Source organism: Polypterus senegalus, chromosome 3 (genome assembly GCF_016835505.1).
Source record: "Polypterus senegalus isolate Bchr_013 chromosome 3, ASM1683550v1, whole genome shotgun sequence".
Taxonomy (NCBI): Eukaryota; Metazoa; Chordata; class Cladistia; order Polypteriformes; family Polypteridae; genus Polypterus; species Polypterus senegalus.
Genome location: NC_053156.1, coordinates 271,145,423 through 271,210,009, shown reverse-complemented (window position 1 = coordinate 271,210,009; position 64,587 = coordinate 271,145,423). Strand labels below are relative to the sequence as shown.

Here is a 64,587-nt window from a genome sequence, read left to right as displayed (position 1 = left end):
GAAATATTACTGAAGAAAGAAAAAAAACTAAAACGGCCAAATGGGGTTATGCATAAAAACTTCCAACCATCCATTATCCAATCTGCTATATCCTAAATACAGGAGCCAATCCCAGCCAACACAGGGCGCAAGGCAGTAAACAAACCCCGCGCAAGGTGCCACCCACCGCAGGGCACTACACCCACACACCAGGGACAATTTAGAATCGCCAATGCACCTAACTTGTATGTCTTTGGACTGTGCGAGGAAACCGGAGTACCCGGAGGAAACCCACGCAGACACGGGGAGAAAATGCAAACTCCACGCAAGGAAGCGAACCCGGGTCTCCTAACTGGCACCTTTCACTGCGCCACCGTGCCGCCCCCCATTCAAACTTATAAAACAGAAATATATACAGTACCTTTATTTTTACTTCCTTGACTTGTGGAGGGTGTATCCTGTAGCAAAGCCCTAACTTTTTTCATGAAAGCCCCTTTCAGTCAATAAGCCTTAAAAACAGGTGTAAAGATATTGACAACAAGCTATGCAAACCCACCAAGACATGGAGTCGTTTAAATCAAGGCGCTGCGCTACCTTCTTCCAGATCGGCCTTAAGGTGTTCGTATTTTTCCAAAGCAATTCTGGCCTCCATCGGCATCTGTAGCTGAGTCGAAAAACACCATCCCATACTATTAGTTAACGATTAACACGTTTCTATATGTATTGTAAGTATACAATACAACTAATAATATGTTGCGCTTATTTATGTCTTGTACCGAAATTTTCGCGCATTTAACGGCTGAAATCCGACGTGGTTTGTGCCTTTCAGAATGAAAAAAGTTTGCGTTTAACTTTTTAATAAAAGATGAGCTAAGCCTGGGAAATCACCTCGTAAATGCACACGCTTTAATGCAGACGTGTTAATATGTATACTTACACAGTATTAAAAGACACTCAACAACATCATTCACCTTCGTTCCGACGTTTGAGTCGTGCTGTAAATTCTTACTGTAAATATAATTGACAAATGATTCGGTAAATGAACTTGTGAAGAAGGTGGAGCTGGAGTATTACGTCACTTCATTAACGAAAATGCCGTGATGTGCGGGAGGCGGGGGGAGTGTGGGGGTTGACGGAGAGCTGAAGGCGGATGACGGAGATAGGAGGGTGGATGACGGAAAACTGACAACAGAGAACTGAGAGCGGACGGTGGTGGAAGGAGGGAGGAGGGGTGACGGGGGATTCCTCGCAGGGAGGAGGAATATTTTGTCGGAGGTAGTAGGAATGATGGAGTTTTCTCGGAGGGAGGAGGATGTCCTGAAATGGACACTGTAGTATTAAAGCTCTCACGGTGTTACTTGCATTTGTCTTTTTTAAGGGAAATGCTTCTGGGAACCGGGTTGCGTAGTCGCACACTACCAAAAAATATTTATGTCCAGAGCGGCTATATTCGACAGGACCCACAATGTCAACCGCTATCCTGGAAAAAGGCTCTTCCACTACAGGCAAAGGTATTAGTGGAACTTTGTCTCCTCTCTTCACTGGTCCAACTTTCTGACATTCTGCACATGCTTTTATATAATTGCTACATCTTTAGACCATCCCGGCCAATAAAAATGTTGTGCTAGCCTATTGGATGTCTTTACTTGTCCCAAATGACCTGTCCAGGGAATGCTATAGCTAATATGTAGCACTTTCTCTCTCAGACTAGCTGGCAACTCCAGTCTCTGCCCATAATCATCTTGATGATTATGAAATTTCTCTCCAGTCTTAGACTGCAAACCCTTTGTGGCCTTGTCAAAACAGACAAACAGACTGGGGTCATCCTGCTGAGCGGAAGCCACATCACTCGGTAAGTCGCTACTGTTTCCTGTGAGATCCAAAGGCAAATTGAGCTCTCCCTGCTTCTGGGAAACGCCCAAGGGCTTCTCTGACTACGGGCTTTATGGACTGTGCCTCTCTTGTCAGCTTCCCCAAACGGCAGCGCGTCCCAGCCATCCTGGGCATTTTGTTTTTACCTTGCCGCTTGCCTGCAGAGTACCCTGTAAGAGATCTTCGATCTCCGGCATGTCCAACCCTAGTTGAATCGGGTAAGGCATGTTTTCTAATACGCCCATGGGTAACTCATAACCCAAACCTTGAATCTCCAGATTCACCTGGACCAGAGGATAGGTGACTTCTTCACCATGGACACACCTGAATACTACCTGCTGATCCGACTGTACCACTTGGTCGACCAAACAGTCTTTCCTCACCAGAGACTGGGTGCTTCCTGTCTATTAATTCAGGGTACAGTTTACCTGCCATAGGAACCCATAGAATCTTCTCCCTATTCTTAAAAGGCGTCTTCTTTTCAGGTAGGGGGAATGGAACAAAACAAAGTTTTGCCTCCTTACATTTGTTTGGACAAAACTTAATTAGATGGCCTTTCTGTCCACAACCATGAGACAACCAACCTCCCCTATAATCTGGCTTTGTAGGTGGGTTGACTAAACTTGTAGGACCACAAACGATTTCACCCCGAAACATACATGTGGGCTTGGCTGTGGTTCTGGGCCTCTGACTTACTTTATCTTCCTTCCACAGGTTCCTTGGACGATGGGCAGCCAGGAACACCTCAGCCAGCTCTGCTGCTTCTTTGGAAGTTGCACCAAATTCACTTGTCCCTGTAGCTGGGTGAACTGATGCTGCAGACTTTTGAACCGCTGTTCCAACTGTTGGTCCTTGTCCTCCTGCAGAGCGATGAATTGTCACAAAATCGCTTCCACTGTACGAATATCCCCTGTGACTTGGACTTCTTCCCCTGCCTGTGCTGCTCCAGAGGCCACTCCTGTATTGTGGTCTGGAGTGCCAACTCCTTGAGGCTTCTTTAGAGCCATTCTGCCAAAAACTGTTTTCGTCCGTACTCCAAAATCAAAAATACTGTCTCACTTTTACCACACCTGATCGGATCCCACCGCTGCCACCAAAATGTGACACCTTGTATAGTGGGAATTAGGATCACCAGCCTACACTCTAGGTGTCTAGTATGTGAGACTGAGTGTGACCAGGATGATGGTGTAAGACAGGGAGACACGGACACAAAAAGGGTTGGCTTTTTTGATAAATAAAATGAGATTTTTTTTACAGGTGCACTTAAAGAAAACAAAAATAATGTCCTGTGGAATTTATATATCGATAAACAGTCCAGTACCGCAAAGGACACACAAAAACAGTAATCAAATGGAGCCAAAAGAATGACTATATACAGTATTTACAGTGCTGCCTGAAAGTCCCAAATGGAAAAGTAAAATGCATGCAAACTAATGAAAACCATATATACACAAACCAAAATGAAGCTGTCTTCCCCCACAGTGCTCCAAGTCAGGAAGCTGCTCCTTTAAACATTGCATACAGGATTCACCAAAACAAAAATATTCAAAATACAGAAAAAGTGTATATACAAATAAACAGTGCACCAATAACCACAATCCAATAAATACGTCCACCAAAGTTAATCCAGAAATATTTATCCAAATATATATATACGTCGTACAAGAAAAAAATATTTACAATAAGCAAGGCACAAGTTGGGCGGCATGGTGGTGCAGGGGTAGCACTGCTGCCCCGCAGTTAGGAGACCCGGGTTAGCTTCCTGGGTCATCCCTGCGTAGAGTTTGCATGTTTTCCCTGTGTCTGCATGGGTTTCCTCCCACAGTCCGAAGACATGGTGGCTGTGTGTGTGTCCTGCGGTGATTTGGCACCCTACCCAGGATTGGTTCCTACCCTGTGTTGGCTGGGATTGTAAAGGGCCATGATTCCCTTTTGTATTCGGCGCCTCTGCACTGACTAATTAAACTGCTGTATGTCATCCCTCCGTGGGCATGCAATGACGTGAACACATGTGCGAAAGAAAACGTCTTCTGTCCCTCACAATTACTATAAACATTCGAGCAGTCTGTGCGCGTGCGCATAGCTGTGCTGGCTTTTGAGACGCAAACTGCGCTTCTCCCAAAAGTGAAAGTAAGAATTTTTCATTTTTTTCCTCCTTCCCTGATCTACAGCCTAGACAACTACAAACACGGGATCCCTTTTCTAAACCGCGGTAAACTAATATTAAGGCGCTTTACACTTTCTTTTACTCCTTTAGTGTTATGAGGTCGTGGGAGGCACGCCCAGGAGTGGAGGACCGACAATGCCATCCCGGCCGGTCAATGGCAAGGCTGTCTCTCCAGTCTACACGAGACCCACCGCAACACTCCCCAAAAGGCGCTAATATGGTCAGTGAAGACGTCTGTCTGCATTGCAAATAAAAGAAAATGGCAAGTTTCCTTTCTTTATACTTTTTTGATCGTTTTTTTCTCAAACAAATGCCTATCACAACACTGCAGAGGACACTTAACTAATTTTCTTTAATTGTTGGTAATGCCAGTAAGGCACATTACCACAAGTTGCTTAAAAAAAAACTCAACATGATGCATATTGCATAAAATTCAGTATAAATACCCCTAAAACCTAATTACAAGAGAGATCGGATTTAACTGCTGTTTTCAAGTTGATTCTTAGTGGTAGTTTGTGGCGTTGGTTACAGATGGAGGAGTAATTTTTTCAATACCTATGAAATGAGTCTTAATCTGTAACAGTTGTTACTGTGGATGGGTATGGGAGTAGGGACTTTATCATTCAAAGGAATTTTATCCCACAGACCCCTTTGGTTTCAGTTTTCTCCCTACCCAATATTGTAATTTCTCTAAATGGAAAAGAAAAACACAACACTTCTTCAAACTGCGTTGAAGGTTAGATTTCCAGTCCACCTAAGGACATGAGTTTGTGCTCATTGAACTCTAAAACAATTTTTGCTGTGTCAGCAACTTATATCCACTTTTCAAAACAAGGAATAATTTTAACAATGCGTTAGGCAAGCAGTCGAGGGGCTGTCTTACCTAAAAATAGGAAAGGTCAAGGTGTGTCTTCAAAATATATAAAGGGGTATTGAGCCATTGGTTTCTCACACAGAGCTCAAGATGGGTAAGCTGTTAAACTGGACTGGTGAGTACATGTTAACTTGTTTTTCTCTTTATTCTGTTTGAGTAAAACTTGTATTGGCTTCAAAAATTAACCATTACTTCAGTGTGGGAGGTGGTAGAATCAAGATGTTTCTCTGCTGGCACAGAAATCATAAGCACTTTTTTCCTTTACTTACTACTAGGGATAGGTAGAGTGGCACTACTGTAACATCATTTTTCCATTTATCTGCTTCAGGTCTGGTCTTCCTGCTGAACCTGCAGCTAGGTGAGTACTAATCTGATCTCTAACTTTCTCTTGCCGATACCAGTAAGTCCACTTGACAATGTTTGATTTCTAGAGGTCATCTCTCCTTACAGCACTTTTCGGAAATTTGATTTCTCTTAGAGTGGGATTTGATAAAAACAAAATAGTCACAGTGTATATTGATGGCAACAGTAGCAGAAATTAAAGAATATCTAGAAATATTGCATACCTGATATGCCAAAGGCAGCAACAAACCTACTGTAAATGAAAATAAAAAAGCAAAAGATGCATATATTAGTTTTAAATATGAGAATATTTGAGTTGGTGATCTAAATTTAAATGATGATAGTAAGTAATGCAGTAGTGTTTTAGTCATCAGGAGTCACAAATCTAAGTAGAGGCCACTAACTTTAGTCTATCAAAGTTTCTAACTGTCTAACCTTAACCTGTGAAAACTGAAGAGCAAGCTTGTGCAGAAGATCTAGTTGAGGTTCCAGGCAGCTATCTGGGCCGTGTTTGAAAGACTCTTTCCATTCTTTGATTCTTTGTAAAAAGAAATTTGAGGAGAAAGTTACTGGAATGCATTCAAAATATAAAGCAAGAATGGCAAAGCAATTCATCATTAAAAGGCATTGACTGGAGACTAATTCAAGTTCAAGTTCTAAGTTCTTGCCACATAACCGAGTACGATGAAATTCTTACTTACACATTTGACCACCATACACAAGACGGCGAGGATATTGCATCTTTTTTAAGTCAAAGGAGGAAAACATTTTATAGTAGTCAACATGTAACTTTTGTCTTCTTTTCATTTTGTGCACGAAAATGAAGGATAAACGATATTTAAATATGACTATAATGAATTAAGATTGAGAATGTGATCTATAAATTATATAACATTTCATTTTTTCTGCAAATTACTAAAATAAAAACAGAAAATGAATGTGTTAAGACCTTCAAATGTCTACCCATTAATATTCTGTAGATATCAAGAGGATAGTAGATGGTGAGCTGAACAGCGTACACTTAACCAAAACTACTCTTCTGTTCTTAAGTCCAAAAGTATCCATTACTTGTTTTACTCTTACGTAACAAGACTTTACCAAATACTTTTTTTGGATCTCCATAACACTTCTAAAAATCCGGTAAAGTGTTTGTTCGTCTCTGCAAAGTCTGCAAACTTCACTTTGGAGTAGTCTGGGTGACTTGACTGGGACATGATATTACATATTATTATAAGACCTGTGAGTCCTTCATATTAAGAAGTCATCATGTCAGTACTCCATACTGCACAAAGATGAATAAGTGTCAAAAAGACCAAAAGAAGCCTTTGTTAAGGTCTTGTTACATAAGTGGAAACGAGTAATAGATGCACTTTCACAGTACCTACACTAAAAAGTGTTACTGAATCTTCTTAACATCTAGAGAGGTAATCTCTGAGAAACTTATTGTTCTTACTGGTGAAAAGAGAGATGCATGTGCTCTGGGGGCAGCACTTAGTTTGAAAGCTCATCTTGAGTGAGTAATGGACTCTTGAAGATAACGCCAATGCAAAAGAGTTGGCTGATACTGCTATTGAGGAATTAGGGAATTTACTGTATAAAGTACAGAAAAAACAGACAAGAACACTATAGAGTTTTGAAGATGGTACTAATTCTTTTGATAATTCTTACCCACATTAAAACCTTTCAAATTGTAGTATTTTTATATTGAAGAATCAAATCTGAAATCCACTTTGATGCTGTTGAAGTGGTTGAACATCTAAATATTTTCACTAAACTTTGTAACTAGTCACTGGTGAACTGCAAAGTAAGACTAAATTTAAAAGTGTTGGACGGATACAAAATAACACATTACTGAAAGAACTCCACATTTCCATTCACAATACATAACCGTTTCTACCACAGGCTGCTGAAATTCACGATAGGAACATAAGGTAGACATAGCAATGACAAGGACATTATAGATATTGTGAGGATGTTCAGAAAAGTCTCATCCACGTTCTGAATGTTCAGTCTGTTTAAACTGGTGAACTATATACAGTCCGAAGTGTCCAAGTGTCTAACTTATTTTAATAGTGTTGTGATGTGAGGTTTTGCATATAACTTGATAAATATTTTTTATGTCTTTATTTGTAACTTAGGCAAAGCAATGTAATTTTATTGTTACATTATGTGAGAACCATTCATGTTTACAACCCCCCCCACCCCTACCAGGAATGGGTCTCTTTGAATTTTACGACAGAGTTTTGGGGGAGTGCTTTAAACCAGTTTGACAAGTGTTTCTCTGCAAAGACTTTCAACCCTTCAAGAAAGTCAGGCGGCCTAACTGCCAAGCTGTACCTTAACATATGGTTTTGGGGGATGGCAGTTGTTAAGATGTTCTATTTCCCCATTGGGCTGAAGTATGTCTGTTTGGAATTGGCTTGTATCAAAAGCTTTAAAGTACCATGATGTCCTATTGGCTCTAGGGGTTGGACAGAGAATCTATAAATTTACTTGTTTAACCTCACACTTTCTCTCTTACTAACCTCTGATGATAAAGACCATCACATCATGAACTGAAAGGACAACACAATGGAGAGCACAGCTCGGCTTCAGCCATATTCAGCAGAGATGTGGCTGAAAGCTGAGCACAAATGATGCCTTAAATAGTGACATTTTAAATAACTACAACTCTGTGTGCCGCCTGAAACTACACATCACCATTTATCAGGTTGTATGATTGCCAATATTCAAATGTACTTTGCATTTTGTTATTATTTATGAATATTATCAATAATACATTGTTTACACTGTAACTTAACTCCTCCTTGTCTTTTACTACACCTAATTGCCTGAGGTTATAGATATAGAAGTGAAGGTGGGGAGGTTATATACTATAATCTATACTAATAAAAGGCAAAGCCCTCACTGACTGACTGACTGACTCACTCACTGACTGACTCATCACTAATTCTCCAACTTCCCGTGTAGGTAGAAGGCTGAAATTTGGCAGGCTCATTCCTTACAGCTTACTTACAAATGTTAGGCAGGTTTAATTTCGAAATTCTACGCGTAACGGTCATAACTTCTTTAACACACTACTTCTCCGCTGCGAGGTGCGGGTATTTTGCTATATATATATATATATATATATATATATATATATATATACAGTGGTGTGAAAAACTATTTGCCCCCTTCCTGATTTCTTATTCTTTTGCATGTTTGTCACACAAAATGTTTCTGATCATCAAACACATTTAACCATTAGTCAAATATAACACAAGTAAACACAAAATGCAGTTTTTAAATGATGGTTTTTATTATTTAGGGAGAAAAAAAATCCAAACCTACATGGCCCTGTGTGAAAAAGTAATTGCCCCTTGAACCTAATAACTGGTTGGGCCACCCTTAGCAGCAATAACTGCAATCAAGCGTTTGCGATAACTTGCAATGAGTCTTTTACAGCTCTGGAGGAATTTTGGCCCACTCATCTTTGCAGAATTGTTGTAATTCAGATTTATTTGAGGGTTTTCTAGCATAAACCGCCTTTTTAAGGTCATGCCATAGCATCTCAATTGGATTCAGGTCAGGACTTTGACTAGGCCACTCCAAAGTCTTCATTTTGTTTTCTTCAGCCATTCAGAGGTGGATTTGCTGGTGTGTTTTGGGTCATTGTCCTGTTGCAGCACCCAAGATCGCTTCAGCTTGAGTTGACGAACAGATGGCCAGACATTCTCCTTCAGGATTTTTTGGTAGACAGTAGAATTCATGGTTCCATCTATCACAGCAAACCTTCCAGGTCCTGAAGCAGCAAAACAACCCCAGACCATCACACTACCACCACCATATTTTACTGTTGGTATGATGTTCTTTTCTGAAATGCTGTGTTCCTTTTACGCCAGATGTAAGGGGACATTTGCCTTCCAAAAAGTTCAACTTTTGTCTCATCAGTCCACAAGGTATTTTCCCAAAAGTCTTGGCAATCATTGAGATGTTTCTTAGCAAAATTGAGACGAGCCTTAATGTTCTTTTGCTTAACAGTGGTTTGCGTCTTGGAAACTGCCATGCAAGCCGTTTTTGCCCAGTCTCTTTCTTATGGTGGAGTCGTGAACACTGACCTTAATTGAGGCAAGTGAGGCCTGCAGTTCTTTAGGCGTTGTCCTGGGGTCTTTGTGACCTCTCGGATGAGTCGTCTCTGCTCTTGGGGTAATTTTGGTCGGCCGCCACTCCTGGGAAGGATCACTCACTACTGTTCCATGTTTTTGCCATTTGTGGATAATGGCTCTCACTGTGGTTCGCTGGAGTCCCAAAGCTTTAGAAATGGCTTTATAAACTTTACCAGACTGATAGATCTCAGTTACTTCTGTTCTCATTTGTTGCTGAATTTCTTTGGATCTTGGCATGATGTCTAGCTTTTGAGGTGCTTTTGGTCTACTTCTCTGTGTCAGGCAGCTCCTATTTAAGTGATTTCTTGATTGAAACAGGTGTGGCAGTAATCAGGCCTGTGGGTGGCTACGGAAATTGAACTCAGGTGTGATACACCACAGTTAGGTTATTTTTTAACATGGGGGCAATTACGTTTTCACACAGGGCCATGTAGGTTTGGATTTTTTTTCTCCCTAAATAATAGAAACCATCATTTAAAAACTGCATTTTGTGTTTACTTGTGTTATATTTGACTAATGGTTAAATGTGTTTGATGATCAGAAACATTTTGTGTGACAAACATGCAAAAGAATAAGAAATCAGGAAGGGGGCAAATAGTTTTTCACACCACTGTATACACACACATACATATATATATACACACACACACACACACACATACATATATATATATATAGATATGTTTATATATATATATATATATATATGTATGTGTATATATATATATGTAGATATGTACAGTGGTGTGAAAAACTATTTGCCCCTTCCTGATTTCTTATTCTTTTGCATGTTTGTCACACAAAATGTTTCTGATCATCAAACACATTTAACCATTAGTCAAATATAACACAAGTAAACACAAAATGCAGTTTTTAAATGATGGTTTTTATTATTTAGGGAGAAAAAAAATCCAAACCTACATGGCCCTGTGTGAAAAAGTAATTGCCCCCATGTTAAAAAATAACCTAACTGTGGTGTATCACACCTGAGTTCAATTTACATAGCCACCCCCAGGCCTGATTACTGCCACACCTGTTTCAATCAAGAAATCACTTAAATAGGAGCTGCCTGACACAGAGAAGTAGATCAAAAGCACCTCAAAAGCTAGACATCATGCCAAGATCCAAAGAAATTCAGGAACAAATGAGAACAGAAGTAATTGAGATCTATCAGTCTGGTAAAGGTTATAAAGTCATTTCTAAAGCTTTGGGACTCCAGCGAACCAACAGTGAGAGCCATTATACACAAATGGCAAAAACATGGAACAGTGGTGAACCTTCCCAGGAGTGGCCGGCCGACCAAAATTACCCCAAGAGCGCAGAGACGACTCATCCGAGAGGTCACAAAAGACACCAGGACAACATCTAAAGAACTGCAGGCCTCACTTGCCTCAATTAAGGTCAGTGTTCACGACTCCACCGTAAGAAAGAGACTGGGCAAAAACGGCCTGCATGGCAGATTTCCAAGACGCAAACCACTGTTAAGCAAAAGAACATTAGGGCTCGTCTCAATTTTGCTAAGAAACATCTCAATGATTGCCAAGACTTTTGGGAAAATACCTTGTGGACTGATGAGACAAAAGTTGAACTTTTTGGAAGGCAAATGTCCTGTTACATCTGGCGTAAAAGGAACACAGCATTTCAGAAAAAGAACCAACAGTAAAATATGGTGGTGGTAGTGTGATGGTCTGGGGTTGTTTTGCTGCTTCAGGACCTGGAAGGCTTGCTGTGATAGATGGAACCATGAATTCTACTGTCTACCAAAAAATCCTGAAGAAGAATGTCTGGCCATCTGTTCGTCAACTCAAGCTGAAGCGATCTTGGGTGCTGCAACAGGACAATGTCCCAAAACACACCAGCAAATCCACCTCTGAATGGCTGAAGAAAAACAAAATGAAGACTTTGGAGTGGCCTAGTCAAAGTCCTGACCTGAATCCAATTGAGATGCTATGGCATGACCTTAAAAAGGCGGTTCATGCTAGAAAACCCTCAAATAAAGCTGAATTACAACAATTCTGCAAAGATGAGTGGGCCAAAATTCCTCCAGAGCGCTGTAAAAGACTCATTGCAAGTTATCGCAAATGCTTGATTGCAGTTATTGCTGCTAAGGGTGGCCCAACCAGTTATTAGGTTCAGGGGGCAATTACTTTTTCATACAGGGTCATGTAGGTTTGGATTTTTTTTTCTCCCTAAATTATAAAAACCATCATTTAAAAACTGCATTTTGTGTTTACTTGTGTTATATTTGACTAATGGTTAAATGTGTTTGATTATCAGAAACATTTTGTGTGACAAACATGTAAAAGAATAAGAAATCAGGAAGGGGGCAAATAGTTTTTCACACCACTGTATGTGTGTGTGTGTATGTATATATATATATATATATATACTGTATATGTATGTGTGTGTATATATATATATATATATGTGTGTGTATGTATGTGTGTATATGTATGTGTGTATATGTATATGTGTATATATGTAGATATGTATGTATATATATATATATATTGTGGCATGCGGCTGGGGGTGGAGCCCAGCCGGGACGCCCAGGAGGACCGGAGGAAGGCCCGGTGCCTGAAGAACCCTGGACCTCAGCACTTCTGCCACACCAGGAAGTGCTGGGGGGAAGAAGACTGGGGACACCCGGATGGCTTACGGGTGCGCAGCCGGCACTTCCGTCACACGGGGGTGTGTCCGCGGGGGATTGCCAGGAAACAGCTGGAGCCCATCTGGGCTGGTACTTAAGGGGCTGCCTCCCTTTAGAGGACGGAGCTTGGAGAGAGGAGTGGAGGCGGCCAGATGGAAGGCACTGTGTAGAGAGGCCTGGACTTTGGGGGATCGGTGCTGGAGGCACTGGGTTTGTGCACTGGACTGAACTGTAAATATTGTCAATAAAAATGAGTGTGTTGGGTGCTAAACCGTTGTCCGTCTGTCTGTGTCCGGGTCCCGTTCCACAATATGTATATATGTATATATATGTAGATGTATGTGTTGTCACACACGTGCGCATGGGAGGCAGCTAAAGGGCTTGAGTGAAGGCAGTTCTGAGACATGCCGGAGGTGGCAGAGTGCACTGACTCTTTTTCTCACTTCCCTGTAGACCATTCCTGGGAGACTCCACCTGGCTCTCTTGACATCACTTCCGGGACCGAACCAATGGAAACAGACCTTACCAGCTCCGGCCCCCCTGATGTTACGTCCGGGCCTGATCCAATGGGCGATGAACACGTGCCCGATCCTTATGACCTAACTTCCTGTCTCCCCCTTTAAAAGCCTGCCCCTTTTCCCTTTTTCCTCTGTCTTGTCTTGGACTCGTTGTATGCACTTCAGTGCTGTATCTCTTTGAAAAGAATGACTTTGCAGCCAGGTTTTGAGATTATACGGGTGGCTGCCCCAAACCTTTCTTTGAGTATGTCTCAACTTTGTGACAGTGTATATACAGTATATACTAGCCATGTGCGCCCAACTACGTTGCGTGTGTTAAAGTTGTCTGTGAAGGGCTCCCTGTTTAAGCGCTGCTGCCAGTCATGAACTGGGCCCTTCGTCAGCACAGCATTATAATTTTTTATAAGGGAAACAAAATTACAAAAGAAAACCCTTGGACATTGATTCGATAGGAACGGCCTACTCGGAATCACTGTCCGAATAGTAATTATGTGGTGGTGTAGGAGCATTTCTGCTTCTGTCCATTCACAGTCCGTCTCGTTTTCACGATGCTATCGCTTCCTCTCACGATGTCTTCTCAACCTTTCTCCAATCTCGCAGGTTGCTTTGTGGCAATCCAAAGAGTAAGGCAATATACACGGAGCAATGGTTATAAAAGGGGGACACATAGGTATCCAGGCTCTTTAAAGCATAAATAGTGATCACTTCACTGAAATGTGAGCAAGCCACGGTACAACTGTGAGACGCGCAGCACTCGCCGGCTACAACGTAACAATAATAATAATTTCCGGAACGTGCTGTTACATTGTCATTCATTTTACCCAGTGTCTTTCTTTCATTCAAATGTTACATAGGCACGTACCTTTTATCTTTGGCAATCTCATTCTCTAACCAGGCCTCAGGAGCTAACCAGCGTAACACTGTCCACCACCCCTTTCGCTATTCTGGCACATTGTTGACATCCCTGAGTAACAACAACGTACTAAACTGGAAGGTGGTCTACGCATGCGTGGAATTTGCAAACAAACAAAGATCTCTTTAGTTAATTTAAAGCACAACAATTTGTTTAGTTTGAATGTCTGTGTTTTCAGGTGTGACTGGCGTACTACAGTCTTCAGTAGTATAAGACTGGAGGAGATTCTTAATGCAATGCCTATGTTTTAGCTGTCTCTACTGCCATCTAGTGCTTCTTCTTCTAATTCATTCGCAGACAAGCAAAGATCAAGATCCAAATGAAGATTATATATATATATATATATATATATATATATATATATATATATATATATATACACTGCTCACAAAAATTAAAGGAACACTTTAAAGAAACACATTAGATACATCAGATCTCAATATGAAGTTGGATATCTATACAAATAACGACAGGGCAATGTCTTAGGAACAAAAGGATGCCAAGTCTTTTAATGGAAATAAAAGTTTTCTGCCTACAGAGGGCTCAATTGTGTAGACACCCTAAAATCAGAGTGAAATGAAGATGTGGCAGGCTAGTCCATTTTTCAAAACTTAATTTCTGCTACTCAAATTGCTTTTCAGTATCTTGTGTGGCCCCCACGAGCTTGTATGCATGCTTGACAACGTCGGGGCATGCTCCTAATGAGACGACGGATGGTGTCTTGTGGCATTTCCTCCCAGATCTATATGAGGGCATCCCTGAGCTGTTGTACAGTCTGAGGAGCAACCTGGCGCCTAATGGACCGAAACATAATGTCCCACAGATGTTCTATTGGGTTTAAGTCAGGGGATCGTGAAGGCCATTCAATTGTTTCAATCCCTTCATCCTCCAGGTACTGCCTGCATACTCTTGCCACATGAGGCCGGGCATTGTCGTGCATTAGGAGGAAACCAGGACCTACTGCACCAGCATAGGGTCTGACAATGGGTTCAAGGATTTCATCTTGATACCTTATGGCAGTCAGAGCACCATTTCCTACGCACTATGTTTAGTAGGAATGAAAGTTAAATATAATCATCATTGTATAAATTTTTCTTCACCATTGAAATTTAAAGACTAAATCCAACTGCCTGATGGGCTCATCAGGCAGTACACACTCACTGCACCCACTCTCACGAATCGAACCTCAGACGTCAGCGCTAAAGGCGAAGCCTCTCATGTTGCGCTAGGGTGTGTGGTTCGTTTATTTGACAGTATGTAGATCGGGGTGTGTTTATTGTGGACTGGGACCCGGACACAGGCAGACGGACAACATAGTTACACCACACACTATTTATTTACAATAATTATTTACAATTAAAGTCACGTGCACAAACCCCAGTGCCTCTTGCACCGATTCCCCAAAGTCCAGGCCACACTCTCAGTCACGTGCCTCTCTCTTGACCGCCTCCCGTCCTCTCGCCAGCTCTGTCCTCTTCCACCCGACATCCACTATCGACTGAAGGGAGGCGGCCCCTTATATGGGAACCCGGATGGGCTCCAGCTGCTTCCGGCAATCAGTTGTAGCCACACCCCAGTGTGGCGGAAGTGCCGCTGCGCACTCCAGAAGCCGTCCGGGTGTCCCTGTTCTCTTCCCCAGCACTTCCTGGTGTGGCGGAAGTGCTGGGCTCCAGGGTTCCTCAGGCACCTGGGCGCCGCCTGGCGGTGGCCACGGGCCCCTACAGGGTTGGGCTTCCAAGCCCCCAATACAACCAGGGCGATCGCCCCCTTGCTTTCTGGAGGAGGCACAATCCCTCCTCTGGTCCTCCTGGGCGTCCCGGCTGGGCTCCAGCCCCGGCCGGGGACCACAATATATATATATATATATATATATATTACTTTTGAGAATGCAACGTATAGTTTTGTCCAGGAGGAAAGCAACGTTGCCTCAAATCAATGGCAACCTTTTGTAGGGTGTGTCCCTGAGACTTATTAATTGTCATCGCGAAGCAGAGCCTTACTGGAAATTTGAGGCATTTCAATTGAAATGGGAGATCAGGGGGTATAACGGTGATGCCAGGAAAACATTCAGAGTGTGGCGCTCTGCTGTTTTTTTGTGTAGTTGCCTTCACACAGCCTCTTCTCTGTTTTATAAACGAACGCCATATAAAGCCATCACCTTGCCAATTGTGTAATGCATTTTTTGAACAGTTTTGATGCATGGAAGTGATCACTTGTACTGCGTTCAGTCAGTTCACTTGAGCTGCTCTCTTGTGTGATGTTGCGATGTCCACGGCTTAATTTAATGTTAAGTAAGATCCGGCACTTAAAAGTTTCTGGCTGCACTCCGGTTGTAATATGACGAAGCTGCGCGAGCTCACTTTTGAGAATGCAAGTATAGTTGTCCAGGAGAAAAGCAATCTTGCCTGAAATCAATGGCATCGTTTTGCAGGGTCTGTCCCTGAGACTTATTACTTGTCATCGCGCAGCAGAGCCTTACTGGAAATTGGAGGCATCCGAATTGAAATGGGAGATCAGAGGGGATAAAGGGGACGTGAGGAATACATTGAGTGTGGAGAAACTCTAGAGACAGCGTGTGTATTAACTTGTGGAATTTTCTGTGAGTATTTGGTGGCAGCGTGACGAAGTTGCTTCGGAAGACTGCGTTAGCTGCGGAGCTCAGCTCAGAGCGAAATGAGGTAAATGGGAGGAGATGATGACGTGATTCCCCCACCCGCCTTAACTGTCAATCCCCCACAAACACAGTCTCTCGGAATTTGCATAAGCACACCCCTTCACCTGCAATTTTAACTTAGTTACAAAGTGATCAAAACTCTTGTTTATATCCTGCGTCCTCTGATTCAACTTGTATCCCGCATTACCCGTGGGCATGACAAACACCAGCGGCAGCCTGTCTATGAACTTAATTTAAACTTTGTGCTTTGTTTCCGAAGTAGCAGCACTCATGAAAATGGTTGGAAATGTCAGTCGCTCGCTTCTTATTGTTTCGCTGCCTTCTCAATTATATAATGCATGTTTTCTTTAGCGGTTTTTGGAGCTCTTTCTGGTTTTCTACGTACTGCGTTGACAGTCAGTTCACGTGATTACGTGGGAGGCGTGATGACGTCACACGAAACTCCACCCCCCACGGCCATCCAGCTCAACTCCATTACAGTAAATGGAGAAAAATAGCTTCAGTTATGACCATTACGCATAGAATTTCTAAATGAAACCTGCCCAACTTTTGTAAGTAAGCTGTAAGGAATGAGCCTGCCAAATTTCAGCCTTCTACCCACACGGGCACTTGGAGAATTAGTGATGAGTCAGTCAGTCAGTCAGTCAGTGAGTCAGTCAATCAGTCAGTCAGTGAGGGCTTTGCCTTTAAATAGTATAGATATATATATTGTAAAAGGCGCTATATAGCGCCCGACCTGGCACAGACTCACGCAGAGGCACGTGTAAAACAAATAGGGTTTTTATTTTCTCTCTTCAGCCGTGGGGCATGTCTTCCCCGTGTCCCACAGGCCCAACACAGTCCCAAAAGCACAAAACACAAACTCTAAACAACCCTTTCTGCCACCACCACTCCTACCAGGCAACCTCGCCCTCTTCCTCCCGATTCTGGCCCTGAATGAAGGGAGGTTGGCCCGTTTTATAGCCCACCCGGAAGTGCTCCAGGTGCCTGACCAGCTGCTCTTAATTGCACCTCTGGGTGGGGCTGGTAAATCGTCCCTTGTGGCGGCTGGCTCTCCGCAGCACCCCTTAGCGGCCACCCCATCTCCCAACCGGGCTGTGGTGGACTCCATGTCCCATGGAGCCACGGGTGAGACTGAGGAAGGACCCACGGCCAGGTAGACTGCCCCCAGGTGCCCCGGGGAAGGTATTGCACTGTCCATGGTGGCTCCCCCGGGACGTATGCAGCAGAGGCATGGGACCGGCTGTCCGTCACAATATATATATATATATATATATATATATATATATATATATATGACAGCAACGCTCATAACAGTGACAAAACAATTACATTGTCAATCATGTTACATTATTTTTAAAATGTTTCCTTTTCTTTTTCATTACTTCTTTAACACACTACTTCGCTGCAAAGCGCGGGTATTTTGCTATACCTTATAAACAGTGGTAAGTCAGAGAGATTAGGCATTCTGACAAAGACTACTAATTAATAATACAATAGGGGAAAGTAGAGCAATATATTACTCTACCAAGATAATACAATAGCTACTTCCTATAGTTAGTTACAGTGACCATAAAAACCAAAATACTTTTAAAAGTGTCATGGAGTTATGAAGTAATACATGACTGGTAATACTCTTGGGGGAGTCTGCATTTACATACACACAACATAACCTTTTCTACCACAGGATCGTCCTACATCCTTTCATGTTACTTCACTAACTTGAGCCGGTACAGACCAGGAGCTGGGAAGTATTTACTCAAAAACGTCGACCCATGCTTATGTGACATTATGATCTATGCCTCAGCTGAAATGGACAATAACCAGATCAGTGAGCAAGGGGGGCATGATGCTGCCCTCTACCAGCAGTTCAACGGCCTCAAAAACCAGTGAGTAAAACTGTTAAAATGAGATAAGAATTTAGGCAAATGATGAGATGTTTGACTTAATCATGAACCCCATTCTTCCATAGGAATGGGAACCTGAAGACATTGGTGTCTGTTGGTGGTTGGAACTTTGGAACAGCTAAGTATGTTGAGGCATCTCTGATCTTCTAGCTTTACTTTCAATCCAAACTCAAACACAGTCTGATTGTTTGTTGTCCACCTTCTTATTCCCACATGACAGATTCTCTACCATGGTTGCCACTTCTCAGTCCCGCCAGACCTTCATCCAGTCTGTGATCAAGTTCCTCAGGGGCTACAAATTTGATGGCTTGGACATTGACTGGGAATATCCTGGCTCCAGCCGCAGTCAGGAAAAACAGCTCTACACTGTCCTTTTGCAGGTATTGTTATGTTACCAGCAAAGAAAAGCCATTTAAAATAACCACTTTACTCAATAAACCAGAAATGTCAAGACTTGGGTGACATATTTTCTTCAAAGATCTATGAATGTAGACAATTTATCTGTCCCAGCAGGGGCAAGTGCATTTTTATTTGAGTCTTTTTGATGCTGACACATTACTTTTAAGAGGTACATTACACATAAAACAAAAATGTTTTTAAATATCATCTTCAAACAAATTAATATTGCTCTACTTAACTACAATATTAAGCTGCAAACCAAATACACACGTATTCCCACACAAAACTAATTTCCACTACATTTCCATTGAACAGAAGATCAACACCTTCCATTCATTTAACTTCCACCTCCTTCTTACTTTTAGGAAATGCTGGCAGCTTTTGAGGCTGAGGCCAAACAGACCAACCGCCCTCGTCTCATGATCACCGCTACCGTGGCTGCTGGAAAGTCCAACATTGACTCTGGATATCAGATTGCTGAGGTTTCTCAGTGAGTAGAGCATTGTGTTTATATTAAACAGTAAAATGAAAAAATCGATGGCCCGGTGATCTGACCTTAGTCCCGTTAACTTTGCACCAGGTACCTTGATTACCTCAATGTCATGACCTACGACTTCCATGGATCCTGGGAGACCCAGACTGGTGAGAACAGCCCACTGTACAAGGGACCCGCTGACCAGGGCAGCAACATCTACTTCAATGTGGTGAGTAAAGCTGAGGAGAAGTATTCCACAAATAAATACATAAATACATAAAAACAAAATTGTTATCAAATATTTAATGCTTTAATGCATCATCTAGAAGTCAGAGAATCAACACATCAACCTTTAATTTATGAAATGTAAAGTACATGATGCAATATGGCTACAAGGTGACCCCAGGTGACCATTATAGTCATCCACAATCATTGGTAAAAGTGACACTCAAAGAAAGAATTGTTTTCAGGAGATGTTAAAAGCTAATGATCTTTCATGAATATATTTATACATCCACCCATTTTCTGAGCTACCCACCCATTTAGGGTTGTGCGGAGCTGGTGCTTATTATCTACATTTATGTATACTTTAAATTTATATGGAAAAATAATAAGATGGTGCTTACCACTCTTTGCATAAGAGATAATAGAGAGGTGTAATGGTTTGTGTCTCAGAATCCTGGGTTTGAACCCCACCTCATGCCATATGATGGCTTTGCCATGTCTACATGGGTTTTCCTCTGATACTCTTGTTTCCTCTCACATCTCAAAGACAAACATCTTAGGTAAGATGGAGATTCTAATTTGGCTTGGTGTGAAAATACATAAACACATCAAAACAAAATTTTTATCAAATATTTAATGCTTTAATGCATCATCTAGAAGTTAGAGAATCAAAACATCAACATTTAATTTGTGAAATGTGAAGAACTTGATACAATGTGTCCACAAGGTGACCCCAGGTGACCATTATGGTCATCCACAATCATTGAATAAAGTGACACTCAAAGAAAGAATTGTTTTCAGGAGATGTTAAAAACTAATGATCTTTCATGAATATATTTATACATCCACCCATTTCCCAAGCTAACCACCCATTTAGGGTTTTGTGGAGCTGGTGCTTATTATATACATTTATGTATACTTTAAATTTGTATGGAAAACTAATAAGTTGGTTCTTATCACTTCTTGCTGAAGAGATAATAGAGAGTCATAACGGTTCATGCCTCAGAATCTTGGGTTTGAACCCCATCTCATGCCATGTCTGCATGGGTTTTTTCTCTGATACTCTTGTTTCCACTGACATCTCAAAGACAAACATCTTAGGTAAGATGGAAATTCTAATTTGGCTTGGTGTGAATGAGTCTGCATGTATGTGAATGGTCCTTATGATGGATGGGCACCTATCCAGGACCATTTCCTCTTTCTGTCCAGTGCTGTTAGGATAAGAAGATTAGAAAATGAATAGTTAGATGGACATTTTCAATGCTGTATTTAAGGCACATGGTTAGAAATGATAAGTTTGCCTTAGCCTGTTTTTCTGTTGGATTAGTAATAAATAATATTGAAAACATGTTTGATGTATATTTGAAGATTTCATACATTTTATATATAGTTTTCCACATCACACTGTACCACAATTGAAAAAATATATAAAAAGCGCCCAAACTGTAAAAGGAATTCATTTGGATATCTACCAATAAAGTCAATTTTACAATTTTAATATTAAGGCATGGGCGGCACGGTGGCGCAGTGGTAGTGCTGCTGCCTCACAGTAAGGAGACCTGGGTTTGGTTCCTGGGCCCTCCCTGCGTGGAGTTTGCATGTTCTCCCCGTGTCTGCGTGGGTTTCCTCCAGGTGCTCCGGTTTCCATCCAAAGACATGCAGGTTAGGTGGATTGGCGACCCTAAATTGTCCCTAATGTGTGCCTGGTGTGTGCTGGGTGTGTGTGTGTCCTGCGGTGGGCTGGCACCCTGCCCGGGGTTTGTTACCTGCCTTGTGCCCTGTGTTGGCTGGGATTGGCTCCAGCAGACCACCGTGACCCTGTAGTTACAATATAGCGGGTTGGATAATGGATGAATGTTAAGACATGTTAATAGGTAAACAAAATGGGTCATGTTTTCAAGTTAGCCTTTCCTAATGCATCTGTTCATAAAGTTACTGAACCCTCATAATATATTGATAGTTATTCAGGGGGGCCGGTGTTGGGGGGCTTCCCCTCCAGCATTATTTTCCATAAAGAAAGTATTCCTGAACAGAACACCAGTTCATTAGGTGGCCATGTTCACCAAAACACCCACACTTGCCCATAACGGGTGACCTTAAAGAAGCCATTTATAAAACTTGTATGTGTTTTGAGATAATGTGAGGAGAATGCACTACCAGGAGAAAAGCTGAGGCATAGCCAGACTACGAAGAAAACTGCATAGAAGACATGAATGGACCAGAATTTGAACTCACTTTTCCGAAGCATTGAGACAGGAGCATTAAGTACTGCACCACTTCAATGTCTTTTTGAACAATTTATTTTTCAGTTTTTGTTATGCCTAAATACTGTAACTGCTTCATACCTGTAACATTATATCAGTTAATGTTATGAAATTTCATAGATGTGTCTTTTTATAAGAATGATTTTTTTCTAATCTTCTTGCATACTGATCCTTTTTCTTACCAGGAATATGCCATGAACTACTGGAAGAGCAATGGTGCCCCAGCTGAGAAACTGTTGGTTGGCTTCCCCACCTATGGACTAACCTTTGTCTTGGAAAATACCTCCAACAATGGCGTAGGAGCTCCCACTACTGGACCAGGACCTGCTGGCCCCTACACCAGTCAATCCGGCTTCAGGGCCTACTATGAGGTGGGTCCCTTAGCCCTGTCATTCACTTGAATACTGTAAGGTGCACTAAAAAATTTAAGCCAATGACTGAATGAAACAGATGGCATAAAGAATATCTTTTAAATTTTCCAGACAGGTGGAAATAAATAAAGAATATGATTATATGAGCAATAGCTAATTTTAAGATTGCTGCTTGGATGAAAGAAAGGGAAAAAAGAGTAATCAAGTGACATAAATTGCAAGAAAAATGATTCATATTGAATGACTTTGCAAGATCACATCAAATTTGTGCCAAAGAAAAAACAGTTTTTTTAAAAGGGACAGAAAATCAGCCTTCTGCATTGTTGATAGTCATATCCATCCATCCTTCCATTTTCTACAGCTTATCCAATCCAGGTATTGGGTGCAGTAGTCTAGATGCTCAGACGTCCCTTTTCACTGCCACCTCCTCCAACTCCCCCCAATGCCAAGGCATTCCCAGGCCAACTGGAGTATATTATCTCTCCAATGTGCATGCACTCAGTGTTCACCTGAGGTCACCAGCGGATGGAGCCAACAGGATCACATTATTTGCAAAAAGCAGAGATGTGATCTTGAAGTTACCAGACTGGACTGGGTATATTCGCTAATATTAAAATATGCGTAATCCTAGAGCATCCAACAAGTACCCTACAAGTACTCTACACTAGGCATTCCAACTTCTGGTCCTACTATGAGATGGATCTCTTAGCTCTGACTAACAGACATGTCTGAATGATCTTCAGATATATGATGTCAGAGTCAGTTGATTTATCTATGGTGAAATGTATGGGGAGGGGGCTGGCAAAGAGCAATCTAATAATTGGGCTTCCATGACAGTTCATACTAAATCAAGTCAAACCCAACCCAGAACAGAAACACCATCTCCTGTAGACAGGCCTGGAAGTCATGTTTTAAAGTAAGCACATGTTGACCAGGTGAGCTCCAGAAGCCAGGTAAGTTTGTTGTGTGGACTCAGCATCTTAAATTCGAGATTAGGGCTGTGTGCAAGACCTTGGCTGCTGAAACTGGCTCTTGGAGATTATGGAGGGGGCAGAAAAATACCAGACAAAGTGAAAAGTAAAACAAATTCTTACAGATATACAAGATGGCGCCGACTGTTGAGTCACGCCGTCAGCCACTCTGGCTTTTTTGTTTCTTATTAGTCCTGCTTTTTCCTCGGCTTACCTGTTCCTGTGATGCTCTTCTTGACTCGATCATTTCTTATGATCGCCTCACCCTTCTGGCTCTTCGAACGAGTGTGGGGATTTCTCAACATCTGACCCCTGAGTTCAGTCAAGCCTTTGGCCGACTGTTTGAGGAAGTCCCAGCTTTCCTCATCACTGCCTACGGCTTGGCCGGTCGCCGATGGAAACGCCGCCGCCGGGTAAGCGCGGTGGCACCAGGGCTCGGCTCCGAGCTTCCCGGATCCTCTCTAGGAACAACTCTCCAGGCTCCCAACATGAGGTAATGTTGCTGGAATGCCATTTGCCCTCGAACGCTCCGGTGTACCTCCCTGCCTCGCTCTGTCACCGCCGGGGTGAACTTTAACAACCTACGCCGTATCATGACAATATCAGCCGCACGGCTGGTACGCTCTGTTGACGTCCTCCCAGCCGGTTCGTTTCGCGCTGATAAATGCCAGATCGGTCGTGAACAAAACTTTCATCCTGAAAGACTTTTTTTCTTTCTAATGGTCTGGATTTTTTATGTACCGCTGAAACCTGGTTTTACCGGCGAGACGCTCCCACTCACTGAAGTTTTGCCTCCGGGATGTTCCTTTATCAACACGCCGAGAGCGCGGGGGTGGCTTATTGACCTTATTTAAATCTGATTTAAAGCCCTTCCTTTCCCCTTTCATTTTCCCCTTCAACTTTTGAGCTCAGTATGTTTGAACTAGTCTGCTCACCACCGCTGCTGTGCACACTCATTTATCGCCCTCCAAAATACAATAAGAACTTTTTAGATGAATTTGCAGCTTTCCTGGCTGATATTACCTGCAGATATGATCGCTTCCTTTGTTTGGGTGATTTTAATATCCATGTCTGCTGTCCGTTAATCCTCTAGCAAAAGACTTTCTGGACATTATTGACTCCTTTGGTCTCTCTCAACTAGTGAACGGACCAACACATGGACAGGTTCACACACTGGACCTGGTTCTTTCTCGCGGTCTCAGAATCAGTGACTTGGACATTCTGCCTCCCAGCTTTTCTGATCACTCGCCTGTTCTGTTTAATCTGGATTTGGTCTCTGTTGAGCATGGTAAATCCACCACCACCCGTCCCTCCCGGGTCATTCCCCCCTCTGCTGCTGAAGATTTTGCAGCTGCTTTTCACCAATCTCCACATCATGTGAATCCACGGATGCTGATGTTTTATTGCAAACTTTCCACACTTCCTGCTGTTCTGTGATGGATGTCGTAGCCCCACTCAAACGGAGACAATCCAAAGTCAAGCATGACCCATGGCTAAACGAACAAACTCGCTCCATCAGGCAAAACTGTAGGCGGCTAGAACGTAAATGGAGGAAAGATGGTCTCACTGTTACCTTCGACTGCATGAGAGACGCTTGGTCCCAATACCAGAGAGCGGTCAGAGGTGCAAGGAACCGTTTTTTCGCTGACATCATCTCAAAAAACTCTGGCAATCAACGTGTCTTATACAAAACACTAAATGCTGTCCTCTCTCCAGCCGTAACTGTTTTCTCTCTGCCTCCACTGCTCTTTGTAATCAGATCCTCACGTTTTTTCTGGATAAGGTCACGAACATTAGATCCCAGATCTCCATTTCTTCTTCTGGCTCTGTTGATTTAGCCGCTCCTGCGCACGGTTCCCTCACCAGCTTTGAACCTATTTCGCTCCCCCATCTGGAAAAAATTTGTTGCCTCAATGAAGCCTTCGGGCTCTCCGGACGATGTGGTGCCATCCAGACTGCTGAAAGATGTGTTTCCTGTGATTCAATATGATGTCCTAAAGATCATAACTAGTAGTCTATCCTCGGCTATAGTTCCTCGTGCTTTCAAACACGCAGTTGTACATCCAATTGTGAAAAAACCTGATCTTGACCCTGCTGCTCTTTCCAATCTTCGTCCAATCTCCAAACTACCTTTCTTGTCAAAATACTAGAAAAGTAGTTTATGAGCAATTAACTCATCACCTACAGGACCATCAGGTAATGGATCTTTTCAGTCAGGCTTTAGGCCCCAACACAGCACAGAAACCACGCATTTACGTGTCCTAAATGACGTCCTTTTGGCATTGGACTCAGGACTCCACGTGGTTATGGTTCTTCTCGACTTATCTGCTGCTTTCAACACAATCGACCATGACTGCATGATCTCCCACTCGAATCCTGGGCTGGTGTATCTGGCTTAGCCCTCGACTGGTTCAGGTCATATTTCTGCAACAGGACTCTCAGAGTCATGCTAGACGATTTTTCATCTGAATCAGTCCCACTCCCATGTGGGTCCCCAGGGTTCCATTTTAGGGCCACTACTTTTTAATCTACATCCTGCCTTTAGGTGCAATTTTTAGAAAACATGCAATTTCATATCACCTATATGCTGACGACTGCCAAATTTATTTCTCCCTCAAGCCAACTGACTCCACCAAACCTCTCCTCGACTGCCTATCTGACATTAAGGACTGGCTGGCTGTAAACTTCCTTCACCTGAACGATTCAAAAACCGAGGTCATTGTTTTTAGTCCCGACTGCAAACAGGCTCCACCCCTTGGCCTCGTTTCTCTTCCCATTCCAGTAACTTCGTCTGTCTCCAATCTTGGAATCAAAATGGATACGCTCCTGAAAATGGATGCTCAAGTCAACAGCACAGTAAAATCCTGCTTTTTCCGTCTAAGGCGAATCGCCAAACTCAAGCCTATTCTTTCTAACCACCTCCTGGAATCAGTAATTCATGCATTCATTACGTCCCGGCTTGACTACTCTAATTCCTGCCTTTTTGGTATCAGTAAAGCCACGCTTTCTAGACTCCAACTGGCTCAAAATGCGGCTGCAAGGCTTCTAACTGGAAGTAGCAGAATCCAACACATTTCACCGATTTTGAAAACCCTACACTGGCTGCCGGTTAGATTCAGAATCGATTTTAAGATTCTCCTCCTAACCTATAAGGCATTAAACGGTCTAGCCCCCGCCTATTTGAGTGTCTTGCTCCATCGTCACAATCCTCTTCGTGTTCTTAGATCCGCAGATCAGCTGCTCCTAACCGTTCCCAAGGCACGCTTTTAAAGCTCGTGGTGAAAGGGCTTTCTCCGTCTGTGCACCCAGGCTCTGGAACTCCCTGCCCTTAGTGGTTAGGCAAGCCGCTTCAGTCGCCACATTCAAATCTCGCCTTAAAACGCACTTCTTCACATTGGCTTTTAATTCTTAACCTGTTTCATTTTCCACTTGCCTTTTGCTATTTTCTCTATTTTATTTGGTCCCTTGACCTGTTTTTAGTATCTCTGTTTTAATTCTCTCTTAATGTTTATTTTTAATATTTTGCTTTTAGTCCTGCTTGTTGTAACTGTACAGCGCTTTGGTCAGTTGTAATGCTGTGTTTTTAAGCGCTCATCAAATAAATATGGTATGGTATGGTATGGTACGGTCACATGAAATCTGAGCCATGATGATAAACTGTTTTCTCAGAATCTCAAGAAAGTCAGCTCTGAGTTGTCTCTCTCCTTTTTTACAATCTGGCTGTGGTTCTATAATTAAGTGATGGTTAGACGGTGTTTTTCATTTATGTTAATTAGTTTCTAATTTGTTTTTGATGTATTTGAACATATCTTTATCCTGTATTTAGTCAATGGTTTAATCTATTCTTACATTTTTCCTTGAAAGTAGCTGCTGCATTCTGTGCCTGTACTTGGCTAGAAGTGTTGTGTGAGAACAAAGTAGTTTGTACTGCTCTGTTGCATCTCTGAGGTGGCCATGATAGATTGGTCATCTAGCTTGTGTTTTGTTTTGTGTGTTGTATTTACCCCATTCTTTACATTCATTGCACACCCAACCTACCTGGAAAGGGTCCTCTCTCTGGATTGTCTTTCCTAAGATTTTTAAATTTTTTTCCCTGCAAATTTGTTTGAGTTTTTCCTTTTCTTCTCTGGAAGTCAAGGCTTGGGGGGCCCAATTAAGGCATTCCTTGTGTGATTATTGTTGTTGTTGTTGATAGGCCTATTTATAGTTAGTTCAGTATGTGTAATTCTGGAATATCACCAAGCTGTAATGACACATTTCAGATTTAATAACAAATAAGGATGACGGGAGTGTTGTGTCAAACATTAGCTTTGCTGTTTCTCTTCTGAATCAAGATTCCTAAGAATTGACTTTGATTCCTTTAAAGGTTTTGATATGGCAACCATGACTAGCTCTACAAGACTAACATTACAAAACATTTGCTGGGCTTTTAAGATGACAACACTCCTTTAGACTTTTTACAAAGAAATTCTGGGCTTTCAGTATGGTTTTGATTTATAAAATCTGTATGGATTTCAGGATCATTATGTGGGAAACACATTAAATGGATCTACCCTTCTGACCAAGTCAGGTGTGAATGTCATTGTAATCCTTGTCTGCAACCACCATGACACTTGTATAACTGAAGAAAAGTGAAGAGTAAAAAACAATTATAGACTAATTTAAATTTTTTTGAATATACAGAGATATTAGCAATTTATATTCCACCTATCTTTTCTCATCATCACATGCCGATACAGCTGTTGACTGGTGACACCATTTCTTCTTTCTTTGTAATGCTCACATACAGCATGAAAAATCAACTCCTGGTCGGCCTATTCCTGTTTTCACTGGTGTGTAGCAGTGGTTTGCCTGTCTGGAGGCTCCACCCCCAGCCGCCTTTTCTGCCATTCTCTGTTGCTAGGATATGCTAATTAAGCAGTAGTCACTAATCAGCGGAGCAGAAGAAGACAAAGAAGAGTTCAAAGAGTGGTGCTGTTCTAACACTTTGTATCTTCAGCTTCAGAACATCCACTATTCTGAGCACATGTAGTGTTTCTAGCATTCTAGTTTATCAAATGTTTTTTTGCAGTGGTCCCATTTTGGAAATTCTTTTAGTGAATATTTGTCTGTTGATGCGTTGACATATAATGTCTGTCTGTCTATCCACATGAAGCAACTCGATTCCCAGTGGACCAATTTTGTTGACATTTGGCCCACTTATTCTGCACAGAAATTTGTCTCCACGTTATATTTGTTGAGGTATCTGGAGTACAGCATGCTGTATCTATTCCAGAAATTTCAAAAGCTCCAATTGAAAAGCATTTGCAAACTTGTCATTCTTATAATAGACACTTTTTTGACAGCTGCTCCTGTGTCTATGTTTATGAACATACCTGAATGTTACACAATATGCACATTTTCTTACTTGATTTTCCTTCCCTCCATAGTTCAGCAATAATTTTAATGAACAAAATGGTTAAGTTGGGCAGCACAGTGGCGCAGTGGGTAGCGCTACTGCCTCGCATTTAGGAGACCCAGGTTCACTTTCCGGGTCCTCCCTGTGTGGAGTTTGCATGTTCTCCCCGTGTCTGCGTGGATTTCCTCCGGGTACTCCGGTTTCCACAAACAGTCCAAAGACATGAGGGTTAGGTGCATTGCCGATCCTAAATTGTCCCTAGTGTGTGCTTGGTGTGTTTGTGTGTCCTGCAGTGGGCTGGTTCCCTGCCCAGGATTGGTTCCCTGCCTTGCGCCCTGTGTTGGCTGGGATTGGCTCCAGCAGACCCCCGTGACCCAGTAGTTAGGATATATAGGGTTGAATAATGGATGGAAAATGGTTAAGTCTCCTCTATGTTGATTAGTTTGGAAATGCTTAAACAAATTTGAATCTTTATATGTACTCATTCTGTAATTAGTCGTTCGTAAATTTGGAATTGCATTTTACTTGTGAACCTTTTTTATGGGTTCTGCACCTGCACTCAGTGAAGAATGCTATACAAAAATAAAACGAATTGAAATGAATGCTTCTTCTTATATCTTCCTCTTTCTTTATTTCTTTAGATCTGCACCTTCCTCAGTCAGGGAGCGACTCAGGCTTGGGATTCTGCTCAGAATGTCCCCTATGCATACAATGGCAACCTGTGGGTCGGCTATGACAACGAGAAGAGCTTCAAAATCAAGGTGGGCATTAGCACAAACTGAAGTGTACTTGTGTTGAACTCAAAGGAGAGTTTCACTTCAAATGTGACCACTGGACACTGAGAGAGGAAGGAAATGTACCTGATCAAACACCAGTAGGGCCCTAGTAGGATTACATCCGGCAAATTCCAGAGATTGTTGAGAATGTTTGTGCTAAAAGTCTTATCCTTTGTGGCTCTGCATCATCATACTTTAGCCCTAAATTTGTACTTGTTATGTTTTTTATTTTTTCTCTTTCTCTTTCTAATTCAGTATAATCAATCTACCAATTTTAAAGCCAGACACTTTTATTTACTATTATTCCGAAACAGGGTCTTATTTTTTAGCTCTCAACACACTCACTATTCTTCTTTCTGCTTCCCTCTACAGGCTAACTGGCTCATGCAGAACAACTTTGGAGGTGCTATGGTCTGGACTCTTGATCTGGATGACTTCTCTGGCACATTCTGTAACCAGGGCAGGTACCCTCTGATCAACACCCTGAAGAGAGCCTTGGGAATAAACACCTCTGGTATGTTCATGCAGTGCTCTCCATTGTACTGTATATGTGAGGTGTGCTGCTAGTTAGCAAGTGTATCTGATGCTTACTTTTGTGTTATTTACCCTTTTCAGGCTGCACCGCCCCCGCCAACCTAATCACCCGGGCTCCCAACCCTCCAGCTGGTGGCAGAAGTGGTAGCAGAGGCAGCAGCAGTGGCAGTGGAGGAAGCAGCAGTGGAGGCAGTGGATTCTGTGCTGGTAAAGCTAATGGCCTCTACCCCAATTCCTCCAACAAGAACCGTTTCTGGAACTGCTTGAATGGTGTCACCTACAGCGAGAACTGCGCTGCTGGCCTGGTTTTCGATGCCAACTGCTCATGCTGCAACTGGGCTTGAGCACAAATCAGATAGCCAGTGTTCCTGAATGGTGTGCATCATGACCTGCATGCCATAAGAGCCTGATATGTTTAAATAAATGGAAAGAATACAAAGCAACCCTTACTTGTCAGTGTCTTCTGCTGGGTACAAACTTAAGCTTTTCACCTGGGGTCTCATATTTCTCATACTTTGATACATCCTTCATAATTTAATATTAGTTGCCACCACTTAAGTATGGGAATACTGTACATACAGTATTTTCCCTGTTTGGAACAATCAAATGTATATTTTGAGTTTCAAGTCATATAAGGAAGTAACATTCTAAATAAAAGGAATATTAGCCTTATTAGTAACAGTAATATGATATTTATCCATTGTCACACACGTGCGCATGGGAGGCAGCTAAAGGGCTTGAGTAAGGGCAGTTCCGAGACATACCGAGATGTGGCAGAGTGCACTGACTCTTCTTCTCCCTTGCCTGCAGACCATTCACGGGAAATCCCACCTGGTCCTCTTGACGTCACATCCGGGCTCGAACCAATGGATGAAGACCATCATGAGCCCGACCCATTTGACTTCACTTTCTGTCTTCCCCTTTAAATGCCTCCACCTTTTCCCTATTCCCTCAGTTCTGTATTGGACTCGGGTTTTGCGCACAGCAGTGCTATCATTTAAAGACAATCTGCAGCCAGGAAATCAAATTATACGGATGGCTGTCCCAAACCTTGCTGTGTCTCATTATGTCTTTTTTGACACCATATAATATCAAAATGCTAGGATAGCTTCCTTCACACTAGCAGCTTGCTGATCTGCACAAGCAGACACAGCACCTGCTTCTTAAACATTGACATCTCTTCATAATGTCCTCCAGGTCTTGAGCACAGCAATGCATCAAGCACTGAAGATTCTGGAGTACCCAGTTGGATTTCCAACAAATGAAAGAATGTTTTTCTTTACACAGAATCTCATAGACACATGAAATAAATTACCAAGTAGTGTGGTGGAAAGTGGTACGTTAGAGACTTTTAAATCTCGATCTTAAATAGTTTTGGAGAAGCTAGGTGAATAGGACGGATGAGCTTGTTGGGTGTCATGATTTTTCTAATGTTCTAATGTGATGCATCAGTTATTGATGCTACCTCTTATTTCCAAAGAATTGAGCATGAATCCTGGTTTGGTCACTCTTTGTGTAGTCTGTGGATAATCTGCTTCTCTTCACTATGTTTCTCTATGAAATCCTTCCTTTGAGACAAAAAACCAAGGTATTGACTCTCTGTGGTCACCAGCAATTCCTGGATTCTTCAAAAATTGTATGTTGTATCCTGATGTCCTGGCAAAATTTGCCTATTATGACCTTGTCTATTCAGGCCCCTTAATTCTTATCTGTCTCCAATTGACTCAGGGCCATCTTAACAGCATCATAGGCCCCAGAGCAAAGCAGTGTGCTGGGGTCAGTGTTTTTACAGCAAACCAAACATACATAGACATCAGAAACATTGTGGGCCACTATGCTCCTGGGGCCACAGGCCAGTGTCCATTGTGCCCATATGTTAAGACAGCTCTGATTATTGAGTATCACTACTTCATCACTTAATAGCTAATGTGTGATGAGTGCACTAGCACAAAAATGGCTGCCACTGCATTATCCACGTGGATGCTACACGTTGGTGGTGGAAGTGGTTCTCCTACTGTCCATGTAAAGTGCTTTAAATATCAGTAAAGCACTTTATACCGTAAATCTATCTATCTATCTATCTATCTATCTATCTATCTATCTATCTATCTATCTATCTATCTATCTATCTATCTATCTATCTATTTCCACCAAAACCCATGGCTATTCATATAGGGTTTATTGTTACTTTTAAACTGCATATTTAAGTGAAGGAACCATACAACTGGGTCCTCAGTGGTATACAGCCAAAGAAATTAAAAGTATGATTAAAATCAGTGGCCACTGGATCACACATAAAAAGCATCAGATACATTTACTGTATTATAGAATTTTATTTACATATCACTTTAAAACATTGTCCCGCACATTTTTTCCAATATTTCTGCCTAAGCTTTCCAACCATTTTCGAGTGAGTTCTAAAATGGTTATGACAAAAACTGGAAATAGAAGAAAGATTTCTTGATCAAAGGAAAATCTCTGACAAGCCCTTCTGTTTTCACAACTCTCATGTCCTTCTGTTCCCTGGCTCAGTTTTATATTTAATAAATAATTGCTGTCACTGAGGCTGTAGCTGAATAAACTGGCCATCTCCTCTGTCACATCTCAATCTGGAAGATAAGCACTCAGAATGGATATGGCCAAGTGACACAAGAAGCTCATTCACTTTGTCATTATGGGTTATTGAGCGTAAGTTAATGGGCAAAAACAGCAAACCTGCCCATTTAATATAAAGTGTCCAGCACAGAAAGTGAAGGGGTCTGAATACTTTCAGTAAATATAGGAAGTGGATGGCATTGCGGTGCAATGGTAGCACTCCTATGTCACACATCCAACTAGATGGGTTTGGTTTTGGGCCTCTGTGATCTCTGAGGGGATGCAAGGATTTTCGCTTGGTATTCCAGTTTCCTCCTCACTCCAAAGACGTTCATATCAGGCTGACTCTAAATTGAGGGCCGGTGTGTTCATTTTAGCCTAAAGTTGCATCTGTTGCTGTAAGGATCAGCTAAAGCTTCCCATTGACCTGCACTGCAAAAAGCTTGAAGACATTGTATATGGCCAATAAAGTGGATTTTCATTATCATTATGTTACATGTAACAGTTCTGTTTTAGTGTTTATAAGAATTACTTATGGATGCATTGAAATCACTTCAGTTTTTTTGCCCAATGCCTGCTGAGTCACCAGTATGAGAAAACTCCCACATACGACATACCATTCTACTTGTCTTAATGTCTAGTTATAAAAGGCATTACACTTTTTGAGATCCACCTCTGTTTTTTGCCCTCCAGACTTAAAAACCCTTATTTTTAGATAGATAGATAGATAAATAGATAGATAGACAGATAGATACTTTATTAATCCTAAGGGGAAATTCACATACTCCAGCAGCAGCATACTGATAAAGAACAATATTAAATTAAAGAGTGATAACAATGAAGGTATAACAGACAGTAACTCTGTATAATGTTAACGTTTACCCTACCGTGTGGAATTGAGGAGTCACATAGTGTTGGGGAGGAACGATCTCGTCAGTCTGTCAGTAGAGCTGCTCCTCTGCCTGGAGATAATCCTGTTCAGTGGATGCAGTGGATTCTCCATGATTGACAGGAGCCTGCTCAGCGCCCGTCGCTCTGCCACGGATGTCAAACTGTACAGCTCCGTGCATACAATAGAGCCTGCCTTCCTTACCAGTTTGTCCAGATGTGAGGCGTCCCTCTTCTTTATGTTGCCTCCCCAGCACACCACCACGTAGAAGAGGGTGCTTGCCACAACCATCTGATAGAACATCTGCAGCATCTTATTGCAGATGTTGAAGGATGCCAGTCTTCTAAGGAAGTATAGTTAGCTCTGTCCATTCTTACACAGAGCATCAGTATTGGCAGTCCAGTCCAGTTTATCATCCAGCTGCACTCCCAGGTATTTATAGGTCTGCACTTTTAAGCACTTTTTGGACAATATTTTGTGTAGGAAATTGCACCCTTATGATAAAGAATAAACAAACAAGTGTCTTTAGCTAAAATAATCAGAAGGAACTGAAGTTGTGCAGACCACATCAACCAACCCCAAAGGTTCACCACTAATGGGATACAAGTGATCAAAGTGACTAATTTTCACAAAACTTTGAAAATACTGGTAATAGTAATATAGGCATATGGAGCATCATTTTATGCTATTTTGAGGTTAAGGTTGATCATGAGTATGATAATATTTTTGATATTTGATTCTTCACTGGTGGTCCCAACACTCTTAAGAATGACTCCCAGAAGGTTAAAAGTGATGAACTTCAGACAAAAGCCTGTGGGGTATCGTTTTGGACTATTTCAAGGACGGTGATTTCAAATATGATGTTATTTTTTATTTTTGATCCTTTACTAGTGATCTGGTACTCTTTGGACCTCCATCAGAGGGTGAATAATGACAAATGTCTATTACAATTGAGAATATTTAGACTTTAAACATTTAAACTAAAGGACTCACTTTAATATTGGAGATATTAGACAAAATTGTTCTTGTTAATTATGTAATTCTACATCATGAAGTAAATCACTGCATGTCTTATAAACATCGCGAATGATGGTGTCTTACACTCATTAAGACTTTTTTCTTTATTTTTTTGCATTAAAAAAGTCAAATAGTTCTATCATTTCCTAAACTTACACAAAATATTCATAATTGATGACTCAGGGAGATTGTGTTAAGAAATGGATCCTATTTAATCTATATATGGCTTATCAAGAATTAATATACAGATTTTCATAATGGCTGATTTAAACCACAAAAATTCTAAATGTGAAAGCTGATAATAAATTACAAAAAATATTGATGGACCTAATTGTTTTTAATAAAAATGTTTTATACAAATACAGTAATTCATTTATAGCACATTAGTAAGTTAGTCACTCAAGTAATTAGAATCCATACAGTCTTAACTAATCGGTGCTTACAAATGTAACATAACATAACGTATTATTGTCAAACCCACGTAATTCAATTTGTGATCAAGGGTTTCAAAATGTTTAAAGTTAGAATAATTTTCAAAGTCCACCAGTCGCATATGGGTTGGATTTTCTATGGCAGACTGTTTCCATATATCCTATACAAGACTAAAATCATGTTCATCCATTCACAAGACTTTCTGATTATAGTTAGATGTATGATCTCCAGGTGTCACCTATGGTGGTGGGGAGTCACAAGTGCACACACAGACACAAAGAATATTAGTAATGATTAATGGGCCTCACACGAGTGATAGATACTGTACATAGCTCACCCTCCATTCGCACACGCCTTCCTCACATCACATATCTTTTCAGCTATGGGCAGCAGTGGGTGTAGGTGACGGCATAAAGGTGGCCAACAGGAACCCATTCACACATAAACACTTCCACTGCCATTCCATACCCTCAGCTTCAAGTGGGATTCCACCCAATATTGCCCATCATCAGCCTACAAATCAATGACAAATGCCAGGCGCAGACAGAGAGTCGTCTCTGGCGGGAGGGCACTCAGGGGGATGTAGTTTCCGTCTAGCCGTAGGACCCTCAGGTGCGAGAAGTTCATTATGTCCACCGCCTTACAGAAGCTGCCAAGTGAGAACTCTGGAAAAGAAAATGGGGAAAGGAGGAAAATAATGATCAGAGGTGGGAATCACACAAATAAGACAAAGTCAATTGTAACAAATTGTATATTTCAACCTAATGTTTAGAGTCACTTGGCACAATTGGAGACACACCTGGTGGTGCTGAAATACAGTGGATCCAAAATGGTTTGAGACACCTTTACTTTCAGCACAGTTTAGCGCCTTGTACAGTGGATTTATTTTTAAAATGACAAATGTGCCATTTCAGCCCATCAATCTATACTCAACCCTCTAATGATAAAGTGAAAACATGTTTTCAGAAAGGTTTACAATTTTAACAAAAATCAAAAACTGAAATCCCTGATTCTCATGAGATCCTTTATTGAGTACATTGTAGAAGCCTCCTTGGCAGCAATTACAGCTTAGAGTCTTCTTGTGTAAGTCTGTCTAGGTAAACCTGGAGTTAGGCAGTTTATCCCATTCTCCCTGGCGGATTCTCATAAATTTATTGAGATTAGATGAGACGCATCTGCAAACTGCCATCTTCAGGTGTCTGCACAGATGTTCTGTCGGGTTTAAGTCAGGGCTTTGTCTGGGATATTCAAGGACACTCAGAGATGTGTCTCGGACCCTCCCCAGTGTTGTCTTGGCTGTTTGCTTCAGGTCATTGTCATGTTGAAAGTTTAACCATCACGCCAGTCTGAAGTCACAGGCACACTAGAGTAGGTTTTCTTCAAGGACATCTTTAAATTTGGCTCAATTCATTAATCCCTCAATTTTGATCAATCTCCCTGCCCCTGCAACTGAGAAGCACCCCCCATACATGATGCTGCCTCCACCATGATTCACGATAGGGAAGGTATTAGGCAGTTGATGAGCAGTGCCTGGTCTTCTCCAGACATGGTGCTCGGAGTTCTGCCCAAAGAGTCCATTTTTTGTCTCATCAGACCAAGCTTTTAAAAAACCACTTGGTAATTTCTAAGTGGGCTGTCATATGATTTTACTCAAGAGTTACTTTGGTGTTGCCACTCTACTGTAAACACATAATTGATGGAGTTCTACTAAGATGGTTGTCTTTCTGACAGGTTTTCCCATCTCTGCAGAGGACTGCTGAAGCTGTTGTAGAGTCACTAATGTGTTCTTGAACACCACCCTGACCAAGGCCCTTCTTATCTGGTTATTCAGTTTGTCTGGATTGAAGAGTCTAGGAAGAGTCCTGGTGGTTTCAAACTTCTTCAATTTCACAGATATTGAGATTGCTGAACCCCCAAACCCTTGAGCTGTGAGAGATGGAATAAACGAAGCCCAGTGAAGGATACCACTGGCCTGATGATGAGGTTCAGTGAGGAGTGGAGCTACAATTCAAGACCAGTGTTGTCTACATGGGTGTTGGTCTTCTTAATGCTTTATAGACTAGAACTGAAAAGGAGAATTCATTAAAAAATGAGAAAAGTTCACAAAGATGACCAGGAAACAAGACAACCAGTTTCACAAAAAGATCAGGAAAAATTGACAGGTCACCTACAGCAACTCACCTCTTTGAAAACTCAACCACTCCCTATGTTGGCTGACTGTTTTAACAACAAGCATTGCAGATTAACTATACATGTAAGCTGACAGAGCACATGCAAGCCATTATGGCGACACAAGCAAACAGAGGGAGCAGTAGAGAAATGACAGCAGACCATAATAATTAACAATAAATTCTTAAGTAAATCAATAGAAGTAAATAAAGCATTTGGCTAAAGCTGTCGACAGTGAAACCTCACACTGCCCTTTCGGATGTTGGCTTTGTCCATTGTCGAAGAATCTTGTAGTTCGTAAATCAAGAATAGCGTGAGGACACACCAGTTTTGTGGTGTAAAGAAGTACAAAAGAGCATTTTTCTTACCCAAAAAGGAAAATTTAGAGTCATTGTGAAATTCCAATAAATATTTTTCAATGCATAGATTCTTAAAACCAGAGACTTTGAGAGTAAATAGATAAAAATATAAAATCACAGTCAGCCATAATTCCCTCTTATCCAGTGAACCTCCTCTCCCCTCTGCTCCCATTCAACAATAGATTACAAGACTGAAGACGCCGTGGGTACCAATCTCTTCACTTACCTTTTAGTTATCTACGCCAATGTTCGCTTAGAATTGAGCCTACTCTACTTACTGCTATCTTTATCAGCATCTACAATGACTCTAGGACCTTTGATCCCTTGATGTGGAAAGTGACACTTTTAGAAAATGTTTTACTTATTTGTTAAATTCAGTACGATTTTGTCAGATTGTCAAAGGTCCAACTCATAATCATAACCACACATTATATTTAATTATAACTTACAAAGTTAAAATTCAAAATTTAAATATTACTCAATTAAATGAAGTTATTTCCGATCACTTCTTAATTACATTTGATTTAGTCCTGCCATTGCCAACGCACTCACAGATTAAAACAAAGACAGTGCGACATCTAGATTGTAATTCTGCTTCAAAATTTATAGATACCTTGAGTAAGTCGTGTGTTATTGTGGAAAACCATTTAGATCAGTTAACATCAAATGTAAACGTGGAATACAATTTAGATCAGCTAACATCACATTATAATGTGACTTTGAGAGATGCTCTGGACACAGTGGCTCCCCTTAAAACAAAAGTGATCAAAGCACATAGAAACTCTCCTTGGTTTAATGAAAACACTCGCGCTCTTAAATTAGAGTGTCAAAACTGGAGCACAGATGGAGAACAACAAAGCTACATGTCTTTCAAATTGCATGGACAGAGAGTGTTAATAAATATAAAAAAGCCCTCTTTAAAGCTCGCTCAGAATACTATTCTACATTAATAGATAGCAATAATGAAAATCCTCGGGTACTGTTTAGAACAGTGGCTAAATGAACAAAAATTCAGATCAATAGTGCAAAATGCCAACAGATATTCGCAGTACAGACTTTATGAACTTCTTCAATGAGAAAATTAAAAATATAAGATCCCAGATCTCTGCATCACAGTACAAACCAAATACTAGCTTAGCAGACCCTGTCTCACATTGTATTCATCACTTTAATAATTTTAATCCTGTAACTGAGCAGGAAGTCTTAACTTTAATTTCTAAAATGAAGCCCACTACTTGTTCCCTAGATCCAGTGCCAACAAAACTAGTAAAAAGTGCAATGGATGTTCTTGCAGCGTCTATTCTAAACATTATCAATAATTAGTGTCAGTCATTAAACCTTTACTTAAAAAGTCAGACCTAGACCCACACATACTATATAATCACAGGCCTATTTCAAATTTACCATTTCTCTCTAAAATACTAGAAAAGTAGTGGCCAGTCAGCTTCAGTCACACCTTACGCATTACAATTTATTTGAGAAATTCCAGTCTGGTTTTCGCACTGGTCATAGTACAGAAACGGCACTAACACAGGTTGTAAATGACATTCTGATATCCTCTGATGAAGGAAACTCCACTGTAATTATGTTGTTAGACTTAAGTGCAGCATTTGACACCATTGACCATTCTATTTTACTGCACAGGCTAGAAAACGATGTTGGGCTTACAGGCCCGTGCTCGCTTGGTTTAGTTCTTATTTATCAAATCGATTCCAATATGTACAGAAATGTGCTGACAGTACTCCATCATTATACACAGAAGTTCAATATGGTGTCCCACAGGGCTCAGTACTGGGACCTTTACTGTTTTCACTTTACATGCTTCCACTGGGATCTCTCATTAGGAAATATAAAGTTAATTTTCACTCGTATGCAGATGACACATAGTTATACGTTTCATTTAAATCAAATTAAGTTTCTCCGATGTTGTCTTTAATTAGTTGTGTTAGTGAATTAAAGGAGTGGATGAATGAGAACTACTTGTCTTTAAATACAGATAAAACAGAGATGTTAATTGTTGGAGGGAATGACGCTGATCACAACAATATTCTGTCATCATTTAACTCAGTTGGAATCCCAATTAATTTTACTGAATCAGCCCACAATCTAGGAGTTATCTTTGATTCTAGCATGTCATTTAAAGCACATATTAAAAAATTGTCCAAAACATGTTTCTTCCATCTTAAAAATGTTAGGAAATTAAGGCGCTTTCTAAATAAACAGGATTCTGAGAAATTAATTCATGCATTTATCTCTAGTAGGATTGACTACTGCAATGTGGTGTTCACTGGCTGTTCAAACTGTTCTCTATACAGCCTCCAGTTAATCCAAAATGCGGTTGCAAGAATTATTACAAGAACAAGAAAATATGAACACATAATTCCAGTTCTTAAATCTATACACTGGCTCCCGGTTAAGTTTAGGGCATTTTTCAAAATCCTCCTTTTAACATATAAAGCATTAAATGGCCAAGGTCCGACTTACTTGTCTGAACTTATCATGACTTACAAACCTGAGTGCACATTAAGATCTCAAGATGCCGGTCTGCTTATGATTCCAAGGATTAATAAAATAACAGTGGGAGGTCGAGCTTTTAGTTACAGGGCCCCTAAACTGTGGAATGGTCTTCCTACTTCTATAAGAGATGCCCCTTCGGTCTCAGCCTTTAAATCCCGGCTGAAGACTCAATAATTCAGTTTAGCATATCCTGACTAGAGCTGCTGATTAACTGTACATACTGCATCTCTGCTGTTAGTCATTAGCACTAAAACATAAGTAACATGACAGTTATAATTGGATACTAACCCTCACCTATTCTGTTTCTGTTCTCGGTACTCAAATGTGGCGATTGGTGCCACGGCCCACCTGCCAAGTTGTTTGCCTACCTATGGTAAAGTCATCCCTGATGGAGGATCGCAGGAATCATAGGAAAGAGGGGTCCTTTCATCGGATTGGCTGGCCCAGCACTGTTTCAGCCGTGGAATGGCCAAATGGGGGAGGCAGCTTGATGGATGAGGTCTCCAGGACTCTAAAAATATCTAAAACTTATTATGTGATATCATCTACTGTTAAATTCTGCTCTGTACTTCTAAAATTTTTATTTTTATGCTGTATTGAGAATTTGTTCTGTTCTGTGTATTGTATTGTATTGACCCCCTTCTTTTGACACCCACTGCACGCCCAACCTACCTGGAAAGGGGTCTCTCTTTGAACTGCCTTTCTCAAGGTTTTTTCAATTTTTCCCTACAAGGTTTTTTTGGGAGTTTTTCCTTGTCTTATCAGAGAGTCAAGGCTGGGGGTCTGTCGAGAGGCAAAGCCTGTTAAAGCCCATTGCGGAACTTCCTGTGTGATTTTGGGCTACACAAAAATAAACTGTATTGTATTGTATTGTATTGTATTGATCCTTAACAATCATCTCACTTGCTCCTCCAACAGACTTCTACCTGACCGGCAGTCTATCACTCAAATTCTCCTGCTGGCTTTTGGACATATGCTGTCCTTTCTCTTCCATTTCTTTCTTATTTTCCCTTCTCTCTCTGGACTCAGACCTTTCATGCAGCAGTGTAGGCGCTATACTACCAACAACTGGGGCTGTCAATGAGAGATGGTTGCACTAATGTCTCGATCACACACAAATACTTAATTAGCCAAGCTCCCCCATGAACCGCTCTGTGCCAGCTCATTCTCAAGCCCTTGCTTCACCTACACAACCAATCCAAGTCACAACTCTCCCACTAAACATTACATTTGCCATCTTTACGACTCACCATGTCAATATGAAGTTTATAAAATAGTGTTTATCACATTCTGTAACAACAGTATACATCTTAACATGCAGGCCAGTAGAATATGTCATGTTTTTTGTAACATTTCATTCAAGTACTGCATAAGACTCTTATTAATTGACAATCTTTTTAACCCAGTAGTTCTGTGATTTGCGCTTTGTGATTAAACTCTTCAAACACATGCTATTCAATATAAACTTGTACCGTAGATTGCAATTAAAAATGACCTTTACATAATACATGAGGGAATTTGTGCTTGGTTTATCTTCAGTTACCACATAATGTTACTGTCTAAACCAGGGGTCCTCAATCACAGTCCTGGAGGGCCGAAGTGGCTGCAGGTTTTTGTTCTAACCCGGATACTTAATTAGAAAGCAATTCTTGGCAATAATTTAATTTCATGGCTTGTTAGTGTTTTAACTCTGCTATGTCAGGTAATTCTCATATCCTTTTCTACCCCTTTCGAAGGATATCATCCAAATGATTTGATGGATAAAATGAAAGAGTAATTCTCAGTCCTTCACTTTATTCTCTTCACTTTCCTTCCAAGTATTTAATTAAACCCAAAGGTGCATGATAAATACACACGGTTGAAAATGGTGACAAGCTAAATGGAGAAATGCTGGTCTCTTTTGTCATTTGGATGTTATTGCTAATTATGAGCAATCTAAAACCAACAGACCCCTGGCCTAAACATTTGCAGGACCATATGATTTTCTTTTATTTAAAATCTATTCTAAATCTATTCCATTCCAGCATGACTGTGCCCCGGTGCACAAAGCAAGGTCCATAAAGACATCTTTGGATGAGTTTGGTGTGGAAGAACTTGACTGGCCCACACCGTAACCCCATTGAACACCTTTGGGATGAACTGCAACAGAGATTGCCTTCTCATCCAACATCAGTGCCTGTCCTCAGAGATGCTCTACAGAATGAATTGACACAAATTCCTATAAAAACATTTCAAAATCTTATGGAAAGCCTTCCAAGAAGAGTGGAACCTATAACAGCTGCCAAAGTGGGGACCAACTCCATATTAAAGTCTATGTATTTCAATGCAGTGTCATTAAAGTCCCTGTTGGTGTAATGGTCAGGTGTCCCAACACTTTTGTCCATATAGTGTATGTTCAATTTGTTTGCGTTGATTACCATTTGTGCACGATAACTTCTTCACTAGGTGTTACTAGATGGCCTGATCATGAACTTACATGATGTTATACTGACAGCAGCAGGTTTTCTTTTCTGTGAAATAATTATTTTCTATGCTTTTCTACAGCTGTGTTTTCAGGATGCTGTCTCACAGTTCATAATTACTCTCTCGATTCCCTTTGCTGCACAACAGGGTGAACCCGATATGTTCACTCATGACATTGATGACACCTGCCAGATTTTAGGTGCATAACAGCAGAAGGCCGCCTCACCACTTCTTTTAAGTTTAGTTCTTGGAATTATAAGCAGACACTCATTTGAAGATCTAAGGTAACGATTTGGAGTGTAAGGTGAGAGGCATTCTGAAATATAGGATGGAGCGTGATGATTTAAGGATTTGTAAACCATAAGCAGTATTTTAAAGTCAATTCTAAATGGCACGGGTAACCAGCGTAATGACATCAAAACTACAAAAGTAGATGTGTTTGGATTTTGTTTTCCTAGTTAAGATTCTAGCAGCTGCATTCTGCACTCATTGCGATCAATTGATGTCTTTTTTGGGTTGTCCTGAGAGGAGTGCATTACAGTAATCAGTAGGATTTGCTCTCCACACAGCTAACCAAGTCAGAGTTGTTTAACTCCTTCCTGATTCTTTTTGCAGTTTGGCAGTAAGTATATCTCAAACCCAGCAGACGTTAGATAGCACCCACCTCTCTCTTAGCTCTAGATGTGTGAAGAATGAATTTCTTTTATCTGTGGCCTCTTTGTGTTCTAAATGAATGATGTTACAATTGTGTGTAATTTTTAAAAGAATTATTCATTAATATATATCTCAATGCACTCAATAGGAAATGAGAATTTAAGGGGATATTCAGTTTAACAATGTTAATTGTCTCCTCTAATGTAAGATGAAGACACAGCCAGCTAATAATGTCTTGATTGACACTTTCCATCAGGTCGCTGAATTAAATTTGAATATGTCTTTAAGTTGTTGTTTAATTCAAATTCCTAAGTATGTGAACTACTATAAGATAATTAAAGAAATCTGAGCAGCTTTAAATTGAAATGCATTGCTATTAACAGAAATCTGGCAGCATTAGATTTCTGAGAACTCAATCAATGCTTTTAGTACACATGGCAGTGTGCATTTATGCAAACATATGGGGTGCAAATCCAAAAATGTCTAATTCAGTGAATGCATAACCCCATTCAGTTCAATCAAAAGCTTTTTCAGACTTCAAAAATAGCAAGACCTCAAGAAAACCCCTGGTGCTGGATTGCAGTATATATTACATAACATGCATTAAAGATTTCATAGAAATTATCTACCAAATATTGTTTGACCTTGTGAAATAATAGAAAGAATTTTGTTTGTGAGAACTTCAGTTGGAATCTTAACATCACTGTTCCATACTTCATTAGCACACTGCTACAGCTAACAAACCATAATGATAATAATAATACTACATTTAATTGATATTTATATCCAAGGCTGCCTAAGATCCCGTCATCCTCCACAACTGTTCTGGAGATTTTCAGTCAAAGTTTTCATTTGCATTTTCTTAACAAGTTACAATAAAAGTAACAATAAAATGCAATTCATCTTATTTATTCACTGAGCACAGGTAAGAGTGCTGTGAACAATTTTCATTTAAAATACAAGTACAGATATACTACTTAATTAATACTGAACTGGTACAAATATAAATGCAGATTTTCTAAAACATACAAAAAACAAGGTAGAAACGTATTAAACTTAAATGGAAACTAACAATATCTGTCCATTAATTAAATGATGAACAATGGTCAGTTGACAATGGTGGAGATCAAAATTGTAAAAGACAAAGTCAAAATGAAGTCACAGTCCTGGAGACCTCAGCCAACTAGCCACCTGCTCGATTTCATGGGTTTTCTAGATTGGAGTCGGTGCTGACTGTCCAATCTGATAAGAGAACGTTTCCATCCGATGATTTCAACGCTGCTTTATTCCAAGATGACTTTTCCATATGCAGGAGAACATCCTGGCAGTAGAGCAGGGGCACCAAGGGCCACATCCAGATACCAAGAAGAGAAGCAGGAAGAGTTGTGGTCAGCCACACTGCACTTGCATGTCCACCAGTTGTGCAGTGCGACATTTCCAGAAATGTATTCATAGTTCGGTATAATTCATTACAACAAAGAGTAGTGAGTTTGTCACTAGTTGTGGTGATCGGCTCCAGCATTTGAGAGTCAACAATCCAATGAGTGTTCAGACAAAAGTACCATTGGTGCCAGGAGAAAAGGAAAGTGGATGTTTTGGACCATACAAATAGCAGGAAGGCTTTGTCTGTTTCAGGTCCTCAGTCTATCATAGTATGACAGAATGAAAAAAGTAAGAAGGTGGGCCAAGACTGTGGAAGATCTAAACACCCCTGGAAAAGATTCATACAACCACCAGTTCTGAGAGACAGTAAATGAAAAAAATGAGAAATGACCAGAGAATGTGGAAGAGGTCAAAACCAGAAGATAATACAGTCAAGCATCAAAGCCAAAAAGAGAATGATAAAGGAAAGGCAAAGAACACGGGCAGATATTCAGTCACCAAGAAGGGCAAAAATAAAGTTCTTTAGCACAGTGAAACAGGGTTTATCTGTCAAAATCAGATCCTAAGGAATCTCTAAAGGATGATCTATAAGCTGTCACTCCAATGACATCACCAACGAGCTGCTGCAGAGCATTCTGGGAACCCTTGCCAGAGAGACAGCAAAACACAGCATTCCTCTTAAGGAATCAATATGACAGTGTGGTAAACACAGACAAAATATGAACAGATACACCATTTGTGACCAAATGTTCAGAATCTTTGATTGTCAAAACCCCTATGGATTGTCTGGAATGCATTCCGAGGGGCATAAATAATTAATGACAGGGTAAGGTAGCAAGTTAATTAGCTGTCAAAATGAGCAAAAATTTCAAAACTATGCAGAAAAGTCGTCAAAAGTCATGCAGTCTGTCATCACATGCGATTCATTGTCAAGTAATCTGACATCCTCACGGTCCAGGAACTGCAGTTGTTAAGTGTGACATGCTCTCCAACTCAAAGTCACGGAGTGTGAAGCCAGTCTTACAAATAATATTGTAAGGAGAAGAGGAAGTTGAGAATAATTATTAGACAGAATACAATAATTTTTTTTCCTAAATGAGTTCCATTACTAGATAACACACTTGCAACATTTCGCTAAAGACAGAGTAAATCAAGGATTGAAACAGCCTGAAAAAGTCTCAGGTGATGCAATATCCACTTTTTGCTCTTCTTACCACTATAAGATATCTTTTCAATGTAAGGCTTTTCAATCAGAGAAATCATTGTATTGTAGCTGGTATGGCTTGTTTTTGTAAACCAGCCAGTGCCCTGAAGTGTAAATAATATTCTACGCATTAATGATTTATGAGTTGTGTGACACCCGGTGTAGTGGGAATTAGGATCACTAGCCTACACTCTAGGTGTCTAGTATGTGAGACCGGTCAAACAGCTTCCTATTAATAAACAAAATTGGCCTCTTCTCTTCACCCTCCCCCTGCATCAAGGCTGCTCCTAATCCATCCCCAGAGGCGTCAACCTGCAAAATAAAAGGTTTCGCAAAGTCAGGACAATGCAATAGAACATTTTTACAAAATATCTTTTTCAGAGATTGAAAGGCATTTTTACATGACTCTGTCCATTTTAACGTTTCGTAGTGCAGATCTTTTAAGCAGGTCGATGAGGGGGTACTGCAATATCAGAAAAATTGGGAATAAATCTTCTGTACCTCAACACCAAACTAAGGAATGACCAGACCTGCTTCTTTGTTCCAGGATGCAGACGATCCTCTATAGTGGCCATTTTGTCGATTTGGGGTCGAATCAAACCGCCCCCTATGGTGCACCCAAGGTATTGCACTTTCTCTTTGGCAATGACTGTTTTTTCAGGGTTAACCTTGAGCCCAGCTGTTTTTAACCTATCAAACACATCCGCCAGGTGTTGTAGATGTTCCTCCCAGGTCTTACTGTACACAACAATGTCATCTATGTATGCTCTAGTGTACATCTCTGCTCCTTGCAGCACTTTGTCCATGAGGTGCTGGAAGTTTGCCGCAGATCCATGCAACCCAAATGGCATAACCGCGAACTGGTACAAACCTCCAGGATCCCTGAAAGTGGTAAGTGGTTTTGCCTCTTCTGTGAGTGGGACCTGCCAATAACCTTTGCAAAGATCAATTGTTGTTAAATATTTTGCAGGACCTAGCTGCTCTACCAGCTCATCCACTCTAGGCATTGGGTAGGTATCGAAAGCTGAGATGGTGTTAAGCTTACTGTAATCCACACAGAACCTCATCTGTCCATTCTTTTTAGAAACGAGTACCACAGGACTACGCCAGTCAATCACTGAAGGTTCGATGATGCGTAAACCTTTCATCTGTTCCAACGCCTCCCTGAAAACCTCTTGTAGGCGTGCAGGAACCCTACAGTATGATGTTCTCACAGGACCTGGGGAGGTAAGGTGAATATCATGATGTATTAGAGGAGTCTTACCAGGCAAAGATCCAAACAGACACTCCGGAACCAACTGTTGTACTTCTGCTCTTTTGTCTCTTCTAGATGTTCCAATGATGGTCCTTCTTGGACTTCTCTACATGATGGCAAGTACTGCTCCTCTGGTTTCTCTTCCTCCGGAACACTATGAATTAATAGCTGACTGGAAGGGTTAGTATATTCCTGCCATGGCTTCAGAATATTAATATGAAAAGTTTGCCTTAATTTCCTAGGGTGATCAGGCATATCAATCTCATAAGTGACAGGACCTTTTTGAGCAACTACAGTGTATGGACCTTGCCACTTGGCTAAAAGACTGCTCTCTGAAGTAGGCAATAATAACAGTACCTTCTGTCCAACTGTAAGTTTTCGGTCTCTGACTGCCTTGTCATACCACGCTTTCTGCTTGGCTTGTACATTTTCCATGTTTACTTTTACCAATTGAGACAGGTTGGCAAATTTTTCCTGTAACTTAAGAACAAATATTAGCACATTTTGGGATTCGGTTCTGTCTCTATCTCTCTCTAGGGTTTCCTTTAAGACCGAAAGGGGTCCTCGCACATGACAGTCATACAACAGCTCAAATGGAGAAAATCCTGTGGATGCCTGCGGAACCTCCCGGTATGCGAACAACGGGTATGGTAGCCATTGGTTCCAATCTGATTCAGTCATGCTAACAAATTTCCTCAATATCTGTTTTAAGGTGGCATTAAATCGCTCCACTAGTCCATCCATTTGCGGGTGATAGGGTGTGGTCCTCAACCCCGACTTTCCTAACAAACTATTCACCTGTCTGATCAATTTTGCTGTTAGGTTGGATCCCTGGTCAGTTAACATTTCTCTTGGGATCCCCCACTCTGGCAAATAGCTGTATTAAAGCTCTCATGATGTTACTTGCATTTGTCTTTTTTAAGGGAAATGCTTCTGGGAACCGGGTTGCGTAGTCGCACACTACCAAAAAAATATTTATGTCCAGTGCGGCTATGTTCGACAGGACCCACAATGTCAACCGCTATCCTGGAAAAAGGCTCTTCCACTACAGGCAAAGGTATTAGTGGAACTTTGTCTCCTCTCTTCACTGGTCCAACTTTCTGACATGCTTTTATATAATTGCTACATCTTTAGACCATCCCGGCCAATAAAAATGTTGTGCTAGCCTATTGGATGTCTTTACTTGTCCCAAATGACCTGACCAGGGAATGCTATAGCTAATATGTAGCACTTTCTCTCTCAGACTAGCTGGCAACTCCAGTCTCTGCCCATAATCATCTTGATGATTATGAAATTTCTCTCCAGTCTTAGACTGCAAACCCTTTGTGGCCTTGTTAAAACAGACAAACAGACTGGGGTCACCCTGCTGAGCGGAAGCCACATCACTCGGTGAGTCGCTACTGTTTCCTGTGAGATCCAAAGGCAATATGAGCTCTCCCTGGTTCTGGGGAACACCCAAGGGCTTCTCACACCTTCTCTGACTACGGGCTTTACGGACTGTGCCTCTCTTGTCAGCTTCCCCAAACGGCAGCGCGTCCCAGCCATCCTGGGCATTTTGTTTTTGCCTTGCTGCTTGCCTGCAGAGTACCCTGTAAGAGATCTTCGATCTCCGGCACGTCCAACCCTAGTTGAATCGGGTAAGGCATGTTTTCTAATACGACCATGGGTAACTCATAACCCAAACCTTGAATCTCCAGATTCACCTGGACCAGAGGATAGGTGACTTCTTCACCATGGACACACCTGAATACTACCTGCTGATCCGACTGTACCACTTGGTCGACCAAACAGTCTTTCCTCACCAGAGACTGGGTGCTTCCTGTCTATTAATTCAGGGTACAGTTTACCTGCCATAGGAACCCATAGAATCTTCTCCCTATTCTTAAAAGGCGTCTTCTTTTCAGGTAGGGGGAATGGAACAAAACAAAGTTTTGCCTCCTTACATTTGTTTGGACAAAACTCAATTAGATGGCCTTTCTGTCCACAACCATGAGACAACCAACCTCCCCTATAATCTGGCTTTGTAGGTGGGTTGACTAAACTTGTAGGACCACAAACGATTTCACCCCAAAACATACATGTGGGCTTGGCTGTGGTTCTGGGCCTCTGACTTACTTTATCTTCCTTCCACATGTTCCTTGGACGATGGGCAGCCAGGAACACCTCAGCCAGCTCTGCTGCTTCTTTGGAAGTTGCACCAAATTCACCTGTCCCTGTAGCTGGGTGAACTGATGCTGCAGACTTTTGAACCGCTGTTCCAACTGTTGGTCCTTGTCCTCCTGCAGAGTGATGAATTGTCACAAAATCGCTTCCACTGTACAAATATCCCCTGTGACTTGGACTTCTTCCCCTGCCTGTGCTGCTCCAGAGGCCACTCCTGTATTGTGGTCTGGAGTGCCAACTCTTTAGAGCCATTCTGCCAAAAACTGTTTTCGTCCGTACTCCAAAATCAAAAATACTGTCTCACTTTTACCACACCTGATCAGATCCCACCGCTGCCACCAAAATGTGACACCTTGTATAATGGGAATTGGGATCACCAGCCTAACTCTAGGTGTCTATGTATGTGAGACTGAGCGTGACCAGGATGATGGTGTAAGACAGGGAGACACGGACACAAAAAGAGTTGGGTTTTTTGAAAAATAAAGTGAGGTTTTATTTACAGGTGCACTTAAAGAAAACAAAAATAATGTCCAGTGGAATTTATATATCGATAAACAGTCCAGTACCGCAAAGGACACACAAAAACAGTAATCAAATGGAGCCAAAAGAATGACTATATACAGTATTTACAGTGCTGCCTGAAAGTCCCAAATGGAAAAGTAAAAAAGTAAAAAAAGGTTCATACAAACTAATGAAAACCATATATACACAAACCAAAATGAAGCTGTCTTCCTCCACAGTGCTCAAAGTCAGGAAGCTGCTCCATCAAACAGTGTATACAGGATTAACCAAAACACAAATATTGAAAATACAGAAAAAGTGTATATACAAAAATAAACAGTGCAGCAATAACCACAACCCAATAAATATGTCCACCAAAGTTAATCCAGAGATATTTATCCAAATATATATATATATATATATATATATATATATATATATATATATTGTGAAACCTGGCCCGGACACAGACAGACGGACAACATTTTGCACCCAACACACTTTTATTGACACTATTTACAAGGTGTTTTGCTCACGGCACCCCAGTGCCTTCTTGCACCGAATTCCCCAAAAGTCCAGGGCCCACAGTCACTGTGCCTTTCCTCTGGCCGCCTCCTGTCCTCTCTCCAGCTCCGTCTCCTTCCTCCCGACTTCCACCAATGACTGGAGGGAGGCGGCCCCTTAAATAATGCCCCGGATGAGCCCCAGGTGTTTCCTTCCTAGCCACGCAAGCGGGCGGAAGTATCGGCCGCCTTCCTGGCAGCTCTCCGGTGCCACACAAAGTCTTCCCCGCACTTCCTGGTGTGGCGGAAGTGCCGGGCTCCCGGAAAATAGGCACCGGGCGCCGCCTGGTGATGGCCACGGGTCCCTACAGGGCTGGGCTTCAAAGCCCTGTACCCGAGGCCCCTGCCTAACCAGGACGGACGCCCCACTCTGTCTGGAGGAGGCACTCGCCCTCCTCCGGTCCTCAAGCGCCCCGCCGGGCTCCTGCCCCACCGGCAACCGCGACGGGATAAACCGGCATCGGGCGCCGCCTGGCGGTGACCACGGGCCCCTACAGGAAGGGCTTCCATGCCCTCGACCCGTGGCTCCCAATAGAACCAGGACGGACGCCTCGCGGTCTGGAGGAGGCACAAGCCCTCCTCACGCCCTCCTGGCGCCCCGCCGGGCTCCAGCCCCGGCCGGGGCCACAGTGCCCCACCGCTAGCGAGGACACGTGGGTCCGAACGGCACAACCCGAAGGGCAGTACGCCCCAGCGAGGGTCCTCCTATGTCCCCAGGGTCCAACACGGCACCCTGGGACATCTGTCTTCGCACCTCGCCGGCGCAAACGCCCCTGTGGTCTGCGCCGCTCTCGCCTCGCTGTTCCCCAGCGGGTCACTGTAGGCCTCCCCGGCGGAGCACTCCCACGGAGCGCCCGCTCCAGGCGGGCAGGTCCCGCTGACGCCGGCCTCAGCGCCGCCGGGCTTCGGGCCTGTAAAATAAAGGAACAGAGGGCCAGAAGCACAGCCAGGACACTCACCCCGGCGCCTGCCGGTCTCCGTGCGACCGTGCTCCTGCCCCCTCCGACAGCCCCCAACTTGCCTGCTGAAGCCCTCCGCCGCAGGTTCCATGCCCGCCCGCTCGGCGGCCTCGCACCGCTCTCGCAGGCAGCTCGCCCAGCCGCCAGGGATCTCCTCTGTCCATCCAGAGGACGCCCTTCTCTGGGCGCGCACCCAGCGCCAGCGTCTTCCCTATCGGAGGAACCGCATTCACCCTTCGTTCCTCCTTCTTTTCTTGACGCGCTGACGGTCTGGGTCTGAGCACAGCAAAGCTCAAATCCAGCCCGTCTGCGTTCAGGCAGAGCGACAGGAGACAGCTGCAGGCTTGAAGCGCAGGGCGCTAGGACCCAGGGCACTCAGCAGCCCCGATCCTACCAGCCCTTGCGTGTTCGAGCTCCTCGCCTCGCTAGCTGTCTGCACCGCCAAGATCCGCTGTTGGGAGGTCGCCTACTGAGCCGGGTCGCCCCGTAATCGGTCACGCCATGTTCGCTAACCCCCACTTGCTCTACGGAACGGCAACACTCACCACTCCCGCCGTGTTCTGCGCTGCCTCCGTTCCCAGCGCCGCGCCGATCCTCCGTCTCACTCGGTGTCTTTCTCGACGCGACCGCCATCTCCATCAGCTGCTCACACTGAGCGGCGAGAACACGAGCTCCTCTAAGGACGGCTTGGCGGGCGAAGGACTCCTCCGACGCCGCCGCCGCCGCTGGTGGAGAGAGAGAGACAGACGTCGGTGGGCTTACCTGTCCATCAGCTCCACGTGACGCCTGCCTCCTCTGGGCCACTCCCTCTGGCCCAATCGGGTCTCGGTTTGGCACGAGACTGGCATTCCTTGGGCCCGCCTCTATCCAATCATCGGCGGCACGCAAGACACACCGCCAATCCCGCCTGTCAGCGGGCGGGACATCCGCCCGCGCCATCTTGCCTTCCCAGCTCCGAGTGCGGAGACGTGCCTCTTCGCGCTGTGGTTGCGGCGATTCCTCGAGCCGCAGCGGCTCCGCTTCCGCAGCCTTCTTTGCTGCCGCCGCCGCCGCGCTGCCGACAGCCCGTGGCCCGGCGCGCTGCCTGCCACGGACGCGATCCGGTTCGCCCCTCCCTGTAAGGATAGAGGTAAGACCGACCCGGCGGGCCGGCGATTGCAGGGCAGGGCACTTACCTCCGGATCCCGCCATGCCGAGGCCCCGCCTGGTGTGGCCTTCGGTGCTGCCACGCCGCCTGGCTGTCCGTCCCGACAGCGCGACTGAGCCCGCTGCGCCCGCGATGTCGGGTTCTCCTCCGCACTGGGAAAGCCATTCCGCTGTCCGGAGGCGTTTCTGGGCGAACGCCTCGGCTGTGCGGGCGCTTCAGCGGCCAGTGTGTGGGTCCGCTGCTGCGCCGCCCGTTCACAGAAATTGATTGTTTGAACCCAGGTCCCCGCCTTGTCCCAGGCGGAGTATCCTGCCGACTACGCCACTGTGAAACCTGGCCCGGACACAGACAGACGGACAACATTTTTGCACCCAACACACTTTTATTGACACTATTTACAAGGTGTTTTGCTCACGTGCACCCCAGTGCCTTCTTGCACCGAATTCCCCAAAAGTCCAGGGCCCACAGTCACTGTGCCTTTCCTCTGGCCGCCTCCTGTCCTCTCCAGCTCCGTCTCCTTCCTCCCGACTTCCACCAATGACTGGAGGGAGGCCCTAAATAATGCCCCGGATGAGCCCCAGGTGTTTCCGCTCTAGCCACGCCCAAGCTCTCCGGGTGCCACACAAAGTCTTCCCCGGCACTTCCTGGTGTGGCGGAAGTGCCGGGCTCCCGGGATAATTAGGCACCGGGGCGCCGCCTGGTGATGGCCACGGGTCCCTACAGGGCTGGGCTTCAAAGCCCTGTACCCGAGGCCCCTGCCTAACCAGGACGGACGCCCCACTCTGTCTGGAGGAGGCACTTGCCCTCCTCCGGTCCTCCAAGGCGTCCCGGCCGGGCTCCTGCCCGACCGCAACCGACGGGATAAACCGGCATCGGGGCGCCGGAGCCCGGCCGGGGCCACAATATATATATATATATATACACACAAGAAAAAAATATTTACAATAAGCAAGGCACAAGTCGTAATGCTTGGTAAATTCAAAACGTTGTTCTACCAAGTACCTTTCTCTAAGAAGATCTAGTCAGAAGAACCCCCTCTAGAGGCCATGATTCCTTTTGTAGGCCGCCTGCTGACCAATTAAACTGCTGTACGTCATCCCTCCGTGGGCACGCAATGACGTGAACACATGTGCGAAAGAAAATATCTTCTGTCCCTCACAATTACTATAAACATTCAAGCAGTCTGTGTGCGTGTGCATAGCTGTGCCGGCTTCCCAAAAGTGAAAGTAAGAATTTTTCGGTGTTTTTCCTCCTTCCCTGAGCTACAGCCCTGACAACTACAAACAAGGGATCCCTTTTCTAAACCGCCGTAAACTAATATTAAGGCGCTTTACACTTTCTTTTACTCCTTTACTGTTATGAGGTTGTGGGAGGCACGCCCAGGAGTGGAGGACTGACAATGTCATCCCGGCAAGGCTGTCTCTCCAGTCTATACGAGACCCACCGCGACACTCCCCAAAAGCCGCTAATATGGTCAGTGAAGATGTCTGTCTGCATTGCAAATAAAAGAAAATGGCAAGTTTCCTTTCTTTATACTTTTTTGACCGCTTTTTTCATAAACAAATGCCTCTCACAACACTGCAGAGGACACTTAACTAATTTTATTTAATTGTTGGTAATGCCAGTAAGGCACATTACCACACATTGCCAAAAAACTCAACATAATGCATACTGCATAAAATTCAGTATAAATACCCCTAAAAACTAATTACAAGAGAGATCGGATTTAACTGCTGTTTTCAAGTTGATTCTTAGTGGTAGTTCGTGGCGTTGGTTACAGATGGAGCAGTAATTTTTTCAATGCCCATGAAATGAGTCTTAACCTGTAACAGTTGTTACCATGGATGGGTATGGGAGTAGGGACTTTATCATTCAAAGGAATTCTGTCCCACAGACCCCTTTGATTTCAGTTTTCCTCCCTACCCTATATTGTAATTTCTCTAAGTAGAAAAGAAAAACACAACACTTCTTCAAACTGCGTTGAAGATTAGAAGATTTCCAGTCAACCTAAGGACATGAGTTTGTGCTCATTGAACTCTAAAGTCCCATTTTTGCTGTGTTAGCAACTTATATCTACTTTTTAAAACAGGGAATAATTTTAACAATGCGTTAGGCAAGCAGTCGAGGGGCTGGCTTATCTAAAAATAGGAGAGGTCAAGGTGTGTCTTCAAAATATATAAAGGGGTATTGAGCCATTGGTTTCTCACACACAGCTCAAGATGGGTAAACTGTTAAACTGGACTGGTGAGTACATGTTAACTTGTTTTTCTCTTTATTCTGTTTGAGTAAAACTTGTATTGGCTTCAAAAATTAACCATTACTTCAGTGTGGGAGGTGGTAGAATCAAGATGTTTCCCTGCTGGCACAGACATCATAAGCACTTTTTTCCTTTACTTACTACTGGGGATAGTTAGAGTGGCACTATTGTAACATCATTTTTCCATTTATCTGCTTCAGGTCTGGTGTTCCTGCTGCACCTGCAGCTAGGTGAGTACTATTTCTCTTGCCGATACCAGACTGCTAAGTCCACTTGACAATGTTTGATTTCTAGAGGTCATCTCTCCTTACAGCACTTTTCTGAAATTTGATTTCTCTTAGAGTGGGATTTGATAAAAAACAAAATAGTCACAGTGTATAGAAGGCAACAGTAGCAGAAATTAAAACAATATCTAGAAATATTGCATATCTGATATGCCAAAGGCAGCAACAAACTTACTGTAAATGAAAATAAAAAAGCAAAGGATGCATATATTAGTTTCAAATATGAGAATATTTGAGTTGGTGATATAAATTTAAATGATGATATGAAGTAATGCAGTAGTGATTTAGTCATCAGGAGTCACAAATCTGAGTAGAGGGCACTAACTTTAGTCTATCAAAGTTTCTAACTGTCTATGCTTAATGCTTGAAAACTGAAGAGCAAGCCTATGCAGAAGATCTAGTTGAGGTTCCAGGCAGCTATCTGGGGTGCATTTAAAAGACTCTTTCCATTCTTTGTGAAATTAAATTTGAGGAGAAAGTTAGTGGAATGCATTCAAAATATAAATCATTAATCATTAAAAGGCACTGACTGGAGACTAATTCAAGTTCAAGTTCTAAGTTCTAAGTTCTTGTCACATGAACCAAGTACAATGAAATTCTTACTTACACATTTGACCAACATACACAAGACGGTGAGGATATTGCATATTTTGTTAAGTCAAAATATGGGAACATTTTATAGTAGTCAACATGTAACTTTTGTCTTCTTTTCATTTTTATTCATTTAGATGGTGAGCTTAACAGCGTACACTTAACCAAAACTACTCTTCTGTTCTTAAGTCCAAAAGTATCCATTACTCATTTTAATCTTACGTAACAAGACTTTACCAAACACTTTTTTTAGATCTCCATAACCCTTCCAAAGACCCAGTAAAGTGTTTATTCATCTCTGCAAAGTGGACTATTAACAAAACTTCACTTTGGAGTAGTCTGTGTGACTTGACTGTGACATGCAATTACATATTATTATATATATTATTATATAAGATCTGTGAGCCCTTCATATTATTAAGTCATCATGTCAGTACTCCATACTGCACAGAGATTAATAAGTGTCATGAAGACCAAACGAAGCCTTTGTTAAAGTCTTGTTACATGAGTGGAAACAAGTAATAGTTGCATTTTTGCAGTACCTAAACTTTAAAGTCTTACCGATTCTTCTTAACAGCTAGAGAGGTACTCTCTGAGAAACGTATTGTTCATACTAGTGAAAAGGGAGAAGCATGTGCTCTGGGGGCAGCACTTAGTTTGAAAGATCATCTTGAGTGAGTAATGGGCCCTTGAAGATAACGACAATGCAAAAGAGTTGGCTGATACTACTTTTGAGGAAATAGGGAATTTACTGTATAAAGTACAGAAAAAACAGACAAGAACATTATAGAGTTTTGAAAATGGTACTAATTCTTCTGGTGATTGTTACCCACATTAAAAACCTTTTAAATTTTAGTCTTTCAAATTGAAGAATCAAATCTGAAGTCCACTTTGATGCTGTTGAAGTGTTTGAACATCTAAACATTTTCACTAAACTTTGTAACTAGTCACTAGTGAACTGCAAAGTAAGACTAAATTTAAAAGTGTTGGAGGGATACAAAATAACACATTACTGAAAGAACTCCACATTTCCATTCACAATACATAACCGTTTCTACCACAGGTTGATGAAATTCACGATAGGAACATAAGGTAGACATAGCAATGACAAGGACATTACATATATTGTGAGGATTTTCAACAACAACAACAACAACATTTATTTATATAGCACATTTTCATACAAACAGTAGCTCAAAGTGCTTTACATAATAAAGAATAGAAAAATAAAAGACGCAATAAGAAAGCAAAGTAAGTCAACATTAATTAACATAGAATAAGAGTAAGGTCCAATGGCCAAGGTGGACAGAAAAAACAAAAACAAACTCCAGACAGCTGGAGAAAAAAATAAAATCTGTAGGGATTCCAGACCATTAGACTGCCCAGTCCCCTCTGGACATTCTACCTAACATAAGTGAAACAGTCCTCTTTGGATTTAGGGTTCTCATGGAAGGGCTTGATGAAGATGGTCATGTAGAGTTCTGCCTTTTAATCCATCCATCATTGTTGGAGCATCATGAAGCTTTGAGTAGGTGGAGGTGGCGCAGGCCACCACCACAAAGAAACCGGAAAAAGAAACAGAAGAGAGAGTAGGGGTCAGTACGGATTTTAGAGCCACCATGAATAGTTATGAAGAATTCATAAAAGAATTCAGAAAAGTCTCATCCACGTTCTGAATGTTCAGTCTGTTTAAACTGGTGAACTATATACAGTTCCAAGTGTCTAACTTCTTTTAATAGTGTTGTGATGTGAGATTTTGCATATAACTTGATAAATATTTTTTATGTCTTTATTTGTAACTTAGGCAAAGCAATGTAATTTTATTGTTACATTATGTGAGAACCATTCATGTTTACAACCCCCCCACCCCTACCAGGAATGGGTCTCTTTGAATTTTACGACAGAGTTTTGGGGGAGTGCTTTAAACCAGTTTGACAAGTGTTTCTCTGCAAAGACTTTCAACCCTTCAAGAAAGTCAGGCGGCCTAACTGCCAAGCTGTACCTTAACATATGGTTTTGGGGGGATGCCAATTGTTAAGATGTTCTATTTCCCCATTGGGCTGAAGTATGTCTGTTTGGAATTGGCTTGTATTAAAAGCTTTAAAGTACCATGATGTCCTAACGGTTCTAGGGGTTGTACAGAGAATCTATAAATTTACTTGTTTAACCTTACACTCTCTCTCTTACTAACCTCTGATGATAAAGACCATCACACCATGAACTGAAAGGACAACACAATGGTGAGCACAACTCGGCTTCAGCCATATTCAACAGACATGTGGCTGAAAGCTGAGCACAAATGATGCCTTAACTAGAGACTTTTTAAATAACTACAAGTCTGTGTGCCGCCTGAAACTACACATCACCATTTATCAGGTTGTATGGTTGCCAATATTCAAATGTACTTTGCATTTTGTTATTATTTATGAATATTATCAATAATACATTGTTTACACTGTAAGTTAACTCCTGCTTGTCTTTTACTACACCTAATTGCCTGAGGTTATAGATATAGAAGTGAAGGTGGGGAGAAGTTATATACTATAATACCTTATAAACAGTGGAAAGTCTGTGAGTTTAGGCATTCTAAATTAATTAGGCTACTAATTAATAATACAATAGGGGAAAGTAGAGCAATATATTACTCTACCAAGATAAAACAATTGGCGTAGGTGGCAGGATTTGGGGGTAACCATGTTTTGCACCCTGTTTGCAAATACTGTTGATGTATATGTGTGTGTTTACGTATGTGAATTTTAGGGCACCCAGTGTACAAATGCGGTTGAAGTAAAACATTGTTTGGTTGTTGAATGGAATATAACCAACAAAGTGTAGAGACTTCATGTGTGTATCATGAGGACACTCGCATGTTTGTTAGTGCTGGTTGTAGTGAGTCCCTAATTAAAGTGCTAGAGAGTGGTGGAACATGCATGCGTCATTCATATGGCATTTAAGTGGTTAAAATGCTAGGGAATGGTGGGACGTGCATTAATTATTCATACGGTACTTATTCGTTTAGGATCTTTGTGTATGTATGTGTATGTTTGCTTACAGGGGCAAAAGTAGGCCAACCCATAAAGAATTTGGCAAATTGTATTAGAGTAAATTGTAGACTCAGAAATGCCTAAGTTCATTTTAAAGTCAGCCATCTTCCAGTGGAGTGGCAGAGGCAAGCAGGCTAAAGCTAGGAAACCTGTAGTTCAGGTAGAGAAAGCAGAAGCTGAGCTGAGTGTGCCACAAAATGGAAGGGGGCTGGAAGGATTAAAAGCAAGAAAACAGAAATCAGGTATAAAGGAGACTGCTGCTGTTATAAGAGGTTTACTATCTTGTATTATTGGTAAATAAGAATATCATTATGAGAAAGGAAATAGCAAAGTGACTGAAAGTGAAAGTTGTGGAATGTTGTGTGAATGTTTTGAAAGATGTAACAGTTGGTGTGAAAATTGTGAAGTGCTAGCATATAGAACACCCATTGCTGAAGTGTGAAGCACAGAAAGCAGGGGAAACAAGGAGAGAAAAACCACCCATGGTGAAAGTTAGGGCAGTAGTAACCGGATCGGACTGGAACCCTAAAACATGGGTGGGTGACTTACATGAGACAGATGAGTGCTCAGATAAAGAGTGGGAATGTGAGTGTAAGGAAAAGGAGAAGGACGAAAGGAAGGGAAAACAGCAAGGGTGTTTCCTTCCATTATTCTCCACTACACCACAATCTCCAGGTGATTCTGAGGTCTGTACAGTATTTAAAGAACATGCTACACCGATAGATAGTTCACCACTGATTGGAAATGTTACCAGTGCTGCATGAAAATTTCATTTAGGACAAAGAAATCAGATAGAAGGCAGAGGAGCTGGTGAGTTTGAATGGCAATTGTTGACTGAAGGGCATGAACTGGATAATGGCTTAAGGATACTGAGTAAAGAAAGTGTGGAATTAAAACAAAGAACAATGGAAATGAAAGGAATTCAAGTGCTTGTGTGTGAAAGGTCTGAATGTGCTAGTGCAAGAATGGCTGAGTTGGAAAGAAAGTGCACCAGTTTAGGAGTTGGTTTGAATGAAGCTGGACAAGCCAAAGAACAAAGGATGGGGGATGATGCAGCAGGAAGGTTTACAGACTCAGACAGCAAGTCAGGAATGCACAGGGGTGTGAAAATCCTAACAGCTGTGCTGGGGCCAGCAGTAATTAAAAAGCACACACACATTTAAGTTTAGCAATTCGAAACATGACTGCCCAGTTGTTTAAAAAGACAGCCTATGAATCTCCCTGCAATAAAATGGAGAAAAGTGAGCTGGTCTTTAGTAAAGAACAAAGGTCAGTTTTAGGAGAGATGCTGGATCTGGCACTTGGATTCTGGAGAGGTTTTAGCCCATAGTTTCAGGTAGCAGATACAATAAAATGAAATAGAGACACACAGACAATGAAAAAAAAACAGAAGGGTAGCGCATGAAGACAGGAAAGGGAAAATAGTTATTTCTGTTTCCATTTTCTGGCCTTTTGTAATAGTGCTACTTCTATTGTAAGGTTTTTATGGACTTTGGTTTGGTGCAGGTAATAAATAGTGAAGGCAATTAGCAGAGTAAAATCCATGTAGGAGATTGGGTTACCACTAGCACATTGGAGCGGAGTGGCACTAGTGGCCAAGCTGTTCCAATGAATGCCTAGAAGCAAAGTTTGAGTGTTGGCACCAGGTTTAACAACAAAGAAAATGAGATGGACAGAAACTGCTTTGTCACCTTCCATTTTGCAGACCTGCCTACATAGCAAAACGAATAAAGAAGCTAGGAAAAGATGATAAAGACAACAAGCAGAAACTAAAGACAAAGACATGAAGAAGAACTGAAGAGACAGCAAGAAAAACACAGTTACTGGGGTTTAAGTGAGCAACAAGTTCACAAGTCCTGCAATAATAGGACTAGTCACAATAGCTACAGTTTTAAAGAAAAGGTTTGTTCATTACTGCAGCAAATTTATATTCCAAGGGGTGGAAACTGAACAAACCATTTAGGAATGCCAAAATAAGGGGGTTAATTCTGAAGTATACATTCTGGGTATTAATTAATTAAGTGGGATAATTAATACTATTATTAAAGAAAGGTATACTGAGCAAATTGGTGAAGCAGGTGCAGCTGGTACATTTATTTGCAAGTCATATGGGCTCCAATGTTTAGGTATAGTCTAATTGGGAAAATACGGAAGCCCTGCTGAGGTTGTCAGCTGTGGTACAAGCACAGGACCAGTGGGCCAATTCTAAACTGAGGTGTTTAGCACAGCGAGTATGCATACGGTGAGTAAACAACTCTAGGGGTGGACTACATGGGGAATGATGAGAGTTGCATAGCCGTGATGTCTCATGGTGGTGATGCCAGCCTAAAATGGTAAAGGCTGATGGCAGTCAAGAGTTGCACCATGGGTAGGAAAGCACAAGAGGCAACTAAGTCAACCCCAAATGCGTGCAGAGGGGCCAGAAATGTTGGTTTGTGAACAGTTTATGCAGTGGAACTTGTGCTTTCACTTGGGCAGAAGTGGTTGTAATGGCACCTGTGGCATGTTACCTTTCAAATTTTGATGCTAATTGTACAGCTTCATATGCTTAAACAGATAGTTTGGGACAGGCGTCTAATTAGCAGTTAGATACAAAACAAGCACAGATTAAGAATTCACACAAAGACTAAAATTCAGTGGACTAGTTTAGTGGAAGGTGTGGACTTGTCTCATTTTGAACCTCCAGATCTGATGACATATGAAGACTGCAGAAAGCTAAAGAAATAGTTGAAGCAAGCCAGAGCAGATACAAGTCATCAGGAGCAGATCCACGTTCTTCTGATTGTCTTTGAAATAAAGAAGATATGTAATGAACAAATGGTTATGGACAACTTTTAACACTGGGAGGGCAAATACAGCCAATCAAAGCATAATTTATTCAATAGTCTCTTTAAACAATTAAGACTGTTTAAAAAGACATTGTACAAAACATTCATGGGGTGGAGGGTTGTGATGTGAGATTTTGCGTATAATTTGATAAATATTTTGTATGCTTTAATTTTTAACTTAGGCAAAACAATGTAATTTTAGTGTTACATTATGTGAGAAGCATTCATGTTCACAAGACCCACACTACCAGGAATATGTCTGTTTGAATTTTACTACAGAGTTGTGGTGGTGGGGGGGAGTGCCCTAAATAAACCAGTTTGACAAGTGTTTATCTGCTAAAGGCTTTCAATCCCTGCAAGAAAGCCAGGCGGCCTAACTGCCAAGCAGTACCTTAACATATGGTTTTGGGGGATGGCAGTTGTTAAGATGTTCTATTTCCCCCATTGGTCTGACGTATGGCTGTTTGGAATTGGCTTGTATCAAATGCTTTTAAGTACCATGACGTCAGATTGGCTCTAGGAGTTGGACAGAGAATCTATAAATTTACTTGTTTAACCTCGCACTCTCTCTTACTAACTTCTGATGATGAAGAAGTGCCTCTCTCTTACTGATATGAGGTAGAAGACCATCACACCATGAACTGACAGGACAACACAATGGAGAGCACAGCTTGGCTTCAGCCATATTCAACAGACATGTGGCTGAAAGCTGAGCACAAATGATGCCTTAACTAGAGACATTTTAAATAACTACAAGTCTGTGTGCTGCCTAAAATTACACATCATCATTTAATCAGGTTGTATGGTTTCCAATATTCAAATGTTATTTGCATTTTGTTATTATTTATGAATATTATCAATAATACATTGTTTAAACTGTAACTTAACTTCTGCTTGCCTTTTTACTACACCTAATTGCCTGAGGTAATAGATATAGAAGAGGAGGTAGGGATAAGTTATATACAATAATACCTTATAAACAGTGGTGAGTCAGTGAGATTAGGCATTCTGACAAAGACTACTAATTAATACAATAGGGGAAAGTAGAGCAATTACTCTACCAAGATAAAACAATAGCTACTTCCTATAGTTAGCTATAGTGACCATAAAAACCAAAATACATTTAAAAGTGTCATGGAGTTATGAAGTAACGCATAACTGGGGGACTCTACATTTCCATTCACATGACATAACCTTTTGTACCACAGGATCGTCCTATATCCTTTCATGTTACTTCACTAACTGGAGCCGGTACAGACCAGGAGCTGGGAAGTATTTACCCCAAAACATTGACCCATGCTTATGTGACATTATGATCTATGCCTATGCTGGAATGTACAATAACCAGATAAGCACCGTAGAGTGGAATGATGCTGACTTCTACCAGCAGTTCAACGGCCTCAAAAAACAGTGAGTAAAACTGTTAAAATCTGATAAGAATTTAGGCAAATGATGAGATGTTTGATTTAATCATGATTTTTCCATAGGAATGGGAACCTGAAGACCTTGCTGTCTGTTGGTGGTTGGAACTTTGGAACAGCTAAGTATGCTGTGGCTTTTCTGATCTTCTAGCTTTACTTTCAATCCAAACTCAAACACAGTCTGTGATTGCTTGTTGTCCACCTTTTTATTCTCACATGTCAGGTTCTCTGCCATGGTTGCCACTTCTGAGTCCCGCCAGACCTTCATCCAGTCTGTGATCAAGTTCCTCAGGGGCTACGAATTTGATGGCTTGGACATTGACTGGGAATATCCTGGCTCCAGAGGCAGTCTCCCTCAGGACAAACAGCTCTTCACTGTCCTTTTGCAGGTATTGTTATGTTACCAGCAAAGCCATTTAAAATAATCACTTTACTCAATAAAACCAGAAATGTCAAGACATGGGTGATATATTTTCTTCAAAGATCTATGAATGTAGACAATTTATCTGTCCCAGTAGGGGCAAGTGAATTTTTATTTGAGTCTTTTTGATGCTGACACATTACTTTTAATAGGTACATTACACGTAAAACAAAAATGTTTTTAAATATCATCTTCAAACAAATTAATATTGCTCTACTTAACTACAATATTAAGCTGCAAACCAAATACACACGTATTCCCACACAAAACTAATTTCCACTACTATTCCATTGAATAGAAGATCAACACCTTCAATTCATTTAACTTCCACCCCCTTCTTTCTTTTAGGAAATGCTGGCAGCTTTTGAGACTGAGGCCAAACAGACCAACCGCCCTCGTCTCATGATCACCGCTGCCGTGGCTGCTGGAACGTCCACCATTGACTCTGGATATCAGATTGCTGAGGTTTCTCAGTGAGTACAGCACTGTGTTTATATTCAACAGTAAAATGAAAAAGTTGATGGCCCAGTGATCTGACCTTAGTCCCGTTAACTTTGCACCAGGTACCTTGATTATCTCAATGTCATGACCTATGACTTCCACGGATCCTGGGAGACCCAGACTGGCGAGAACAGCCCACTGTACAAGGGACCCGCTGACCAGGGCAGCTCCTTTAATGTGGTGAGTAAAGCTGAGGAGAACTAGTCTACAAATAAATACATAAACACATCAAAACAAAATTTTTATCAAATATTTAATGCTTTAATGCATCATCTAGAAGTTAGAGAATCAAAACATCAACATATACTTTGTGAAATGTGAAGAACTTGATACAATGTGTCCACAAGGTGACCCCAGGTGACCATTATGGTCATCCACAATCATTGAATAAAGTGACACTCAAAGAAAGAATTGTTTTCAGGAGATGTTAAAAACTAATGATCTTTCATGAATATATTTATACATCCACCCATTTTCTGAGCTATCCACCCATTTAGAGTTGTGCGGAGCTGGTGCTTATTATATACATTTATGAAAAATAATAAGATGGTGCTTACCACTCTTTGCATAAGAGATAATAGAGAGGTGTAATGGTTTGTGTCTCAGAATCCTGGGTTTGAACCCCACCTCATGCCATATGATGGCTTTGCCATGTCTACATGGGTTTTCCTCTGATACTCTTGTTTCCTCTCACATCTCAAAGACAAACATCTTAGGTAAGATGGAGATTCTAATTTGGCTTGGTGTGAATGAGTCTGCGTGTATGTGAATGGTCCTTGTGATGGACGGGCACCCAGTCCAGTCCAGTGCTGTTAGGATAAGAAGATTAGAAAATGAATAGTTAGATGGACATTTTCAATGCTGTATTTAAGGCACATGGTTAGAAATGATAAGTTTGCCTTAGCCTGTTTTTCTGTTGGATTAGTAATAAATAATATTGAAAACATGTTTGATGTATATTTGAAGATTTCATACATTTTATACATAGTTTTCACACTGTACCACAATTGAAAAAAAATCTAAAAAGCACCCAGACTGTAAAAGGAATTCAATTGGATATCTTCCAATAAAGTAAATTTACAATTTTAATATTAAGGCAATGGCGGCACGTTGGTGCAGTGGTAGTGCTGCTGCCTCACAGTAAGAAGACCTGGGTTTGCTTCCTGGGTCCTCCCTGCATGGAGTTTACATGTTCTCTCCATGTCTGTGGGGGTTTCCTCCGGGTGCTCCGGTTTCCTCCCACAGTCCAAAGACATGCAGGTTAGGTGCACTGGCGACCCTAAATTGTCCCTAATGTGTGCCTGGTGTGTGAGGGTGTGTGTGTGCCCTGCGGTGGGCTGACACCCTGCCCGGCGTTTGTTTCCTGCCTTGCGCCCTGTGTTGGCTGGGATTGGCTCCAGCAGACCCCCATGACCCTGTAGTTAGGATATAGCCAGTTGGATAATGGATGGATATTAAGACATGTTAATAGATAAACAAAATGGGTCATCTTTTCAAGTCAGCCTTTCCTAAT

The 64,587-nt window shown here is 41.9% G+C and overlaps 1 protein-coding gene and 1 pseudogene across 1 annotated transcript; both read left to right on the top strand.

The window, feature by feature from the left end:
• The first annotated feature begins 4,990 nt into the window (after window positions 1-4,990).
• On the top strand, window positions 4,991-29,900 carry LOC120526167 (acidic mammalian chitinase-like). Its single transcript, XM_039749180.1, has 11 exons — window positions 4,991-5,007; window positions 5,221-5,250; window positions 17,825-18,026; window positions 18,110-18,166; window positions 18,265-18,424; window positions 18,809-18,933; window positions 19,024-19,147; window positions 21,593-21,778; window positions 28,789-28,908; window positions 29,296-29,437; window positions 29,539-29,900. The coding sequence occupies exons 3-11, from the start codon at window positions 17,929-17,931 to the stop codon at window positions 29,799-29,801; spliced, it is 1,275 nt and encodes a 424-aa protein (XP_039605114.1). The 5' UTR covers window positions 4,991-5,007; window positions 5,221-5,250; window positions 17,825-17,928; the 3' UTR covers window positions 29,802-29,900.
• Window positions 29,901-61,489: 31,589 nt separating this feature from the next.
• Window positions 61,490-64,587, top strand: part of LOC120526166 — an 8,608-nt pseudogene continuing 5,510 nt past the window's right edge.

Excerpts from the sequence above, each read along its gene's own strand:
- LOC120526167 (XM_039749180.1), top strand. The coding sequence starts at position 17,929 with ATGATCTATGCCTCAGCTGAAATGGACAATAACCAGATCAGTGAGCAA. Across the intron at positions 18,027-18,109 it reads TTCAACGGCCTCAAAAACCA|GAATGGGAACCTGAAGACAT; the intron begins GTGAGTAAAACT and ends ATTCTTCCATAG. Across the intron at positions 19,148-21,592 it reads GCAACATCTACTTCAATGTG|GAATATGCCATGAACTACTG; the intron begins GTGAGTAAAGCT and ends TTTTCTTACCAG.